We start from the raw sequence: 72,089 nt of genomic DNA, 5'->3' as shown, positions 1-72,089 counted from the left end.
TGGAGGCGGCATCAACTGACAATTGATTTTATTCTTGCCATGAATTACCAGAATTTCACTTGTCTATAAAGGTTCTCATCAACTAGTCGTCAACCCGTGGAAAATCCACGGATCGCCCGTCCTTTATATATCGCATTCCGTGTTCCCGAAACAGACAGACAGACAAACAGACGGCGGCTATTAGTATGGAGAAGAGGCTTGGTTACAAGAGGTTGATCCTTGTTCCATCTGTTTCTAATAATAGTATCCGTTAACGATACGTTTCCGTTTCCGTTATATGAAAAAAAAAATCATCACAGGGTTACGATCATATAACTTTGATGTTCTTTCAAAGTATTTTATTTTTACATTCTTTAGTTTGTTACGATGTGTTATAAGATGTGGGAAGTGTTAAGAAAATGTTGGAGATTACATGATATTGGATGGTCACAAATGTATTGAAAATTTTCTCAAATATAAACTTATTGATAAAGACCTAAGAACTTTTACTTATTGTTAAGGAACACTACAGTTCTCATTTTATATGGTTTTTGAGATGTTGCTGGTAACACTTTAAGTTACTAGAATGCCCAAGGTTCTTGAATTATTGTAGTCCCAAATAATGACCTATAAAAATGTTTTGGCCAGATATTATACTTATTAATTTATTTTTGGAGATTCTTTGGAGGGGGGGGGGGGGGGGGGTATTTGAGAGTGCGTTTACAACATTTAAGGACCAAATTTTTGCCAGGTGACTAATATTTTTTCCTAACCAAAAATTTTTGCTACGACTAAATATTTTTGACAATTTTTTTACCGATCAGCTTTTATGGATATTTTTTTGGCTTATTTTTTTTTGCATATTTTTCAATTAAACAATAAAAGTAATAAAGAAAACACGAAAAACATCCTTGTATTGTCTGTGTTCATCTTCTTCCTTAACAACGTTTCAAGTGAGCGTAAGAGGAAAAAGAGAGCCGAGGAGAAGAAAACAAAGTAGAAGTTGAGAAGAAAAGCAGAGAACGTGCTCAAATGGAAACAAATTAAGAATAACAATTGAGATGGACTGATTTATATAGCTTTCAATGTTCTCTTGAAAGTAAAAAGCTCGTAAATTCGAACTTTCGTGGTCAAATTCTGGAAATTAGTCGAAAAAGTGACTTAAGGGGCTATCCCCCTAAATGAAGAAAAATTTACAAAAACGTTTTTTTAAACTAAGTTTCATCATAAACAGAAAGTATATCAAAAAAACTTTCCAAAAAAATTAATAGGTGTTGCCATAGCAACTGGTAACTAAGCAAAAATGTGATTTATGTCCGTTCCCCTGGCCAAGATAAATCAGGACTCGTTCATCATAACCACTTCAAAATGCACACATAAGTAGTTCAAATATGATTCTATGCAATGAATGAACAATTTTTTTTTAAATAGCTGTATTTCAAAATGGCGGCTCTTCAAACTTTTGGCTTTAAAATACGCAAAAATTTGAACTATAAATGGACATAGAGAGTCATTAAATGTATTATTTCCAAAAGTGCTCATTCATTGCATGCCTTTTATAGTGAAGAACAATTGGTGAAAATTTCAAGCAAATCGGTTAAGCGGTTCAAGAAATATTTAGGCCGGCGAGAAAAAAAAAACGAAATGGAGAAAAACTGATTTAAAAGTTAACATCAGTAAAAAATGAAGCAAACATGTAAATTTTAGCTAATATAATTAATACATATATCTGTACATAAGGGAAAATTAAAAAAAGCAATAGATTTATAAGTATTTCGCTCAGATGTTTTATTTTTGTCAGATCTCTGCTTTGCTTTTCCTCTGCGTAATTGCCTGCGTTTTTTTTGTTGGTTCTGAAGAGTCGTACTTTGATACATTTATTCGCTTTATATTAAGTTTATGGCAACCGAGAACAGTGTATCTACCAGGAACTAATTGCATTTGTTCGTATACCATAACACTTGCTTTCCGACCAATATTAAAACCAATATTGCAACCGCATCAAATACACCAAGTTCTAACTGGGTTAGTCCAACGTACCGTGTTTTTGGCAAGCGTTCCCAAATCATAGCATTAAAACTCTCATTTTGGTTTTGTGTCAGACCATGTAAGCACTTTTCCAATAACTGATTGGAACTAAGTTCTTCAAAAATAGGTCTTATTTTCATTACAATATTCATTGGCAATCCAGGACCATGTTTGAAAAAATTTTCGTGCAACTAACAACCTTTACATGTACGGGTCATAACGTCAACATCAAGAATTTTTCCTGTGTTCATTGATATGACCGTCATTACTCCATTGAGGGACAAATGTCCACGCTTTTGCCATGTCCCATCGCCAGATACTGGGGTGTCAAGAATAACACCTTCAGGAGCATTCTCACCTCGTATTTCTTTACAAGCATCAGTGATAGTTTGCTCAGCTACAACTTTTGTTGCTACATTTAAACGTCTTATAATTTTATCATAATTATTGTTTGTAACTGGTTTGGGCAGATTCATCAACGTAGCAAACTTTTCTAAGCGGTTATATCACTGTCCACAAGCTCTCATACTGTATGCTGATCTAACATTTATGTCAAACAAGTAGCTGCTCTTTTTAGAAGTATAAAATCCATACTCAAAGTCACAACCTTCATCTTTACATGTAAGTAGGGAATAATAAACAATAACCATGGACAATAACATTGTATATATTATTTATGTTTCAGATCAACATTGCATAATTATGACGCAAATGGTTTGATTCCTATCTATGTTGATCTTAAACTCAGGGACTTAGAAATAGTGTGAGTTTTTTTATCTGTCGTTGGTTAGATACATGTGGGCGAAACGGCATTATCCAGAACCCATCTAAATTCAAATTTGCCCACGATACTGTTGAATTTGCTGGTTTTGAGATCACCCCGACCAATGTCCGTCCATCATCCACCACCCTACGCGCTATCACCGATTTTCCGGTTCCCAAGAACATAACAGATGTGCGATCTTGGTTTGGCTTAGTCAACCAGGTGTCATATACGTTCAGCATGGCCGACAACATGGCACCCTTCCGTGACCTACTAAAGCCACAATCCGAATTTTATTGGGACGATCGATTAGATGAACTCTTTGCTACGTCTAAGGCGAAAATCGTCGATGAAATAGAAGAGGGAGTAACAATTTTTGATGGATCCAGACGCACTTGTATTGCTACCGACTGGTCTAAAACCGGGGTGGGCTTTTGGCTGTACCAGAAACATTGTTCCTGCATGGCCGAAACCCTGTTTTGTTGTCATACGGGGTGGAAAGTTGTTCTCGTGGGTAGCCGATTTACCCACCCAGCTGAATCACGTTACTCGCCAATTGAAGGTGAAGCGTTAGCTGTAGCGTACGCCTTGGATAAATGTAGACATTTTGTTTTAGGATGCCAGGACCTGATCATCGCTGTCGACCACAAGCCCTTGCTTGGACTGTTCACCAACCGGTCTCTCGACAATATCCCTAACAATCGATTGCGGAATTTGAAGGAACGTACACTACGTTATCGATTCTCCATGCGACACATCTCAGGATTGAAAAATCGAGTTCCAGACGCACTGTCACGCCACCCGGCAGGTGATCCGACTCCTGAAAAGTTAGTACTGCCTGATGATATCTCCTGTATTGCTGCATCCACTGCATTGTCTTCATTGAAATCTACAACTTGGGAGGACGTCCGTTCAGCAACAACCGCGGACGAGGAGATGAGGATACTGGTAGATCTAATTGAATCTGGCATTACCGGAAATCGGGAAGACTTACCACCTCATCTTCAGATTTACCACCAGTATCGTGACCATCTCTCAACAGTTGACGGTGTCGCTCTCTACAAGGACAGGGTTATTGTTCCGAAATGCCTACGCTCCAATATTTTATCAAGCCTGCATGCTGCACATCACGGAGTCACATCCATGACCTTGAGAGCAGAATCTTCCGTCTTCTGGCCTGGCCTTACTTCTGACATCATCAAACTACGACAAGGGTGTAAAAGCTGCGACCACATCGCACCATCACAACAATCAGCTCCACCGACCCCTCTCAATTATCCTGATTATCCATTTCAACAACTATGTGGTGACTTCTTCCACTATGCCGGTCACAATTATCTTGTTTGTGTTGATAGGTATTCGAATTGGCCTATCGTGGAAGAAGCCAGGAATGGGGCCAGTGGCCTGATTGATTGTCTACGCCGCACCTTTGTCACGTATGGCATACCCGACGAATTCGCATCGGATGGGGGGCCAGAGTTATGTGCATCATCTACATCAACCTTCCTTCGAAACTGGGGTGTCCACCATCGTGTTTCATCGGTCGCGTACCCACATAGCAACTGCAGAGCTGAAGTTGGTGTTAAGACTGTTAAACGGATGCTAATGGATAATGTCGGCCCCAGTGGCAACCTCGATACAGACTCATTCCAACGTGCCATGCTGCAATATCGCAACACACTCAACCAAACCACAAAACTGTCACCTGCCATTTGTTTATTCGGACGCCCCATCAAGGACTTTATCCCGATTCTTCCTGGTAAATACCTTCCCCATCCGACATGGGTGAGCATGCTTGAGGATCGTGAGAAGGCCCTTAGACGCCGGCACATGGCCATCGCTGAGAGGTTATCTCGATACTCAAAGCGATTGACACCCCTCTGCGTTGGAGACAATGTTCGAGTTCAAAACCAAACTGGCCCATACCCGCGTAGGTGGGATAGAACCGGATCGGTGATTGAAGTTCGTCAACACGATCAGTACGTTGTACGCATTGATGGATCTCGGAGAGTGACATTACGCAATCGTCAGTTTCTTCGGAAGTTTACACCCATCCAGCCTAACATACCATTTGAGCGGCTTGCAGATGTTAGGCGCACCATATCACCGACTACCTCGCCAATGATACCAGCCAAACCGTCGGATCGCGATATAGATGACAGCAGCCACTCTGCAGACCAGCCTCGATTGTCAAAATCTCCGCCTCCACCAGCTGAACATGTTGCAACCCGGAAACCCGTATTTGAGGAGGGCACTTCTACCGCACTCCAGTCCGATAAAAGTCCTCGCATTGATTCACCTTTGCCAACGTCACCACTACCTTCGATTCGTCGCTCTACGAGAGAGCACCGTCAACCAGCATATCTTCAGGACTTTATCATGAATTAGTTGTCGTAAATCACATCTCTATCGTCATTTGATCCCCAATGACTGGGGGGAGATAGGGAATAATAGACAATAACCATGGACAATAACATTGTATATATTATTTATGTTTCAGATCAACATTGCATAATTATGACGCAAATGGTTTGATTCCTATCTAGTAAGTGTTAGGAAAGAAGAGAAACCTTTCTTCTTACGTACATCCTCAAATAGGTGAAGTGCCCCAACACCAGAACAACTTGGACAAGTGAGAACTTTGAACAAAGATAACATTATCTCAATGTCCACAAATCTGTAACCAGTAATCATATCTTTCTTCGTAGTATTAGCATCCAAATCAACAACCTTTTTCTGGGAGACAGTCGTATTCAAAGTGTCGTTATTTACGTTTTGTTCACTATTCACAACATCCACATTTACATCCATATTTACATTATTATTATCTGTATTTACAATATTTACACTGGCTGGTTGTTCTCTAACAGTTCTTCCATGAAATCCTTTTCTTTTCTTGAAGGTTTTAGTTCTAAATTTCTTTCTACAAGTTTTTCCCATGGCTGCATAAACTGTAGAAAAGGAAAACTGATAGCCTCGTGTTTGTTGGCTCGTTTAATGATGATTTTAGCCTCTACTATCCAGTTTTTTACGGACATTTAGATCCCTGGGCAACCTCGTACCCAAATCTAACGTTTTTTGCCAAAAAACCCAGAGGGATAGGGAAAATATTGGGAGACTTATAGGCAAAAGTCTGTTGCTAAGGCGTTGCTAAGGGGACAAGTTATCACAAGGGTTGTACAAAATCTTAATTTTTAGGTCTTTTACTAATTTTTATGTCTTTCTAAGAGCAGAAAACGATTGAGGAGGGATTAAAGGTACCTTAAAATGTTTTTTCAAATTTTTGTAAATTTTTGTAAATTTGGGGGGATAGCCCCTTAATTGAGCCAATGTGACAAGATTTTTTACCGACTTTTATTTTTCAGCGAATTTTTTTGTTACCAATAAGGTAAACTCCCTTATTGACTTTTAATTTTAGGAGCAAACTTTCATCGAGTATTTAGGAAAAGTTAGTAAAGCAAAAGGACAGTTGTGAAGCACTTAATAAAAAACGTTCGTTTTAGTGCTGCGAATACAACTTTCCGACAAGCTAAGGAATTCCACTGGGCATACAGCCTGTATTTTTTTAGATTAATCAATTTCACTGCACATTGTTGTGTATATAGTCTTGATCTTTTATGTTCGGTAAAATACAATTACGTTTGTATATATATTAGGCCTTGATTTGAGATGGTTGAAAATACATGCTTAAAAACAAACGACATAACATTGGCGACGAGGAGAAATTTTTGTATTATTATTTGTGGAGTGTTAATTACTTAGTGATGGCAAAACTAATTCAGACCATACCTTCGTTGGAACCATTTACTATTGAGAAATCCACTTTAACAAATTTAGATATACAATGGATACGTTATTCAGAAGAGTTTGAACTTTTTATCATGCCTTCTGGTGTTAATGACGATAAACAAATACTCGCCCTGTTATTACATTGTGGCGGAAGATATCTTTAAAAGAAGAAACAGATAAGTACGAAACAATAAAAACAAAATTAACGTCCCGATTATAAATAAATGACTTCGCAGGAGGGCTTGTGACGTCAAATCCTCGATGATAATCTCGTTGACTCTGCCGTGGCCCAGGTTTTTATATATCCAAATCGTTTTTTTATACATACCAGACGGTTGTTGTTTTGTTTTTTAACATTTAGTAACGGGTACTGAAGATGAGTTTGTAACAGGTATATACTGAAGATAAGTAAGCACTTGTTTTTTACTTCCCGTTTTAAAACCGAGTTCCCGTGAAAAAGTTGTGGGCTTTCTTAGTTTTGAAGTTTCGGCCAGTAAAAAGTCTACAAAACCTGGCAGTGAATAAGACTCTAGCCGGGAAAAAGCTGTTATGAGGATGAGAATGGAAGCGGAAGCAATTAATGAACCGTGGCCTTTTTCGCTATTCCGATGCCCTGAGAACGAGATTATTTTACTCTTTCGCTATCTTACTCCCCCCCCCCCTCCCCCGATATATATTCGTAGGTTCTGGGACAAAGTGTTAACCCCCCAAAGAAAATCGTTGGTATCGATAAAGTTTCACCCCCAGCATACTCCTTCGACCCTCTCCCCCAGATGTTCATGTCCGTGAACGAGTGTAACCTCAAAAGGTGAAATCTTTAATATTGCCTGAGGAGATAGAGGGGGAGATAGATAGAGCAGTGCAGCTAGGCTGGACGCCCAAAACTTATCCAGGCTAAAGTCCAAATCCTCGTTTTGACAGATTTTTTTCTGGGAACGAGGCTAAAATTAGTTTTAAGCCATTAAGAATCCTAACAGTGCAACAAATTGTTTGATTATCCAATGAACAATACTTTATTTCAAAGTTTATATGCTATCAAAAGTTAAAGCTCGTGCAGTGTAGCATAATGAAGATGTCTTATAGCAAGCACGTAGATTAAAGCTATATCCAGCAGAACTAATTAATTATTCATAAATTTTAATTTAAAGAGAGGCTGAATATTTTTGGTGAAAGATAATGTATTCTACTAGTCCAAGAGCTCGTGACGAAATCGTTCAACCCATATGGTACAGAAGGTTTGACCTGATATATTAAGAGTAAATAACTGGAAATGCAAAAAAATGTTTGTAAGCTGCATTGTGTTTGGGGCGTTTGTCTTCTCAGGCCTCTTGAATTATCCCAAATTGAGCATGTTTTCACCCCATCGGGTACAGGCATCAATTCTCGCTAAAAATATTCTTATGAGCTAAGTATTCGAAATTTAGAATTTCAACCTAGGATTAATTATACAATCACAAATTTCTCTATAACTAGCAGAGGATCTAAATTGTGGAATACATTTCTTGATAACGACATGAAAACTATTACATCACTTAACGAATTCAAACATAAACTAAAACATAAACTATTGACTACTGACAATCTCTATTTATTTTAGAACACACGACAGTTACAACGTACGACACATATAACACAACTCCTCATCATCTTCAATGCTAACCTTTTATATAGGTTGGGGGCTTGGTGATAAGGCTATTATAGCATTCTTCTCGCTCCTGCCATTTTTTTACCTCTCTAGCTAATATTCTCAGCATATGCAATCCTATCTTTAGATTATACGATATAATAGCTTAAGATTGGTATTTTATTTTTACGGAAAACTGTAAATTCTTCAACGGCAAAAAAAAATAAAAAAAAATAAGGGGCAAAGTGTAGGTCAGACTCCCTCAAAGATGCCTAAAAAGGCCCACAAAGTACCCCATAAAGTACATGGTCCAAATTTAAAGCCTGTGCAATGATGCTATGGAGAAGTCTAAAAATATAAGAACTTACCAAAATTTCCGGTCTTAAAGCATGGTCAGACCCCCCACTAAGTTCTTGACTCTAAATCCCATAGAAACTGTGTAAATGTTACCTAACCAGGTACGAGGCACAAAAGCTACCCAAGATAAATTATCAATCTCCAGTTTTCAAATACAAAAAAACTTACTAAAATACTTAGCAATAGCGAGAAGCACGCAATGTGATATACAAAGGATGGGCGAACCCGTGGATTTTCCACGGGCTAACGACTAGTAATGATAAAATACATATGATGGATTTGGCCACGCCAGCACTTCAAAGAAATTTTAAATTCCTAATATCAAATATTTCAGAGGACAGGGTAAAATTTAAAAAAGGTGATGCAATAGGTGAAATACAAGGTGTAAAATTGGCGAACACAGAATTAAAGTTCGATATCAGCAAATTACAGTTAACCGGTCTTACCGACACTGAGAAGGAAAAATTGTTGATAGTTTTGACAAAATACATCAAATTCAGATATCACCACTTCATCGATCGCGAATTCCATACGAACACTCCATTGATCTAAAAAACGATGGGCCTGTAGTGAGTAAGCCCGGGATAGTAACTTATGCCTATTGTGAAGGTGTTTATAAACAAATCGATCAGATGTAAGAAGACGTAGTAAGAGAGATATGTGATAGCCCTTATGCAAGTCCTGTTGTACCTGTTTGTGAAAAAATGGTCCACCAGGTTATATTGTGATTTCCTAAAGCTTAATGAACAGACTATTCGAAAAACCTTCCCGAGACCGAAGTTGAAAATTAGCTTGATTTAAAAGATGCAGAAGTTTTCACAGTACTCGACCTAAAGCGCTATCCCCATAAAGAAAAAACAAAACCGCCTTTGTCGTCCGTAGTGCCAAATACGAATAGAATGATATGCCATTTAGGCATGCTAATGCTGCGTTTCGTTTAGATTACGTTATGAATGATGTTTCACGTGAATTTGATTACACAAAGACTTTCTATATTGACTGTATTATGGCGGGAAAACGTAAAAATTATATCGATCAAGTCGCCAAAGTTTTACCGAAATTTGCAAACTTACATCATTTTACTAAAATTTCAATTTATGCAAGGAAAAGTAAAATTCATTGGACATAACGCCAGCAAGAACGGATTGTATCCCGAACATAACAAAACGCAAGATGTGATTAGTTTTCCTCGCACATCCATACGAAAGAATTAAAATCATTCTTAGGAGTCGCGTCATAGTTTAAGAAATTTATAAAAGACTTCCCCAATAGGTTAGCTTGTTTATATCGTTTGTTGAAAAAAACATTCTGTTTATATGGTCAGAAAAGTGTGAAGAAAATTGGCTGGTGTATTCCACAGGTCACACATGTCAAAAAAATTATGACATGATGACATTTTTTAGCCATTTCCAGTTTCTTGGTACAGCGCCTTAAAAAATACGCAATGCAGAGAGTTTATAACATTTTTTCCCATATATATTTTGATCAGAATGTATGAATATAAGCTGCATGTAAACCACGCTGCTTAACCTCCCTAACAACACAGTCTCTTAACAAACTTAGTCCTTGGGTTCTTTAGAGAACTAACGCCTTCAGAGTCCTTTTCGTTGTTAATGATGTTAGAACCGCTGATTTTATTTTTTGATAGCGACATCGGAAGAACGCTGGGGGCTCGGGTCTTAATAATTACACTAAAGATGAGCACACTCCTCTTGACTTTTTTAAAAGACCTGTGGCCACATTAAACGATCTATTGAAAAAATTGATAAATTACGATCAAAATATCGTTTTCAAAATTTAGAATTAAAATCATTCTCTGAGAATTATGATAAAACCTTTGGAAAAAAATGAAATGCATTTGCTAAATATCAAACGATTCAAGCAAATAGCAAACTTATTAAAATCTAATTTGCGACTTACAGAAACAAATAACAAGTTCCCTATTTCTAAATTTAACGAACGAAAGTTTTATTCATGTTAACGGATGTTAATAGGATGATTAATGACATATCCCAACAAATTGATGTTGATTAATGTAGCATAACAGACTCGGAGTTGCTTCAGAGAAAGGATGAACTCCAATTCGCAAGAGAATGGATAAAATCACAAGCCAGTCTCAAGAATTATTAACTCAGGATGTAGACTTTGAGAAATTAAAAAGCACAGAATTCCACATTCTGTGGATTTAAGCAAAAACTGTTTAATATAAGTCAACTTAACAGTACGTTACCTAAGTTCGGAGATTATAATTCTGCGACGGATATCTAAACTTTTAAAAAGAAATAGGAAACTGTATTTATTCGTCAAACACTTCTTACCTGATTTTCCTAGAATAATCATCTGGTTGAACCAGCCCTTTCGCTAGTTATAGAATGTATCGATCGAATATGGCAAAGTATTAAAGTTACATAAGGAAACGTAAGATCATTATTGGATCGTAAGATTGATGAGGTTACAAATCTTCATGCCCTTGGCAAAGCAAAGGTCCAGAAAAGTTGATTAAAGGTTGTAAGCTAGTGTCTTTAACGAAAGATTCAATCGTTTTAACTAAAACTGATCACATCGAAAACAAATTATATCATGGAAATGGTATTGAGGTGTACAAACTTCTGGGTAACGAAAGAATGACCCGGTGGCTTTCTAAAACATTTGTGAATACGATCTGGACGGAGAAGATTGCCAGAAGCAATTGATTACATTTTTGGAAAAAGACATCAAAGTCCAGCAACAAGAGACTGGTGATACAAAAAACCTGGGATAAGAAAGAAACAAAAGCTGGCATACAAAGCAATAAAGACGCTGAAAGATACAACAAACGTGGAACTCACTACGGTGAGAGAGTCGATCAAAGCATATGTTTTATCTGTGGTGAGACTCACCATATATCAACCAAGAGATCAAACGGTGTGAGATTAATACAGTATTTTTCTTGCAACAAATTCACTGAAATGACCCCATACGAGCGTTTTTCAGAATTTGGGAGAAAGGCATTTTGTACACAGTGATTATTTCCTGTGGCATCTCAGTCAGAAGGTAAACATAAAAATAGTGCCTGTCAAATTGACTTTACATGCAAACATATTAACCACCAGAAATACCCTACAAAAAAACACGTTTTAGTATGTCATGAACATAGGGAAAGTAATGAAAATGAATATTTACTAATCGAGTATCAAAACAAATGTATTCTTCCTCAGCCTGTTGACCTCCCTATATATTTGGAAAAAATTAAAAAAAACATTTCATGCATCTTATAAATTAAATCAATTTCATAAGGTAGATCAAGTTCCAAATGATGTAATTACTAATTCAGCAGTTTACATGCTTCAAACTATCAAAGTTAATGGTGAACGATTTAACCTGTTTTGTGATATCGAATGTGGAGATCTAGTTTCAAGATATGAGGCGATTCGAAGGATTGGGAATCGAGCTTTTTAAGAATTCGCTGGTCCCATACAATTAGGAGGTGTTGGAGACGTGAAAACACAATCGAATTAGGGTATATATAGTGTGAAAATACTGCGACAAAATGGTACTAAACTATCAATGTCTGGAGTATATCTGCCAGAAACAACAACAACTTTTCCCAGGTATTCCCTTTAAGGCAAAGTGGAAGATCATTTATGTGCCTGTTATGTGGAAAGTGGTGGTGACGTAAGAAAGGTGACAAAACTTCCCAAGTTTGTTGGTGGAAACACAGATTTCATGATAGGAGCCAAATACGGTACCGGTACCGTAATTACCTACAGGTGCATACAGAGTCAAAACTGCGAAAAAACTGCAAAATCCACGACGATATTGCACCAATGACCATAAAAGAGAACATTAAAAACCTAACAATAGGAAACCTACACCCAGGTCTTACATTGGCATATTAATTATGTGTGCCATCCTACAGTCGCATGTTTAAAATTTTCGCTGACGTTAGCATTAATTATCTGACGAAACATGAAATGTCTACTTGGGTCACACACCCTACATTATAATTTTGAATCGTAAAAATCACTTTAAATTGGTTTTACTCCAAATTATTTACTAATCATTATACAAACCATCTACGGGCGCAACTGTACACGAGTACTTTAAACGATATGCTGGCTGTTATCTTGTCCGTTGCCACATAGCGTTTCTTAAGCTGGATCAAGATAAATAAAACTTGCAAAACACCTTTACTGCAGAATTAATCTCCAGGATATTTTTTTGATTTTACAACCATGTTCACAAGACTTGATTTTTAGCAGTCTAAAGTCCAATATCCACACACAGAAAACGTTCCGCGGGCCGGACCGGATTAAACCACAACAAAGTCTTGCACATGCTTATTGTTAGCTCATTACGCAATCGAAATGGAAAATTGTCCGGTCTGAGAAGCCAGAAGAAAGTTGAAATGTTTTCAACTTTCTTCCTGGTCCGCGGAGCGACTAGCATATTTGACCAATATCAAGCTTCAAAAATAATCAAGTGACATCAACAAACCACCGGCAGTAGTTAGCACATGGTTTTCATCCATTATATTCTGTTATTATTGTCATAGCAACATAGAAATTCATTTTCTTTTTTCAACGTACTGGAACAGAACGTAATGGGATGGAACAGTTTTTTATCGTTATCCGGTCCGCTCCGCGGATGTTTTCCGTGTGTGAATATTGGCCTTAAAACCCATCTACACAAGGTAGCGCCTCGTACAAAACATTTGCGCTCTTGGTATTATTAAAATGTCGAGATCCGCACCTGGCTGTAATCTACTGAGGGAGATTTGTATACAACTTAGAAAATGCGGGTAAGTTTGCTAATGCGTTCGCACTGCGCTCTCATTCTAATCAAGAAGATTGTTTTGCTGAATGAAAAGTAAATTTTCCATAATTTGTAACGTGATGTCAATATATTCTAAAAGTGTAATTACCAAAACAAATGGTGCGTTGTAAACAAATAAAAAAGTTACATCTATTTTTCAAATAAATGCAAAAAGAATCGTGCTCGTAAGAATTTTACAGGATTTGAAATTTGAATACAAATACTTATAGTAACATCATATTCGAAACACTAACATAATAATTTTGACACTAATATTCGCCAATTTATTTATTTAATTAACATTTACAAAATGAAAATAATTCAATGCGGTAATCAATTGTAATTAAGCTCAACTGCCGCTCAATCAAGAGGCAGGGCTCAAGTAATATTATACTTTTATAAACAGGAGAAAAAAATTACTACATACAAAATTAATACAAAACTAATAAAAATATTTAACAAATTAAAACATATAATTCGAATGTTTCAAGTTTCCAATTAACATTATTTACGCAATGATGGCGGGAATGTATAACATTAGGAACCAACGGTCATCTAAATAAAAATTGGAATCGGTAGAGGGAAATATTAAAGTGTATATGAATATGGCAAATAGGAAAATTAACATGCTACCTCCCCACTTTCGATTAACGCATCAACTTCCGGACAAGAAACATCGTAAAATGACACGTCATCAATTGCTCGATCAGCAACATAATCAACTCTCCTTCCATAAAAACGAATCTAATTAAAAAAATAATTTTTTTGAATGTCTGGACATAATAATAAAGACAGTGGTCGCTATTGAGACAAAAATAAGATAGCCGAACCTCGTAATCCATCGAAGTGGCAGTGATATTTACATCTTGTTGATACCAGATATTATCCGGAAGAAACTCTGTTCTTTTCAGAAGATCCCATTCTGTTCCATTTGAACTGACTTGAATTACGCGAAACTCACCTGGATTAATAGGGAATAGAGTACTATTTCCATACATGTGAAGCCAAAATCGCATGCATCTGAAACCACTGAATGCTGGAAATTTACCAATGGAAGCAAAGTCATCATTGGCAGGGTATCTTACTTCAGTAACAGGATGAAAACCCGAAGCTTCAAAGTACAGATAATATCCCGAAGAATTTCCTGTAATATATAATGCTTGATGCGTGAGCAGGCACTGGCATGTTATAAAAATTCCAGCAAAAACATACCGTATGTGTGGTCATTGTATGGACCAGTGTCGCGAGTGTTAGTTCTACCAGTATGTAATGACCATCTGTTTATTGGACCATCAATTGTGAAATTGCACATTGTCTTCATATTCGGGGAAGATTCAAACGAACAATCATATGGATCTATAACATGTTAGTAAACCATGAGGTTTTTTGTTTTTTGGAAATGTTTTTAAATACCCAAAAGAGAAAAAGCTTTTTATCCTAATTAAATTAAAAAAAAGGTTGAGAGCACAACAAGTGTGAGGCTAACCGGGACAGCGCGCTTCGAAACAATCCATTGTCTCTATCTCTTCTAATCCATTCGTACCATCTGTTAAATTGCATAGCAGACCACCATACATGGGGTCAGGATTATTACACGTACGATTTCTAGACTTAGTACCATTTCCGCATGTCAAACTGCACGCCGTATAACCAGACCAAGTACTCCAGTTTCCATGAACTAAGAAAACATTAAAAAAGACTCGAATGTAAACAGCACTTTGTAAATACGTTCTCGCTTATCCGTAACCTTACACATCGAACATTTTTTTGCTTAAAGTAAGATGCTCCTATGCAGCATGATAAATAAGTTTTTAATTATCAACTGAAACAAAGTGAAGAAAAAAAATTCGGAACTTAGAAACACAAAAACATTGGAGTATATCTGATAGGTTCCAAGTTAATTCTTTTTATAAGGCCTCACTTCACCAAATAGAATTTACGCCAGCTACAGGCTAATTAAAGCTCTTATATTTGCGATTCAGTTTAAAGGGCATCCCACAATAGTATTTATCCATATTAAAGCATAATCAACTTTTTCAAATTACATTATTAGGAAACCAATAAAGTAAAATTATTATTAACCTGGACATGAGTGGTTGTTGCATGAATTCACAATCATTTCAATCCCAGTTTGCTCAACACCATAGGAGTTCGTGCAATTATTACCGCCGTAATTAGGTGGTGGATTCTTACATTCTCGAAATGCCGTTATATAGCCACCACCGCAAGTTGCATTACATGTTGAGTTATACCAATCGGTCCATGCGCCATGAACTAAAAGGAGTACGAAAGTATGACAATATGGGACAAAAATTTCAGCAAATATGAAAAAAACGGACTGGATTTGTTGCTTATGATTTATTAGGGTTATTCTAGCAACTCTAAAAAGAATAACAAACAGAAGAGAAAAAAAGTGAAAGTTCAGACTAAAACTGTTTAATTATGGTTTTTAAAACAAGTCTTATTTTTCCCCCGCGTGTTCAACCTGAAACAATTTTTATATTTCCAGCACGTTATGTAGTCAAACATTTACTTAAGGTTCGTTGTTCAGATAAAACTGTTCTTGCGAAAAGAAAAAAGTGTATGGTCAAAAAATGTTTCGTTTACTTGGGCACATAACAAGGTTGCATTGCGTTGAATTATATTCAACCAGACCACGTGTTGTATTCATCATCACGCACTCATCGCCACCAAATTGTGGAGGGGGGTCAGTGCAGGTTCGATTTCTTTCTTTGGTTCCAATACCACACGTAACTGAACAATCGCTATATGAGGACCACTCTGTCCAATTTCCATGAACTAAAAATGTTAACGATACAATGTCTGCATAATCCACATGACTCCGTATAATTTAACATCAATAAAAACTAAAAGAGCTTAAAAGAAAACAACTACATTTATGCTCTAAATTTTTTAAAAATTACTTACTTGGACAATTGTGTGTATTACAGTCCAGTGTTTCGGTATCATACGTTGTGTTGTCGCCACCCACACAATCTATGCCAGACCCGGCTTTAGGAGGGTTGTTACAAAACCGTTCCCTTGTATACGTACCATTACCACATGACTTTGAACACATTGTTGCACTAGACCACTCACTCCAACTTCCGTTTACTATAATTTATTTAAAAATTATTTATTTATTTATTGTTATGAATGTTTATTTTGTCTAAGCAGCAGATAAAACTACTTTATTTTACCTGGACATACTTCATCTTGACATGACATAAATTTCGTTTCAAACAGTCCCATACTACCATTTGTAAGCGTGCAGGGATATCCTCCATAAGCTGGAGCCGGATTGTCACACGATCTGTTTTTATTCTTTGTGCCATTACCGCACGTAACCGAACATGGCGAATATTCCCTCCAGTTTCCCCAAGTGCCATTCACTAGAACATAGAAAGTTGTCATTCGATTTTTAAGTTATTGGTACCGGCAGGAAACCAAAGCGTTTAGTCTTGATTAACTAGCTCTGATATTCCTTTCTTGACTAGCTCTGATATTCCTTTCTTGACTAGCTCTGATATTCCTTTCTTGACCACCTTACAAGTACGCACCATGACAATTAAAAATACACGTTGCTTGCAATTTTCTTGTTTTTAGTAGAAAATAGACAGAAAACCTATTACAATATTTTGGTAAAATAATTTGCCTGTATCATACTTTTTGTCAAATTATTTTGCTTTTATTTAAATTTTCAATAATGAAGGTAATTCTGTTAGGATAACATAGAAATCGATTATTTAATAAAATCAAATATAAAAACATGGAACATGTACCTGGACAAGGATTTGTGTTACATGCCAGTGTTTTATTCTGAAACAGAGCGGGTCCTTCTGGACCTTCACATGCAATTCCACCACCTCTCGGGGTCGGGCTGTTACAATATCGCTCTTGCGTTACAGTACCATTGCCACAAGATTTTGAACATTCTGTCACATTTACGTAATCACTCCAATCACCAGGTACTAAAAAATGAAAGTTACAAAAATATCTCATGCAGCATGAACAGTAGGCAGAGCATGCATGGAATAATGTAAATATTACTTACCTATACATTCAACAATTTGACATACTTCTGTAACATTCTCCATTAACAACATTGTCGTGTTGGTACTGTCTAAACATTTCAAACCATTAAAGGCTGGAGCTGGATTATTGCAAGTTCGATTACGGGAGTATGTGCCTTTGTCGCATGTTGCAGAACAAACTCTATAACTGCTCCATTCACTCCATCCGCCATGTACTAGAAACAGAAACAAATATGTTACATTATTGAAATTATTCCTTGGTTGCGTACGTGACTTGAGGATTTTATTAAATACTGACTCATTATTTCTTTGCATTAAATTTAGTCAAGGTAAGACTTTTACACTCTCTAGAGTCAAACTGGTAAATGCTTACGTCAACATCCAATACGAAAGACTGAGCTAGGTCTTTACGTCCTGCGTTTTAAAAGGTAGCCCATGTTAAACTTTTTGTTTCTTTGTTGTTTGCTTAAAGGAAGAACCATAGTCATAAGAATAAGAATAGTCTGGTAAGAAACAATGATCTATTGTTCTCGTGTCTTTATGGGCGAGATATACTGGCGCTCAAACCTATTCTTGCTTGGTATTTCGGTTATTTGTTGCAATTATCACTATGCCTGGCGAAAATTGTGCTATATTTGGATGCCATACATCACGGAGAAACAAAGACCTCAGTATTTTTAAAGTTCCACAACCAAATAGTGATGTAAACAAGAAATGGGGGAAGGAACTTATTAGCATTATTACGAAAGATAGGGTCATTGATGATCAGCTGAAAAAACGCATCGAAACATTTAAATTATATATATGTGAACGTCATTTTTCTCCAGAATAAATCTGGGTTTATTCAACTCGCAAAAGCTCGAAAGAAGGAGAGCTACCTCATCTCAATCTTCCACAAAAAAGTATTGGTCAAACCACTTCAAAAGCTCCTCGATCCAGCACTTCAACTTAAAAACGGGAAGATTTTAATATTATTCAAGATCTTTCACCGCCTCCCTCTCCAACCACTATATATAGAAACTTCTTTGACTTCAGTCCACGAATTTCAAAACTGTTATTGAGCAGCTGTTGGCATATTGACATTCAAGACACACTAGTTATTGTTACTTGTACTTCATCTGGTAATATCAACCCAAAGTATGAAATATTCATTGATCAATCTCTCTCATTTTCATTGAGATTGATAGAAGTTGATAAATGATTATGTCCAACTGACACCTTTCTCTTTAATGAAAGTTAGTCGTGCCGCTAAAGTCCTTAGTGAAACTGTTGGTAGTGTTTTGAATCAATTCACCTGAAGCAGCTGGTACAGCACAATTTTGTCTCATGATGGATTAATTTTTTGATTGTTTGAACGTAAAGAACACTGTTAAACATGAGTTGAAAAGAAAGCCATTTTGAAAGCCTTATGAGTCTGTTGATGATGTATGTTTTGCATGGTTGGATGATTTCCTTTCCTATTTTACATCATGGAAAGAATCTATTGAAGAACGTGACGGAAACTTTACAAAAAATGCAAAATCAAATATGTTTATTTCTTGGCAGACACACGAAGGACTAAAAATTACAGTCAATTCAATCAAAGTTGTTAAATTCCTTTTAGACCATGGTGTACCATATATTCTTTCAGAAAGATTTTGCCAGGATGACTTAGAAAACTATTTTGGTAGACAACGTGCAATTGGATCTCGTCGCGACAATCCTTCTGTAAGAGATGTTGGGTATAATGATAATATCATCAAAGCTCAATTTTCCATAAGACCTATTGCTGGAAATGTTCAGGGGACAAGCAGTAAATTTAACATCATTGATGACACTCCATTACCGAAAAGAAGGAAGACTCAGTAAACCCAAAAGTTCCGGACATGAACTTAAACTACCACAACGGCTATTTTTATAGCCAAAAATTTTAAAAAACATTTTTTGGTTTCTCTTATTTCATTTTTATTATGGAATTAGGCAGATTAAACCATAATACTACTCAAGGGTAAGTTTGTTTGTTCTTACAATTTTTTTTTTCTACAAAGTTTAGTGTTGGTAGAATTTCATAATATTTACTATTTGAAGCTGCAAAAAATTACTATATAGCAGCAGCTTTTTTTTACTTGGTAAGCTAAGCCGAATAATGATTTTTATTAAGTGTGTGGCTATAAAAATAGCCGTTATGGCAGCTTTTAAAGTTCATGCCTGGAACTAAGTCAATCAGTGTCCCATGTCTGTGCTGCTGCTTAATTTCTTTATTTCAGTTCTTTTGGATCCACAGTATAACAAACACTATTAAAGTTTGACAAAATAGAACAGTTTTTCAAGATTTTAAAAATGTGATATTTTGGAAAATTAGAAAGTCTGATGGGTTTTAAGTTAATTCTTTGTATAAGGTCTCACGTCATCAAATAAAAATTACGCTAGCAAAAGGCTAATTAAAGCTCTTATATTCGCGGGTCTGATTATGGGACAATAGTATTTATCTATATTAAAGCATAATTAATCCCTTTCTAATTACAAAATTAAGAAACCAATAAAGTAAAATTATTATCAACCTGGACATGAATGGGTGTTACATGGACCCACAATAGTTTCAGTACGAGCTTCAACACCATTGGAATTCGTACAATTATTACCGCCGTATTGAGGTAGTGGGTTTTTACATTCTCGAGAGGCCGTTATATAGCCGCCATCACAAGTTGCATTACATGTTGAGTTATCCCAAGTAGTCCATGCGCCATGAACTAAAAAGAGTACGAAGGTATGAAAATATGAGACAAAATTTTTAACAAATATGAAGGAAACGGACTGGATTTTGCTAAGACTTATCAGAGTTATTCTCACAACTCTGAAAAAAATAAGAAAATAATTTAACATCAATAAAAACTAAAACAGTTTATAAGAAAGCCACTACATTTATTCTCTAAATTTTTTAAAAATTACTTACTTGGACAGTTGTGTGTATTACAGTCCAGTGTTTCGGTATCATAAGTTGCGTTGTCGCCACCCACACAATCAGAGCCAGACCCGGCTTTAGGAGGGTTGTTACAAAACCGTTCCCTTGTATACGTACCATTATCACATGATTTTGAACACATTGTTGCATTAGACCACTCACTCCAACTTCCGTTTACTATAATTTATTTAAAAATTATTTATTTATTTATTGTTATGAATGTTTATTTTGTCTAAGCAGCAGATAGAACTACTTTATTTTACCTTGACATTCTTTATCTTGACATGACATAAATTTCGTTTCAAACAGTCCTATACTACCATTTGTAAGCGTGCAGGGATATCCTCCATGAGCTGGAGCCGGATTGTCACACGATCTGTTTTTATTCTTTGTGCCATTACCGCACGTAACCGAACATGGCGAATATTCCGTCCAGTTTCCCCAAGTGCCATTCACTAGAACAAAGAAAGTTGTCATTCGATTTTTAAGTTATTGATACCGCCATGAAACTATAGCGTTTAGTCTTGATTAACTAGCTCTGATATTCCTTTCTTGACTAGCTCTGATATTCCTTTCTTGACCACCTTACAAGTACGCACCATGACAATTAAAAATAAACGTTGCTTGCAATTTTCTTGTTTTTAGTAGAAAATAGACAGAAAACCTATTACAATATTTTGGTAAAATAATTTGCCTGTATCATACTTTTTGTCAAATTATTTTGCTTTTATTTAAATTTTCAATAATGAATGTAATTCTGTTAGGATAACATAGAAATCGATTATTTAATAAAATCAAATATAAAAACATGGAACATGTACCTGGACAAGGATTTGTGTTACATGCCAGTGTTTTATTCTGAAAAAGAGCGGGTCCTTCTAGACCTTCACATGCGATGCCACCACCTCTTGGGGGCGGGTTGTTACAATAGCGCTCTTGCGTTACTGTACCAGCGCCACAAGATTTTGAACATTCTGTCACATTTACGTAATCACTCCAATCACCAGGTACTAAAAAATGAAAGTTACAAAAATATCTCATGCAGCATGAACAGTAAGCAGAGCATGCATGGAATAATGCAAATATTACTTACCTATACATTCAACAATTTGACATACTTCTGTAACATTCTCCATTAACAACATTGTCGTGTTGGTACTGTCTAAACATTTCGAACCATTAAAGGCTGGAGCTGGATTATTGCAAGTTCGATTACGGGAGTATGTGCCTTTGTCGCATGTTGCAGAACAAACTCTATAACTGCTCCATTCACTCCATCCGCCATGTACTAGAAACAGAAACAAATATGTTACATTATTGAAATTATTCCTTGGGTGCGTACGTGACTTGAGGATTTTATTAAATACTGACTCATTATTTCTTTGCATTAAATTTAGTCAAGGTAAGACTTTTACACTCTCTAGAGTCAAACTGGTAAATGCTTACGTCAACATCCAATACGAAAGACTGAGCTAGGTCTTTACGTCCTGCGTTTTAAAAGGTAGCCCATGTTAAACTTATTGTTTCTTTGTTGTTTGCTTAAAGGAAGAACCATAGTCATAAGAATAAGAATAGTCTGGTAAGAAACAATGATCTATTGTTCTCGTGTCTTTATGGGCGAGATATACTGGCGCTCAAACCTATTCTTGCTTGGTATTTCGGTTATTTGTTGCAATTATCACTATGCCTGGCGAAAATTGTGCTATATTTGGATGCCATACATCACGGAGAAACAAAGACCTCAGTATTTTTAAAGTTCCACAACCAAATAGTGATGTAAACAAGAAATGGGGGAAGGAACTTATTAGCATTATTACGAAAGATAGGGTCATTGATGATCAGCTGAAAAAACGCATTGAAACATTTAAATTATATATATGTGAACGTTATTTTTCTCCAGAATAAATCTGGGTTTATTCAACTCGCAAAAGCTCGAAAGAAGGAGAGCTACCTCATCTCAATCTTCCACAAAAAAGTATTGGTCAAACCACTTCAAAAGCTCCTCGATCCAGCACTTCAACTTAAAAACGGGAAGATTTTAATATTATTCAAGATCTTTCACCGCCTCCCTCTCCAACCACTATATATAGAAACTTCTTTGACTTCAGTCCACGAATTTCAAAACTGTTATTGAGCAGCTGTTGGCATATTGACATTCAAGACACACTAGTTATTGTTACTTGTACTTCATCTGGCCATATCATCCCAAAGTATGAAATATTCATTGATCAATCTCTCTCGTTTTCATTGAGAATATTTGGATGAATGTTACCTAGCGATCATGAATTGTACACCTCCTATAAAAAGTCTTTTTATAACATCATCCTTTCAAATTTTATAGCAGAACTTAATGGTTATAAATTATGTGTTGGTATTGCTGTACCAGATTGTGCTAATAGCAGGGAATTATCCTTTCAAAAGCATGTTATTCCCAAAAAGTTTGATTATTTGACATTTCAACAAAAATCATTCAAGTCAAATCTTCACCAAGATCAATATTATCGCTCAAATGTTTGCAGTATTTTAACTTTGCCTGTGAAACCTAATTCTTGTGCTAATTGTACAGCACATAATGTTAAATTTAAATCATCTACAGCCCAGAAAGAAACCAAAATGCTTGAACCAGCAAAATTAAAAGCACCTATCAAATTCACCTCTCCTGAACGCATAAAATTAACCATTCAAAGTCATCGGTTAGAGTGCAAACAACTAACAGCTCAATTAGTGGAAATAAAAACTGCGATTCAAGTTAATGGTGGCAATGTAAGTCGGGAGATAAGTTCTGATTTAGTTACCTTGTTCAGTGGTTGCGACAAAAAAGATGTACCACCGTTTATGAAATTATTTTGGGAAGAACAACAAAGGTATATTCAATCTTCTTCACCAACTAGTGTCAGGTACCATCCAATGATTATTAAATTTTGTCTAAACCTGGCTGCAAAATCTTCTTCTGCTTATTCGGATTTGAGATATGATCCTAAGACTGGTAGTGGTATGCTGGTTCTTCCAAGCCTGCGAACACTTCGTGATTACAGAAATTACATACGACCAACCAGGGGATTTAAAGCTGAAGTTATAAATGATATTGCCAAAAAAACTGCCACATTTTCAGATATTGAAAGATACACACTAATATTGTTTGATGAGATGAAAATTAAGGAAGATTTAGTATGGGACAAACATTCTGGCGAACTTATCGGTTTTGTTGATTTAGGTGACATTTATACAAACTTTGCCACTTTAAAAACCGTTAAAGAACTTGCCACACATGTACTTGTGTTTCTTGCTAAAAGTGTTGTCAATCCCTTTCGTCAGTATCGCAACATTTGCTACAACTGGGATTAGATCATATCAAATTATGCCTATATTCTGGAAAGCTGATCTTTATCTAGAGAGAATAAATTTGAAAGTTATAGGGGCTACAGCTGAAGGTGCCTCACCAAACAGACGCTTTTTTAGAATGCATAGATTTTTAGATGGTGACTCTGGCAAGGATATAGTTTATCGTGCTAAAAATATCCATACAAATGACAACTGTTACATCTTTTTTTTTTGCAGATGCTCCGCATCTTATAAAAACATCACGAAATTGTCTCTCAAATTCTGGTTCTGGTCGAGCTACACGTTATATGTGGAATAGTGGTTTGTATATTCTTTGGAGTCATGTTACACAACTCTATCATGAAGACCTAAAAAGTGGCTTAAAGTTAGTTCACAAGTTGACAAATGATCATGTCCAACTGACACCTTTCTCTGTAATGAAAGTTCGTCCTGCCGCTCAAGTCCTTAGTGAAACAATATTGTCTCATGATGGATAAATTTTTTGATTGTTTAAACGTAAAGAACACTGTTGAACATGAGTTGAAAAGAAAGCCATTTTTAAAGCCTTATGAGTCTGTTGATGATGTATGTTTTGCATGGTTGGATGATTTCCTTTCCTATTTTACAGCATGGAAAGAATCTATTGAAGAACGTGACGGAAACTTTACAAAAAATGCAAAATCAAATATGTTTATTTCTTGGCAGACACACGAAGGACTAAAAATTACAGTCAATTCAATCAAAGTTGTTAAATTCCTTTTAGAACATGGTGTACCATATATTCTTTCAGAAAGATTTTGCCAGGATGACTTAGAAAACTATTTTGGTAGACAACGTGCAATTGGATCTCGTCGCGACAATCCTTCTGTAAGAGATGTTGGGTATAATGATAATATCATCAAAGCTCAATTTTCCATAAGACCTATTGCTGGAAATGTTCAGGGGACAAGCAGTAAATTTAACATCATTGATGACACTCCATTACCGAAAAGAAAGAAGACCCAGTAAACCCAAAAGTTCCGGACATGAACTTAAACTATCACAATGGCTATTTTTATAGCCACAAATTTAAAAAAACATTATTTTTTGGTTTCTCTTATTCTGAAAGAGTAGAGATTGGCAGATTAAACCATAATACTACTCAAGGGTAAGTTTGTTTGTTTTTACAATTTTTTTTTCTACAAAGTTTAGTGTTGGTAGAATTTAATAATATTTACTATTTGAAGCTGCAAAAAATTACTATATAGCAGCAGCTTTTTTTTACTTGGTAAGCTAAGCCGAATAATGATTTTTATTATGTGTGTTGCTATAAAAATAGCCGTTATGGCAGTTTTTAAAGTTCATGCCTGGAACTAAGTCAATCAGTGTCCCATGTCGGTGCTGCAGCTTGATTTCTTTATTTCAGTTTTTAGTGATCTCTTTTTTGCAGCCTTCTTAGCAGCTTCACGTATATCTCTTGCATATGAAAAACTTCGAACTCTTGTAAACAACGTGAGCATATGTTCCAGAAGGTTTATACTGACTTCTTTGCTGACTTTTAGATCCACTGTATAACAAACACTATTAAAGTTTGACAAAATAGAACAGTTTTTCAACATATCTTCAACAAGATCATGACATTTTAAAGTTGTGCTGTGAAGTTTTCGATCGAAATATTTTTTCACATTCTCGAAAAACATCTTGAATTTGTTTATTCACTCTCCACAATCCACCTCTGTCCCGTATATTGATCAATGTCTGCGAATTGTCACAGTCAACTTTGCACGCCTGTAAAATTAAAATAGCTTGCTTGTTGTAATCAGTACACTTCTTTGAGAAACGGAATTTTGTGTGAAGCTTATGTACAATAAATCCAGCTATATATTGCAAACTTTTCAGCTCATTTTCAGTAATCGCCAAAACAGTATCAGGAAGAAACGCCATAACTTTATCGGTTCCTGAGAGATGAATTAAAATGTGATCAGCAACTTCAGTTAATAAAATGTTGCTTAAAGTCACATCTTCAAACTTTAAGGGTAGAAGATTATCCCCTAGTAAGCCATAAAAATGAGAATAAAAATCCTCAGCATCACCATGAAAACTGTCAATCAGGGGCTTTATTTTGTTCCAAAGTTCAACAGCTTCATCAGTTGATAATTTAAATTTACCCTCTTTAACATACATCTTGCTGATTCAGGTAAACATCTTTCACCAAAACATATCTCAGCATTTTTTCTCATCATTAATTTTAATGTTAATGGATGTAGCTTCTTCAGAATTTTTTCTTCTTTTGACAATTTTGGCACGGACTAACTTCCGTGCAGTATCGGAGGGTCGTCTGACACAACTTAAGGATAGGTCGCGCAAACAATGTCGGTGGTCGTTGCCTCTAGACTATCTTTTTTTCTTATGACTATGGAAAAACTAACGATTGATAACAAGTTGTGCTTAAAATGTTCATTTTAGTGTGAATATAAACTGTGTAAATTTTTTTATATTTTTGAGCTTGGTTTCTCGAGATATTCAAGTTCAAAGTAGTACTCCGGTTACCGCAATAACAGTGTCAATGAGCCCTTTCTGTTCGGTAAACTACTAGCTTGTGTGATGTAAACAACCGTAATCTTGATGAACAAAACGTGGGAATGCTAAACGGGAAAACTGTGTTTCCTGTTATTGTCTGAAAGTGATTTTATTCATCATTTTTAAAATAAATATCTTTCGAAGTTATCAATTGAAAAATATAAGTGTGTATATTCGAATTTACAAGTGCTTAAATTTGCTAGTTTCGAAAACAAAAGCTCAAATGATTATGCGCAATGAAGTATAGTGATTTTGTGAAAGCAAAACAAAACAAAAACAGTCTCAAAGTTTTTAGTTTTTTTACCTGTTTGCGCATGTCAAATTCTTGGAATTTTTTTTTCTAAGAGGATGTTTTACCTATTAAAATTTAGCATATCTTCTGCTACATCATCCACATCACTTAGTCAACCTAAAATAATTCCATGTTTATCATCAAACAACTTAATCCAGCCTAAAAATATAACCAATCAACTTACTTTCAAAGCAAAGCAAGATAATCTAGTAAAAAAGATAATGAAATCTTATATGTCTGCTCCTATAATACCAAAAGTAGGCAAGCCTAAACCAAATGGTAATAAAGAAAATAATTTAAAGCAAAGATGTCTTCAATTAAATATTGAATATGAAGAACCTAAAGTCAATGAAACAAGTATCGAAACAAACAAAAGACACCGTCGAGTAAATTATAGATGCCAAAAAGCTAAAACAGCCGTGCATAAGAAGACAAACTCCACTGTACAAAAAAAAACACCCATTGCACTGCATATTACTACACAGAATCAGGTACAGATTTTATCAACAAATGTACCAACCACACATTCATCATTAATAGGTAAAACATCCTCTTTGAAAAAAAAAATTCCAAGAATTTGACATGCGCAAACAGGTAAAAAACTAAAAACTTTGAGACTGTTTTTGTTTTGTTTTGCTTTCACAAAATCACTACACTTCATTGCACATAATCATTTGTATAGACCCTATATGTTAACTCACAAAATTTGACTGCACACCGACATGCAGATCCTACGTTATGTGGTCGGAAAAAATTAGCAAAAAATTAAGAGGCCTGAGACGAGAATACAAATGTCATTCTGGAAAAAAATCATGTTAATCAATTCACCTTTATAATATCTATGCATTGATAAAGTTTGAATGCACATTCCTTAAAGGTCTAAAATTACTCACGACAGAAGATGTCAAAAAATTTTTATTACTTAAATATGACATCATAATTTATGCAGCATAATTAAATTTGAAATTCTTTAAATGCGAATATCTTAAAAACGAAAAGAGCTTTTTAAAAAATTAAAAAAGAATTGTTAACCAACTTTTTAAGCTCTATTATATAAGCTTGACATCAATTTATACATCAGGTTCCCTTTAAGGTGATTGCAACCCTTTTTTAGCTTTTCAAATAAATGCATTATTTCCAGCGTGTTCTTTATTCGAATTTTCTTTAATATTTATTAAAAATATGGACCTTAAAACGTGCGAAAATAATCTAGATAGCAAAATCTTCCAGTTAAAAATTTATAAAAATAAAAATAAATGGCTTTCACGGGCTCCAACATTTTACAACCTCGTGATTTTTCATTTTGGTTGTAAAATTTTAATTGGGTTGAAAGGGATGCAAATATTTGTTTATTCATATTTTCCAAACAATATGCCTTTGTATATCATAAAAGATTCCAATGTAACATCGTCTCCTTCATAAAACGCAGTTGAAAAAAAATCTTATCATAACTGCATGTTTTACCCAACATGTCTAAAAAGGTTAAACAAAAAAGAAAATGCTATTCGAAGCTAAAAGTCGCGCAGCGCAGTACTATAAATAACGACGTAAAATTCTATGCCATGTCCTGTGTTTCTTGCTGTTAACGTTTCTCTCTAATAATTATTTCTCTTTATAATGTTACAAGATCGTAGCACTGGATTAGTTTTTCACTTAAAAGAAAAATTGTTGAGGCTGGATATTCTTGGTGAAAGGTAATAGTATTATAGCTATAAAACCATAACAGCATTGTTATTACAGAAACAAATATGGATACATGGTCTTAAAATAACTCTAACTAATTATGTGAAGTTTTTTCCCGATTTCAGAAGGGTTCTGCCACCTTAAGAATGGTAAAAAGGTAATCACAACCCTCTCTACTTTCCAAACTTACCTGGACATTCGACTATAAGGCATGGTACAATGCCTGTTTCATTTAGGGCAGTCATGTTATTTAGATTTACACACCAACTGTTTTCTCCAATAGGTGTAGGGTTGTCACACGTTCTGTTTCTTTGATATATTCCGTTACCACACGTTTGAGAGCAGCCGGTACTGTTAAACCAATCGCTCCAACCACCTTGACCTAAATAATTTTTTTTATTATGTATCAAATTTTAATACAACTATTTTTGTTTCATTAAATTATTTGATTCAGCTGTGGCAACTTACGAAAACATGGATCAGTGTTGCAGCGCTCTGTACTTGCTTCCTCTAATGCCATTGTTCCATCTAGACGCGTACACTTGTCACCACCAAATGATGGAGCTGGATTGACACATTCACGAAGTCGAATTCTTGTCCCATTATCGCACGATTTGGAACAAGCAGTCCAATTGGTCCACATAGTCCAGCTTCCATTAACTAAAAATTCAAATTGCATCAAATTAAAAGTGCTAGCTTACAAAGACTTCACCAAGGAAGAAAAAACATACTCAATCTTGCATACTTTTGATCAACTTAATCTTTTGTAAGTTTATAAAAGAAATTCAAATGATTGTTTACGTGAATAGGTTCGGATTTTTATGTTTATGGCTTGGTATATGGAAATCTGTACGATTTTATGGTCCACTTAATTCTAATAAGCCATTTCATCAGATAGAAATAAATGACGTCATCTCCTGTGTAAGTAACTAGGCAAAATGTGCGACCAGCATGGGATGAATTTTTGAAAGCTACGTCAATCAATTCATTTCGGAAGCAACATATTAATAACGTCGAAAGAATTTTAATATCTCCTAACGATGAATCAATAAAACACGTTCATTATTTTGGATCAACGTTTTCAGCTTCACATTTTAAGAAAAAATACAAATTTGTGTAAAAAATATGCTCGATTTTCAGGTTAAACTTATGCCCAAACTTTACAAAAGGTGTCATGCGGTTCTCAGGATAATCAATGGAATTTAGAATATTCCCTTAATATAGGGATCAAAGGCAATTGGGAGTAGTTTCGCGTAATGGCCAATATCTAAGGCTCTGAGAGGTATGGGATCAAAAAACTTGGAATCTACGCGATAAATATGAAAATTCAGTCTCATAACCATGCTGCTGAACAAAACAAAAATTATTAGAAAGGGAGTTAAAGTAACAAACAACAAGAAAACATGCATCTTTAACATCTTAGCTAAGGGAGAAATCAAATGGTCATAAATACAGAAATTCGCTGCGTCGAGAGCGTGCGGCATGTGATATAAAATTCATTATGTAATGCATACAAAGCATTCATGATACATAAAGACCCTTTTGCATTTAGGGTGCACATTTATTTATGAACATACGTAGCATAAAATGGATCGAATCACTCTTCTTGGCTTAGGTAAGAGTAATTTTTGAGAATGACGGCTGAATAAGATAAAGAAACGCGGCCATACTCGTCCCCCCGGCCTTGTTAGGTTTTTTCATTGTGACAGAACCTGACTCGCCATCAGAAGAAGTTCTAGAAACGAGGTTGGAAATGCGGTCAGAAGTATTATTTTCATCACCATGAGAAAAAACGACATTCAAATATCACAACACAATCTAGCCTACTCATAGACTGTGAGATTTGCCTTAGTCGTTCAACATTGATGAAAAGAGGGGACTCGGAACTATAACATCGTTAGCATCTTTTGGGCGGCAAGTCGTAAATGGGCATGCGCACTATTTTCAGAAAATCGAAAACACCATTGTAGGAAAATCGATCAAAGAAGCGAAGCACGTTGGATCTACAGGTAGGCTAAAAACAAATACACTATTCCATCGTCCGCCCGCTCCCCTATCTGTATGAAACCCAGAAAGGCACCGCGAACGGTGTTACAATAGCGGCTTGCAAAAACTTTTAAAAAAGGTTTTACGGCTTAATTATTTTTGGCTCAAAAGGGATGTCGCGCTATTGGAGAAATCAACAGACACCAAGACAAGTCACAAGACTCTGTACAACTCACTTCACTTATTCTAACAAAGAAAACTAACAAAATATAGAAGGAGCTTCATAAGAAATCAACATGTCGTGCAAGTCGGAAGTTCAAAGTAGTACTACAGTCGCTGCCATGAGTGTCGATGAAGCCTTTGAGTTTGGTAGATTACTAACTTGTGTGACATTATTTCGCGTGGAAGCAAACAACCGTGATTGTATTGTAATATATTCTTATATATTTTAGATGATACATTTTATGACAAATAGTTAAATGATATAAAACGCATATTTGCTCGAACCGTAATCTAAATGAACGAAAGGAGGGAATACTAGACGGGAAAAACTGTGTTTCCTGTGATTGTCTGAAACTGATTTTATTCATCATTTTTTGAAATAAATGTCTTTCCTATCTCTATAATAATATGCTAACTTTGTGTGTGTGTCTGTAACAGGCAAAGTGGATGTGTTCATTTTCCTTTGATGTTGCCGAAAAATGCATGTCCACTATGTTAAATTTTCTGACGTTACGGCGCGACAAAAATAACACAACTTTACCGTCAATATCCTATAATAAATTATTGAAGCCATCACAGACTTAGCCAAATAACTTGGAAACAAGATGGTGACGTCAACGTTTTTTCACTGCGTAGCTAACTAGGGACAACCTGGGGCCAAATTGAGCAAGTTTCCCAAGCCTGGGTCCCAGAATCCGTTTCGGAATGGACGGGTTGATGACGTCATCCAAAAAGCTTTAAAGCCCAATATTTCCATAACTGTTTGTCAAAAGTACACGATCCTATACATTTTATTGATTAGCGTTTCAAGATCTATACAATGAATACAACAGGTATACGTATTTCTAAAATATTTTTTTGGGGGGGGGGGGGTTTGACGGGCCATTGCTGATGTCAGCAAAATTTTTAAACCCTTATATCTCTTTAAACACTTATCAAAAGCACATGATCATATGCATTTTCTTAATCAGCAGTTAAAGACCTACACAATAGAGGAAACGTGGAAACAAGGTTATATTTTTTTTACTTTTGTGGATGGGTTCCTGACGTCATCAAAATCCAAATAACGCTTCTTTTTCACTTTTTATCCTGCCTCATTAAATTTGAAAGGTAATAGTATTATGGCTATAAAACGGTAACAGCATTGTTATTACAGAAACAAATATGGATACATAGCCTGAAAATAACTCTAACTAATTATGTGAAGTTTTTTCCCGATTTCAGAAGGGTTCTGCCACCTTAAGAATGGTAAAAAGGTAATCACAACCCTCTCTACTTTCCAAACTTACCTGGACATTCGACTATAAGGCATGGTACAATGCCTGTTTCATTTAGGGCAGTCATGTTATTTAGATTTACACACCAACTGTTTTCTCCAATAGGTGTAGGGTTGTCACACGTTCTGTTTCTTTGATATATTCCGTTACCACACGTTTGAGAGCAGCCGGTACTGTTAAACCAATTACTCCAACCACCTTGACCTAAATAATTTTTTTTATTATGTATCAAATTTTAATACAACTATTTTTGTTTCATTAAATTATTTGATTCAGCTGTGGCAACTTACGAAAACATGGATCAGTGTTGCAGCGCTCTGTACTTGCTTCCTCTAATGCCATTGTTCCATCTAGACGCGTACACTTGTCACCACCAAATGATGGAGCTGGATTGACACATTCACGAAGTCGAATTCTTGTCCCATTATCGCACGATTTGGAACAAGCAGTCCAATTGGTCCACATAGTCCAGTTTCCATTAACTAAAAATTCAAATTGCATCAAATTAAAAGTGCTAGCTTACAAAGACTTCACCAAGGAAGAAAAAACATACTCAATCTTGCATACTTTTGATCAACTTAATCTTTTGTAAGTTTATAAAAGAAATTCAAATAATTGTTTACGTGAATAGGTTCGGATTTTTATGTTTATGGCTTGGTATATGGAAAGCTGTACGATTTTATGGTCCACTTAATTCTAATAAGCCATTTCATCAGATAGAAATAAATGACGTCATCTCCTGTGTAAGTAACTAGGCAAAATGTGCGACCAGCATAGGATGAATTTTTGAAAGAAATGTCAATCCATTCATTTTGGAAGCAACATGTTGATAACGTCGGAAAATATAAATTTGTGTAAAAAATATGCTCGATTCTCAGGTTAAACTTATGTCCAAACTTTACAGAAGGTATGACCAAGGTCTCAGGATAATCAACGGAATTTAATATAATTCCCTAATATAGTGATCACAGGCAATTGGGAGTAGTTTCGCGTAATGCCCAATACCTAAGGCTCGGAGAGGTATGGGATCAAAACATTCGGTATCCAGGCGTCCTATAGATGAAAATCCAGTCTCATAACCATGCTGCAGAACAAAACAAAAATTATTAGGGAGTTGACGTAACAAACAAGAAGAAGACATGCGTCTTTAACATCTACGCTGCAAGAGAAATCAAATTCTTTTAAATACTGCAATTCGCTGCATCAAGAGCGTGAGGCGCGTGTTATAAAAGATTTATTATCTTACCTGGACAAGGTTTGTCATTGCATGAAATATTGGTTGTAGACACTCCTGGACATGCTGATCCACCATGAGCAGGTGCAGGATTTGTGCAATTACGTGTTCTTGGTCGAGTGCCATTTCCACATGTCTGTGAGCAAGATCCATTCACCCAAGCACCCCAAGAACCATGAACTATGAAGAAAGGCTTAATTTAGAAATGATTTTTGCATACTTTTGTTTTGTTCAAAATCGTATTTTGACCGTTTCCTGTGTCAGAGAATATGATAATTTATTTCTTATTTGTCAAAATTTCGAATATTTCAGCAAGTTTTTTTATCAAACTTGTCATGTAAAAAATCACAATAAAACGACTTATTCATACAAAATTCTTAATGGTTTACAGCTTTTTAAAAAACTGAATATCCTACTTGGACAAGGCCTGTCATTGCATGAAATACTGGATGTAGACACTCCAGGACATGCTGATCCACCATGAGCAGGTGCAGGATTTGTGCAATTACGTGTCCTTAGTCGAGTGCCATATCCACATGTCTGCGAGCAAGATCCATTCACCCAAGCACCCCAAGCACCATGAACTAGGAATAACCGCTTAAGTTAGTAATGTTTTTTGCATGCTTTAGTTTTGTTCAAAATTGTAGTTTTACCGTTTCTTATGTATGGGGAAAAAGGAATTTAGTTCTTATTTGTTGCAATTTTGATTGTATTAGCAACATTTTCGCACAATTTGTTCACGTAGCAAACTGCAGAAAGAAAAAGCTTTTTCGTATAAAATTCTTGAAGTTACACAAATTTAGAGAAAATAAATATCTTACTTGGACAAGGCCTGTCATTGCATAAAATATTGGTTGTAGACACTCCAGGACATGCTGATCCACCATGAGCAGGTGCAGGATTTGTGCAATTACGTGTTCTTGGTCGAGTGCCATTTCCACATGTCTGTGAGCAAGATCCATTCACCCAAGCACCCCAAGAACCATGAACTATGAAGAAAGGCTTAATTTAGAAATGATTTTTGCATACTTTTGTTTTGTTCAAAATCGTATTTTGACCGTTTCCTGTGTCAGGGAATATGATAATTTATTTCTTATTTGTCAAAATTTCGAATATTTCAGCAAGTTTTTTTATCAAACTTGTCATGTAAAAAATCACAAGAAAACGACTTATTCATACAAAATTCTTAATGGTTTACAGCTTTTTAAAAAACTGAATATCCTACTTGGACAAGGCCTGTCATTGCATGAAATACTGGATGTAGACACTCCAGGACATGCTGATCCACCATGAGCAGGTGCAGGATTTGCGCAATTACGTGTCCTTAGTCGAGTGCCATATCCACATGTCTGCGAGCAAGATCCATTCACCCAAGCACCCCAAGAACCATGAACTAGGAATAACGGCTTAAGTTAGTAATGTTTTTTGCATGCTTTAGTTTTGTTCAAAATTGTAGTTTTACCGTTTCTTATGTATGGGAAAAAAGGAATTTAGTTCTTATTTGTTGCAATTTTGATTGTATTAGCAACATTTTGGCACAATTTGTTCACGTAGCAAACTGCAGAAAGAAAATGCTTCTTCGTATAAAATTCTTGAAGTTACACAACTTTAGAGAAAATTAAATATCTTACTTGGACAAGGCCTGTCATTGCATAAAATATTGGTTGTAGACACTCCAGGACATGCTGATCCACCATGAGCAGGTGCAGGATTTGTGCAATTACGTGTTCTTGGTCGAGTGCCATTTCCACATGTCTGTGAGCAAGATCCATTCACCCAAGCACCCCAAGAACCATGAACTATGAAGAAAGGCTTAATTTAGAAATGATTTTTGCATACTTTTGTTTTGTTCAAAATCGTATTTTGACCGTTTCCTGTGTCAGGGAATATGATAATTTATTTCTTATTTGTCAAAATTTCGAATATTTCAGCAAGTTTTTTTATCAAACTTGTCATGTAAAAAATCACAATAAAACGACTTAATCATACAAAATTCTTAATGGTTTACAGCTTTTTAAAAAACTGAATATCTTACTTGGACAAGGCCTGTCATTGCATAAAATATTGGTTGTAGACACTCCAGGACATGCTGATCCACCATGAGCAGGTGCAGGATTTGTGCAATTACGTGTTCTTGGTCGAGTTCCATTTCCACATGTCTGTGAGCAAGATCCATTCACCCAAGCACCCCAAGAACCATGAACTATGAAGAAAGGCTTAATTTAGAAATGATTTTTGCATACTTTTGTTTTGTTCAAAATCGTATTTTGACCGTTTCCTGTGTCAGGGAATATTAATTTATTTCTTATTTGTCAAAATTTCGAATATTTCAGCAAGTTTTTTTATCAAACTTATCATGTAAAAAATCACAATAAAACGACTTATTCATACAAAATTCTTAATGGTTTACAGCTTTTTAAAAAACTGAATATCCTACTTGGACAAGGTCTGTCATTGCATGAAATACTGGATGTAGACACTCCAGGACATGCTGATCCACCATGAGCAGGTGCAGGATTTGTGCAATTACGTGTTCTTGGTCGAGTGCCATTTCCGCATGTCTGTGAGCAAGATCCATTCACCCAAGCACCCCAAGAACCATGAACTATGAAGAAAGGCTTAATTTAGAAATGATTTTTGCATACTTTTGTTTTGTTCAAAATCGTATTTTGACCGTTTCCTGTGTCAGGGAATATGATAATTTATTTCTTATTTGTCAAAATTTCGAATATTTCAGCAAGTTTTTTTATCAAACTTATCATGTAAAAAATCACAATAAAACGACTTATTCATACAAAATTCTTAATGGTTTACAGCTTTTTAAAAAACTGAATATCCTACTTGGACAAGGTCTGTCATTGCATGAAATACTGGATGTAGACACTCCAGGACATGCTGATCCACCATGAGCAGGTGCAGGATTTGTGCAATTACGTGTTCTTGGTCGAGTGCCATTTCCGCATGTCTGTGAGCAAGATCCATTCACCCAAGCACCCCAAGAACCATGAACTATGAAGAAAGGCTTAATTTAGAAATGATTTTTGCATACTTTTGTTTTGTTCAAAATCGTATTTTGACCGTTTCCTGTGTCAGGGAATATGATAATTTATTTCTTATTTGTCAAAATTTCGAATATTTCAGCAAGTTTTTTTATCAAACTTGTCATGTAAAAAATCACAATAAAACGACTTAATCATACAAAATTCTTAATGGTTTACAGCTTTTTAAAAAACTGAATATCTTACTTGGACAAGGCCTGTCATTGCATAAAATATTGGTTGTAGACACTCCAGGACATGCTGATCCACCATGAGCAGGTGCAGGATTTGTGCAATTACGTGTCCTTAGTCGAGTGCCATATCCACATGTCTGCGAGCAAGATCCATTCACCCAAGCACCCCAAGAACCATGAACTAGGAATAACGGCTTAAGTTAGTAATGTTTTTTGCATGCTTTAGTTTTGTTTAAAATTTTGGTTTTACCGTTTCTTATGTACAGGAAAACGAGAATTTGTTTCTTATTTGTTGCAATTTTGATTATATTAGCAATATTTTGGGACAATTTGTGTACGTAGCAAAGCACAGAAAGAAAATGTTTCTTCGTATAAAATTCTTGAAGCTACACAACTTAGTAGAAAATTAAATATCTTACTTGGACAAAGCCTGTCATTGCATGAAATATTGGTTGTAGACACTCCAGGACATGCTGATCCACCATGAGCAGGTGCAGGATTTGTGCAATTACGTGTTCTTAGTCGAGTGCCATATCCACATGTCTGTGAGCAAGATCCATTCACCCAAGCACTCCATGCGCCATGAACTATGAGTAACAGGAATTACCTTCTTCTATATTGCAAACATAATTGCGTATGCTTTTATTTGTTTCTTTTATTATAAGTAACAGATGTTCCTTTCTCGTGTTGATGTAGGCTTAATTGTGAACTTTTTAAAATTTAATGCAAGTGTTTAGTCTGGCGATTCAGTTTTGCACATAATTGTTTTTTTATGAATCGAATTGCAGGATCGTACACAGCTACGTGTTATAAGCCAAGTACTTAAATATAGCTAACAAGGTTTTTAGGGCTTTCTATCCTAGTTGATTAGACATGTGAATAGAATACACGACATATTTAACCTACTATGGATCTAGAGAAAGAAAAAACAAGAATATTAAACAAATCGACATTTCCACAAACACTATAACAACTCCACATTTGTTGTTTGCTCATTGATTTATCAAAGTAAACAAGAAGACGTCTTAAAGACGTCTCTTCCTGTTTCTAACATTTTCGAACGTGCTTCCATCAAAAAAAAACATCTTTATCAAAGAAAGATTTAATCTACATCTTTATGCGTACTATTCTTCCAAATCCTCAGCCACCGTAAGTAGAAATGCCAATCTCTACGTTAAATATTACAGAAACTGCTTTAGTGGTCGTATTAGTTTGCACTTGTCGAGTACAGGGTACTCGGCTACATGAAAGGGTACAGACTGGTAAAGGAGTCACATTGTTGTATTACTATCACAAGGATATTCACTATAAATATCAACTCTAACACCAGAAATACCACAGCATTTTATTTCATTTGGTTGCTATGAAACATTAATTCCAACGTCAGTATTACTAGACTTCATCAGGACATCTAATTTCAACAGAACCATGAATTTCGGCACCAGAATCAAAACATTTCATTTTACCAGACCACTCACCAAAAAGTGCGTTCACCAAAAGGAGCCGATTTTATTACAAAACACGTCAGCTTCATTATTACAAAATGAGCCGATAATTTATTACAAAACGGGTCGGCTTTTTTATCACAAAATAAGCCACTTTCATTACAAAACCTGGCAGATATTACACAATGAGCCATTTGTTACAAAACGTGGCACAACATCGGCCAGTTTAGAGTTCTGAAATAACCGAGATAACATTTTAAAGAAACATCCCCCTGGTTATCAGTTATTGAAGTTATATTTCATAAGAATAATTTTATAAGAATGCAACTGACAAATGCTCACTTTCTTATTTTCTTCCAAAATAACCCAAAAAATACCTTCATAGTCAAAATTTTTCATAGAATTATTTCTTGTAGTTTTGCTACATTTGCATGTGCCTATACTGTAGATTAAAAAAACTTGTTTATTGTATATTACTTCAAAATGAATTAAAAAATGTGCAAACCTTAAGACAGGGTAAGAATAGTTTTAGACTGAAGAAGTCAAAAATAAGAAGATCTAACACAGGCGCCAAATTTCTGGTCGCATGCTATTGTTATGAATTAAACAAGATTTAGTACGCAAATAAATATCAAAGATTTTTTGATATTTTAAAAGTTTTTAGCAATCGAATAAATACAAGTGGCCATTTGAATTAAATTTTCAATGAACAGCGTTCGTAACACTCTATAACATAAATTGGCAAAACATGTTAATGCATTTGTCGTTGAACAGGAAAGAATGCACGAAAATAAGTGATAAAAAAATTGTGTGTTTATTTGTTAACATCCTAGACGTTGCGACACGACGTCAATGCATATACACTGACATCAACTCAATAAATAACATTAGTGAATCCATTGCATTGCACTTCAAAGTTTGAAGCCAAATAACTTTAAAACGGATGCAAATAAGCGACTTCAACTCCTACTTAGGTAACTAAAGACCACCTGGAATCAAAATAGGGCCAAATTCCTAAAGCTAGGTCAACCCCTATGTTTTGGAACAGATAGGTTGATAATGTCATCAAGAGAACTTTAAACCCCAAAATCTCTTCAACCGCTCGTTAAAAAGTACACGATCCTGTACATTTTTTCTTGATCAGCGTTTTATGCTCAACGCAATAGAGGCAACAGGTAAACAAATTTCAAGAAATAAATTAACCCTCTTAACTGTTGGTCAAGAGCACGTGAACCTAGAAGCTATTTTAATCAGTGTTTCTAGCTCTATACAGTAGAATCAATGAGTAAACAGCTACGTAAAATAAGTTTGTGTATTGATGGCTTCTTTCTGACTTCATCAAAATTCAGGTGATGATTCTTTTTCATTGTTTTTCCGCCTAAGGTGATTTTTCCAAGGGCTGATAGACTGGTGAATAATAGATACATAAATAACAAAAAATGCCTAATCGATAGGGGTATATGATTATCTGTCTGATTGGATACTTGTTCAAGAAGAGCGTTAATTCAAATCATGACAATTAATTTTAACAGTTTTTCTTTACATTTATGACAAAAATTGTTCTGTAAATTTTTTTCATCAAAAAGAAGGCTAAGAGCTACATATTCAATGTAGACATAAGCAGGTTGAATGCTAGAATTTTTTTTTTTTTTTTTTTTTAATTTTGGGTTTATGCTTGGTCACAGCACCACTGACGCAATCTTTATAATTTGACAAGTGCGGAATAAATATCAATGGAAATGAAAGAAAATGTATGTAAGTAAGGTGCTATGGTAGGGTCTAAGAAAGCTTGGACTACATAAGTGAGTAATCTGTCAATGTAAAGTAATGGTGACCGGGTGAACGAAACATTTAGAGAACTTTTGAAAGTTACAGCTGTTGTACATCAGGAATCTATATAGAGTCCCCTTCTATTCATTATTTACGTGACTAGGGATTGAAGCATCAGTTGTTCAAACTCTATATGCAGACGATCTTGCTATCCTAAGAGATATTTTTGAAGATCTTAATAGACTTCATCCTACGTCACTAGAATCCCCTGGCCTATGTGCGATTTTTGAAAAAAGGTAAGCCGAATTACCTCTGTGGCTTATGTACCTTTGGTGTTGGTGCTAATTCCATTCTTCGCACTATATGTCTGCTATATTACATCTATAGAAGAAGTAAATATTGTTAATGGAAGTTTTCAAACCCACCTTTAAATACCTAATTTGTTCAATTTGGTGGCAGCTCTGACGCTATATTAACTGGAATTGAAGGATTTTTAAAGAAGATTGTTACCTATCCTCACTAATCGCACAATACAGCAAAAAATCTCAGGAAATACCTTCATAATGAACAACGTTCTGTTACATGGCCGCTTGCGAGTGAAAATCTCCATTGCTTAGTAACTGCAGACAGTATGTTTTGATAGATATGTTGTCTGTCCTTAAAAGATTAAATTCCAGCTGCAGGTCTTTAACTTCGTTTTGGTATAGACTCAATTAAAGATGTAATGCGATGATAAATGACCTAAGAAAATGATCTTACTTCATGTTGATGGCAAACAACCAGAAAAGCAGTGAGACCCAAAAGGACTATACAACATGTAGGCGTTCTTCCCGCCCGTGTGCGTCCTGGGCGTCAAACGACTGGCAAGTAGGCAGGGAGTAAAGGGGGGCAGGTATTTATTCAGAGTAACCCAAAAAAATTTTTTTCGATATTTCATCAAACAAAAGTCAAAAACTGTGATTCTTAATTTCGTTTTATTAACAAAAAAAATTAAAAAATTAAGTTTTCGCTTTAAAAATTTCGATCATGACTCCTCTACAAGTAAAAAAAGGCGCTTTTTTGACGTTTATGTGTTTAGAAAGGTGTTCCCGTGAAGAGAAGATTGTAAAGTTCAGTCTGAATAAACATAAATTTAAGATTTTTCCCCTAATCTATTTTCAATTTTTGTTCTGAGTCTTTTTCTCTCAACTTGTCTGGCCTTTTATTAAGTAAAAAGTGTGTTGCATAAAATGAGTCATTTCTTTCTGTATGCATAGACTTTTTTTTTGCTCCCTGCAATGCTGTCTTTTTTATTGACACTTTTAATACGACACAATCATCTTCCCTTCTTTTGTTTTCCCATGTAACCAAAATATTATATAACAGCCCATGATCAAATATTTCTTTGTTCATACGCCAGGTGTGTATTCTTAACTTAAACTCGATAGCGCATTTAAACAAAATACACAAATAGGTTTTTGTCTTGTTGTGCTAATAACACGAGCTGGCTTTGAAAAGATTTAAAAAGCATATACAGTAGTCAACTAAGTTAGAGAAAAAGAAAAGCATATCTATTTGTATGCATACAAGAAAATACATTTTTGAGAAGATATTATGTTTTGGTTAATTGACTTGGCTAATCTTCTTTGATTTGCTCGAGTGTCATTCAGTTTTGTTGAATGGCTTTATAACATAAACTTATGCCGTTGTTGCTTTCGTACGCAAAATACATATATATCCCAGGTATTAGTTATATCAATTATAACTGGGCATACAGCTCCTAAAAAACAGGGTCAAACAGCAGCTAGTTTACAATGAAAGCACAACAATCAGGATTTAAGTTATACTTTTTTCTGATGTTATTGAGTAGCTGGATTAACTGTCAAAAATTAATTTTTGACTTAGTTTCCCCTTTAATCTTTCCTATAAAACAGTTAATCATTTCATGATAAGGATGCTTCTTTAAAAAAAGTAAAAAAAACAAAAACATACTAAATTATCAATTCATTACTTTACTTAAGTTAATTTTTAGTAATGCATTTAAAGATAAATATGAATACATATACAATCCGTCTAAATAGTGTGAGCTCATTACAATTTTAATGTGTTTGCAGCACGTTTACCTGGAAATGCCGTATTCGCATAATTAATCTTTCAGGTTCTTATGTTAGTTACCTTTTTATTTCCACCTAATTACAAATTCGAAATGGATGGTTATAATAGATAATTAAATTTTGTGTGCATTGTATCAAAAACCAATAATGTTTTGTTCTTCACTCCTTTGATTGCAGTACTTAGAGCTGGGCTATCTTTCTATCCAATAATCAACGTTTGTATTATTATTAGCATACTAGTCGATAAAGCCCGTGGAAAAATCCACTAAAGCAGGATAAAAATTTTGATGTTAATGAGATATAAGAATTTAAAGATTTTGCTGACGTCAGCAATGGCCCCGTCAAAACCGATAATTTTTTTTAGAAATTTGTATACCTGTTGCCTCTATCGTATAGATCTTGAAACGCTGATCAAGAAAATGTATAGGATTATGTACTTTTGACAAACGGTTGCAGAGATATTAGGGTTTAAAGGTTTTTTGATGACGTCATCAACCCACCCATTCCGAAACGGATTTGGGGACCCAGGTTTGGGAAACTTACCCAAATTGGTCCTAGGTGGTCCCTAGTTACCCACGCAGGAGATGACTTCAGTTATTTCCACCCGTTTCCAAGTTATTAAGCCTTAAATTTAAAAGTGCAATGCAATGGCTTCACTAATCTTAATATACTTTCCTTTGACGTCAATATTGCTTTAACGTCAAAGTTTGCTAATTTACAGAACAAATTTATAGGCGATATTTTATAGACTTTATCAAAGAAATTTTATCCACTTTGCAAAAGTCACAGACAGAAGCTCTGTATTATTATAAGAGATTTGAATACATAGATAGAACTATATTGCATTATGTATGAAACAAATATCATCATCATCATTCTCGGCTTAACGTCCGTTATCCATGCTAGCATGGGTTGGACGAGGTATATTAATGACCCTCTTCCAATCTTATCTAGACTGTGTTAGATCTAAACTCAACTTCCTCTGTATCAAGTCTGTCCTTACAACCTCCTGCCAAGTCTTTCTTGGTCTGCCTCTGGGCTTTGCCCCAGGAACTACCATGTCGGGATCTTATTCGTTGATCACGTGATCTGCTGTGTGACAATCAAGTCTCTACACTTTCTTACCCAATTATCCCCCTCCATTCTTTCCAAGTGCCCCAGCCAATTCAATCTTCTTATCTGGATAACATCTTTAATTCTACAGATACTTAGCCTGCTTCTTAGCTCATCTGAACTCTTTCTGTCTCTCAGACTGGTACAGACACATCGACCTAACCATTCTCATATCATTCCTTTCTAAATGGTCAAGATCTTTCTGCTTCACTGCCCATGTCTTACTACCGTACAACATAACACTTCTTACACAGGCCTCATACAACCTACCTTTTAACTCAATTGACAAGACTCTGCTAGTCAACAAAGGAAGTAACTCTCTGAACTTTTTCCAAGCAGAACCTATCCTGCAAGTAACACTTCTTCCAACACCTCCTTCACTGCCCAACATATCACTTAAGTAACAGAAGTTCTCAACTATTTCTAACGAGCCACTGAAGCTGGAAATACTTCCTTCTCTATAATCTCACCTTTGCAACGCTTACATACAAACTGAATGTTAGCTCTTCACCTTCTACCAATACTGCACTTCTTATGCACCCAATGCTTGCAAGTCTGACAAAAAATTGAGTTACTACCAACCCCTTTCCTGCAAACTCCACAAGGCCACTTTCCAACTACAAGGTCACACTTGGCTGCAATGCTACTAATCATGACTTTAGACTTTGCTGTGTTCACCCTTAGCCCTTTCTCTTTTAGTCCTTTCTTCCACTTCTCAAACTTTTCAACTAATTCTTCCATCGACTCTGCTATGAGAACCAAATCATCTGCATACAATAACTCGCATGAACAACCTGTTTTGAACTCCATCAACAGCGCTTCTAAGACTAGAACAAACAACAAAGGACTAAGTACAGAACCCTGATTCATCACTAAGTGAATTGTTAATCCTGACACCACTTCTAGCATTGCTGTACATAGACCGTACCATCGTAACTAGCCACTCATCCACACCTAATTTTCTCATAGCCTACCAAATAACTATATGTGGCACTCTATCAAAAGCTTTCTCTAAATCTACAAAGGCAAAATAGAGATTCTTTCTCTTTCCTAAATACTTTTCCTGAACCTGTCTGAGTAAAAGTATTGCATCTGTAGTGCCACTCCCTGGAACAAAACCAAATTGCATCTTATCTATATCAATTCTTTCTCTAAGTAACTTATCAATCACCCTTTCAATAACTTTCGTTACTTGATGAACCAACTTCAAACCTCTATAATTACCTTTTCCTAATGCATCACCCTTGCCCTTGAAACAATTCACTATTACACTCGACTGCCACTCATTCGGAATAGCAAAAATAAATGCTGATAAAAACATTAAAATATTCTGCAGTACCTTCACAAGCTGGGGGAGTACTTTGACAATTCGCAGTCTTTAATTCAGAAAAGGAAACTCCAGAACAAGTAGATCCACCTTCAAGGGGTGCTGGATCTGTACATGAGCGTGTTCTTTGAAGTAATTGTATGCCTCCAGGACCACAGGTAACAGAACACGAACTTCGCTTAGCATATGACCAGGAAGACCAACTGGAAATACCCCCGTCTATGGAAATACAATAATCTTTGATAATTGATATATTATATATTTCAACGCAGGAGTTGCATTAAAGTTACAGTGAAAATAACCACAGACGTTTTTAAGTCATTTTTGTCCACCACTGTCCAAATATTTTTATGTAAATATAGAAAACTAATTTCTAATACCTCTCCAGCAACCTTGATGAAAAGGAAAGTTCGGCTGGCAGGTTCTAGCAGTAACGTTATAAAATTGACTTGCACCACAAGTAGCTGTTATAGCCCCTGATCCAGTGCAGATGATGTAACCTCTGCAATACGAATCCAGTGGATCTTTTTGAAATGGTGGACCATCCAAAGTGACAGATTTACCAATACATACGGAATCTAAAAAAATAAGAAAAATAACATTTGGCAAAATAAATATAGAGACCAGACAAAACGTTATTGGCGAGTAATTGTTTTTGGGCAATCTGTACCAATACGTGTTATGGCAAGGCTGATCAAAATCCGGATTTAGGATATTTATTTTAATAAGAGGGTGCGTTTAAGTTCCTAATGACGCATTTAAGAATTAATTGTAGGATATCCAATTTCATAGAATTTTATTGGAAGACTAGGTCCTACCTAACAGAGGTTTCTCACTCCATGTACGGCGAAATTGAGCTTGTTATATGTAGATTTGGTTAAATTCAGGTAGTAGTAAGCACTAATTAAAATTAATTTATTATTTATTTATTTTTTTAGAGAGGGGGGGGGAGAGGTTAGTAATTTGCTTTTAAATGAGATATCCTATTAGGACTGACTAACTCCATTGGATTAGAGGAACGTCATTATCTAAATAAGTCTATCCCAACTTAATCCAGATTGGCACAAATTGGAGAAAGCAGTGGTCCATTTACGGTTTATGCTGTTATGTTTTGCTAACAATTAAATTAACGTGATTATAAAAGTGCATGATAGGAATTAACTAAAAAAACACTACCTTACCTGGATGCCCACAAAGCAGAGGAGCATCCCCCGAAATACATTGCCATGCATTATTCTGCAATCCAAAGTAGGCTCCTGTAACTGATATCTGGCATGACCGGGTTGTTCGATATGAACTGGAATTACAATGGTAATAACTTGCACTACATTGATTTCCTGGAGTTAATGGATAATCCCCTACTCTATTTTGTCTTCCGCCTGGTAAACAGTCAGGATCTAGAAATACCGGATAATAAGAAGTTTAATCATACAATCAGAATAAAAAATTTTTTTTAACTTTTATATCGATAACAGAAGAAGCCGCACATAGTTAATATTATATTTAACCTTGTGCAGATATAGAATAATTATTAAAGCTGTCTATTATCAGATACCACCCAGGGCCGTAGATTTTTTTGTTATTAACGGTTTATTCGTAAACGAGTTTACATTGCCGTGCATATATTTACAATTTGAGATGGGTCTATTTTGTAAGTTGTTCCCATATCTCTTTGTTTTTTTGCAATTTCCAGTGCTTCTACGATGTCAATGTTCAGCGTGTCATTCAGTTGCTGATCCATCATTTTTAACCAAGTTGTTTTCGGTCTTTCTTTTGGTTTGTCGTAAGGTTGAATCACGTATGTTATGGCTTGTTGTAGTGGTGTATTTTTTCGCATTCTAGACACTTTTTCGAAGCACTTTAATCTTCTCGTGGCTGTTATTAGACCTTTTTGTAATGTGTGTTTTAGCATATAGATCTTCATTGCTTATGGTATTTGGCCATTTTATGTTTAGAACAAATTTTCAATTAAATAATTAATTTTCTGTGAAATATGTATAATCTTCATTGATTGTTGATGTTATTGTCCATATTTCTGAGGTGTAAAGATAGGTTCAACATATGATTGTAAGGCAGATATTTTGTCATGATGGTAATTTTTTTACTATTAAAGATGTGTTTTAATTTTTTGGCGGATGTTATGGCAAGCTGTTTTCTCCTATTGATGTCGTTTTTCGTATCCAATAGTGACCCTAGTAATTTGCATTTTTTCTACTTGTCGTCACAGTTTTTGTTACTGATTTTATATTCCTCTGTTTTGTCTTCATTTATCTGTAACCCTCTTAATCTTAATAATTCTGGTAGTTCACTTTTGCATTTTTGTTTATTGCTGTAGTTTGACGTTATTTTACTTATATCATCTGCATATAGCATCTTAATGTCTATGTGTTGTATTGATGTGATTTGTGAGTAGTTGTGTTCTGTTTGGTGATCGGCGATTGTATTTGTAGTCTGACTATTTTCATATATATTTGTCTTGCATTGGTGGTGCATAATTATTGTTGTCTGATTCTAGCAATTTTACTAGATAAAAGGTAAATTCATTTGCACTAGCACAATCACCTTGTGGTGCGCCCCGTATCAGTTGAAAAATATTCTCCTATGAATTGACCACATTTTGCTGCTAATTTCACATTTAAGAGAATCTGAACTAGATGTAATTCGTCTTTATTGATAATGGTGTTAAGGTTGTTTATTAACATTTAACGGTTTATGCTATCAAATGCCTTACTCATATCTAGAAGAATAAGATATACAGTTTCGTGTTTTGATGTTATTGTTCGTTAGCTGTTAGACCGTCGGTATTTTTTAAGAGTAGACGTTGCTTTGGTGTCATTTTGTTTAGATGTTTGACAACTTCATACATTTTTGTTGTTGTCATGATTTGCGTTTAGGTCTTTTAATATATCCTTGATGTTGTGTTTTCTTTGTTTGATAAAAATGTATGAATTTCAGTTAGGATTCGATTTCGTTTTATTTTCATTTCTTTTCGTTTTACTGGATCTTTTGTGGCGTTTATGTTGATATTTATTTAGTTTTGTTGAATTAATAGTATCTGTATTTCTTCATCTTTGTGTTTTAATTGATGCTTTTTATATCCTATGATATTTTCTGCTGCTGATTTGAGTCTTTTGGTAATACTGTCCCATATTTCTTGGTTTGATTGTTCAGGTTGAGGTGGATAGTCTGTTAGAAGTGTTTCTACTTCGGAGCTGTAGTTTCTGGCAGTTTGTTCATTTTTCAGTTTTTCGATGTTAAAAAAGTTTAGTTGATGTAATATTCTGGAATTTATTCCATTTAATTTTAACAGTTGCGATGACTGGTTTAGGATCTGATTTCGTTATAAAGGTGTTGTATGATCTTGAGTCGAAGTATGTAATCGATTTGATTTCTGTATGGACTTTTGCAATTGTTTTGAGAGTTTACAGGTGATTCCCATGTGGTGCAATGACTTGGTTTGTGTTTGAAAAAAGTGTTGGTGATTTTCAGGTTATTTAGTTTACAGAATTCAAGTAGTATTTCTCCATTCTTGTTTATCGGGCTTTTAGCATATTTTCCAATGATGTTTTTGTTGTTGTTGTTTACTTGTGTTTTTGTTTTTGCATTAAAGTCGCCTCCGATAACTAATGCTTGTCGTTTAGATGTATGTTTAATGACTGATGATAATTGATCGTAAAATTTAGTTGTTTCATCAGGGTTTTTTATTGTTGTTTCTAGCGTTGGAGCATAAGAGCTAATATAGTTACATGTAACGCTGTTAGCATTTTTCATTGTTAACATGCAAATTCTATCTGAGATTGGTTTAAAGACGACGTTAATGTTTGGTTTAACAATGATTCCAGTCCCATTTCGTGATTTTTACTCGTTTCCAGAGTTATATAAGTGAAGCGTTTTGTTGTCTGATGATATCAAATTGATGATCTGGTTACCTTAATATGGGTTTCTTGTACCATCATAATTGATAGATCATGTTTCGTCTGCGATCTGCATTTGTTTTATTTTGCTATTTAGACCTTGACAGTTAAATGATCCTATTTGTTTAGTTTTCATTTTTGATAATTTGAAATATGTGTATTTAGCGATATTAGCAAGAGATTCCAGTTGTTGAATCCAAGAGTTGCTACCTCTTGTTGTTCGCTTTTTACAGTTGCAATAAAAATTCTGTTACGGAAAAGCATCCGTCATCTTGCATTGCTATTAGAATTAATTATTGCTATTATTGTTAATTAATCATTGCTATTAGACTGTGTCTGTGACAGGCAAAGTGGATGTGTTCAATTTCCTTTGATATCGCCGAAAAATGCATGTCTTATTTGTTAAATTTTAATGACGTTACAGTGTGACGTCAATAACACTACTTTAACGTCAATATCTTATATTAAATTAACGAAGCCATTACAGTGCACTAAAAACTTTGAGGCCAAATAACTTGGCCTAGGTTGGTGACGTCAATGATTTCTTACCGTGTGGGACCACCTAGGAGCAATTTGGGTAATTTTCCCAAACCTGGACGGATTGATGACATCATCAAAAAACCTTCATAGCCTAATATCTCTGCAATTGTTTGTCAAAGGTACATGATCCTATACATTTTTTTGATCAGCGTTTCAAGATCTATACGATGAGGGCAACGGGTATACAATTTTGGTTTTGACGAGCTATTGCTGACATCAGCAAAACTTTTAAACCTTTATATCTCATTAACCATTCATCAAAAGCACATGATCACATACAATCTTTTGATCAGCAGTTTCAGCCCTGCCAATAGAGGCAATGTAAAACCAACTTTTTTTAACTTTTTTTTTTGGTGGATGGATTGCTTACGTCATCAAAATTAAAATGATGCTTCTTTTTTCAATTTTTCCGGCCTCAGTGGATTTCTCCATGGGCTGATAAAGCCGGACATCAGGTATTATTATAGAAGACTAGCTGGATGACCCATCGTAGAACATCAGATTGAACACTTTAGTGCAAACAAGCATTACTGCCAATCCACGTTGTACGCTTGGTTATCGGTCTACGCTGTAGAGCGGTTATGGCAATACTTCATTAGACTATCTAGTTTAAGCAGTCATCCAGAATTTTTATTTTAAAGAATAATATTGACTAGTATTGAGTATTACTCGAAACCAAATTTCGAGTTCCTGGAAGTCCTTATAACCGGTTGGATATAATGACTTCCGGGAATTCTTTTTCTTAAAGGTTGATCGATGTACTATTTCTACAAGTTGCTAATCTGATTCTCCTGACTTACAGATTTTACCGGAAAATCAAAAAAAATTGATTTTTCAGCCAGTTTTGGTATTTCATTTTATGAAACATGTAATACCAAGTAACCATAACACTGGAGAGTATGTTGTATTTTGTTTCAATTAGCACAAAGTGGTAAAATATTTAAGTAGACAAATCAAAGTTTTTGATAAAGGTTATTGCTGACATAGCACAATATTTTGCCACCATTTTTTCTTTTGTGACGTACTACAGTTGTACAAAGTTTCATACTATTTGTTAACACTATTTAGGGGAAAGGTGAGGTGAAATCAGTTGTTCCTCCAACGTTAACAGTATGTTAGAAAACGCTGCACCTGATATGATTAAGGTGTGTACATGAATGCAAGGTACACACATGCAGAGTTTACACATAAATTCTAAGGAAAGAGACACACTGTGAAGTTAGAAAACAGATATAATATCCTAAAATAATATATATGAGCAAACCTTAGTAAAACTTACGTTGACATGTAAGAGTGTCTAAATTCCCAACACATGCGGTACCATTGAAGTAAGTTTGCTGCGGACATTTCCGTAGCAATCCAACTTGTGTTTGACACTCATAATACCCTGTGCAATCATTATGACCCTCCAAACCTAATACATATCCATTAGATCGCCCATTGCAGCGACTGTCTAAAGCAATTGACATCATACTTCAGATCATTTACTGACTTATATAAAATCTTGCAGCGTATAAAATAAAAAAAGAACGAACTAGCTATTACTGGCAAATTGAGGTGATAAAACTACATTAGTATTGAGTATTTATTTTTATTCAAATCTATTCATTGATAATAAAAGTGAAGTGATGCAATAACAATGAAATGAATTAAAGTTATTTCCCCGAATGCAATAGGATGATTGATTATTCACCTGAGCTGCTACAATTCGGGAAAGCTTTTAAAATACACCTGTTACATTGCATATCGTACTTTTGACCAGAAGGACATGTTTGTAAGGGTTCAGCACTGCATTGACCACAACGGTAGTATGTACGGTTGGTAGATTCTAAAGGATTTAATACTACGTCACCATTATTCTGACCAGTGCAAATATCTAAAAATGTAAATTAATGGATGTTGTTATAAGCTTTTTCCTCTATAGTTAATGCATACTTACGATGTGCTATTGAATTTTGATATTGGTAATACACAACAGCAGCGTAACAAACTGGCAAGCTAAAGAAGAGCCGATAAGGCTTTCCTGAAAGCTTTGATCGCTCTGGTGATAATGTTTATAACTAGGTAATTAAAGAAAACACATTTATACGCAAAAATTAGCTTCCTTGTTGAATTGATAGCATTGCGCAAACTGTTAAATATTCCTTGATAATTAAGCTTACTTTCTCCTCCAAGTGAAACCACTTGATTTTCTTCTGCTATTGTATTTAAGCCACGAATATCACCACTCTAATATATATAGTGCAACATGAATTTCAATTCTTAGAGAACAGGGTACGCTAATGTTATTAAGCCTGTGGAACTAACCTTCAGGCAAATAAACAATGAAAAGGTTTTGGGAATTTTAATGACGTGAGCAGTGTCTCACAAAAAATTTCAACGCTGCTTCAATCTGCTAGATCCTAAGATTAAAGGACCTATATAAAAATTCAGGTTTTCAGTTTCTGTCCCTCTATGAAAAAACATTGATTTAGGAAGAACGTTGTGTGGTCATGCAAGCAAAAAGACTCACTAAATTTTAGTTCTTTTTTTTGTGAAGATATATAAAGAAATAATAATTCTAAAAAAAGAACAAGAGAAAATTTTTTTCGTATTTGTAAAGCGGAGTGCACCACTATTTCGTGTGGCAGACGGACATCAGGTATTATTATAGAAGACTAGCTGGATGACCCATCGTAGAACATCAGATTGAACACTTTAGTGCAAACAAGCATTACTGCCAATCCACGTTGTACGCTTGGTTATCGGTCTACGCTGTAGAGCGGTTATGGCAATACTTCATTAGACTATCTAGTTTAAGCAGTCATCCAGAATTTTTATTTTAAAGAATAATTTGTTGTGAAAGATTGGAAATAAAAACACAGCTTATAGCATTGCAAAATTATTTGATAAAAACATAAGCCTTTTGCCTAACTCTATATTTCAGTGGTAAAGATATATTTGTGTAACTATATTTAACATATGGAAGACCTCCGGTATTCAGCGATCACTTTTTCATTTATAATAAAAAATCGGATTAATAAAAATCAGATTAGTGAAAATAACTCATACAGAAACATGTAACTGCAGAGTTTTTCATAATGCCCTTTTCTTTACTATTATATAACTGCAACGAAAGGAAGAGCGGTTTAGGCATGTTGATTGATATCTCCGCAACCGTTTGTCAAAGATACATGATCTTATACATTATCTTGATGAGTGCTCCAAGAGGAATACAAATTTTTAAATCAAATTTTATTGTGTACTTTCACAGGTCTTTGCTGACGTCAGCAAAAGTTTTAAACCCTTATATCGCCTTAGGCGTTCATTAAAAACACACAATCCTATACATTATTTTAATTAGCTTTTAAACCCTTACACATTAAAGCCAATGAATAAACCAAATTTCGCCATTTTTTTTGTATCTCCACTGCTGACGTCAGCAAAAATCTAAAACAACGTATTTTTTATTGTCCTCCTGCTTAAGTGGATTTCTTCACAGGCTTTATCGACTAGTAAAATAATAATAGCAAATAATATTTCATTGACAAAACGATAAAAGATACTCACAATAGTGGTTTCTTCTATTCCCAGCCGTATGGGACTAGTACTAAATATGACGTAAGAGGCGCAGCCATCAGTGACTAATGCAGCTTGAAATTGAGTGCGCTAAACAGATGGAGATTTAAAATTTTTGATAGAAGCAATAAAAGAGTGGTTTATACCAAGAGTTAACAAGAAACATGTTGGTTTGAACACACAATTAAATCCTTATAAATCAATTAGAACATGGTTAAAATCTGCCTATGCAAGAAAGTGGGATGGCTTAAACACTCACAACTGCCAGAAGGCTATTCTGACCTTCTGTCAGTTGAAACAAGAAGGTTTTCAACTATCTATGCTTTTGTGGAAATGTTCTATTATAAGGGGTAGCAGCAGTACTTGCATACAAAGAGTGATGTTGATAAAAAAACACTCTATATAAAGAACTTTTACTATAAAATAATATTAAAGTAATATTTTTTATTTATTTTCTTTTTATAAATTGTTTTCAAAAACCATGAATAACAAAGGAATACACAATAACTATATATATATAAGTATTTATATAATAAAAACAAAGATACAACACTGGGTATGCGGAAAATTGATTCCTGTAAAATCCAATAGACAAGTCCTGTATGTACCACGAGCACATCATTTTACTACAATTTTAATTAACAAATTTGCAAACGAGAAAAAAATATCACTTATGAAAGACAAGGGGCTTTATAAAAAGTACCAGCCTGGATGTGTTTCTCAAAAATCTTCACAAACATATCGGAATAGAAGTTACATCAGGAAAAAAAGTACATGTACTTTGAACTTCGAACTTCAATCCTCAAAAATTGTGGTATTTATTATTACAACAATAAACAGTAAAACTGAGAAAATGGAGCTGACAGCTATTCTCATAAATCTCTATAACAATATTATGTAAATAGTTAATATATATACATAAAATATAATAGGCAACCACATTCTTTTTCTTTCTTATATTTATTGCATTTTTTACAAGTGAAAAAAATATCTGTCCTCTACCATCTCGACTCATCTGGCCACATAACTTCATGGTTTATAATGAGGGTGCCGATAAGCCGCAAACACCTGCATATATAAGGGCGAGCGCGGGCGACTTTTCTAATTAAATTGACGATTGTCCACCTAAATCACCCGCACTTTCCCCAACACGCCTAAACTCGCCCGGAGCATTCCTGAAATGTAACACCTTGTAACATAAACATGGCGGACGACAGACAAGCATGCACTTGAAGAGAAAGAAGTTAATAAAGTTTAATCAAGTAAATCTTATTAAAAACGATAAAACAGTTCTTTTAAGCACCACATAGTTCATTTAACTTTAATACTTTTTTAAATAATGTGTGGTGAATCTTTTTTTTTTTGTTCAGGCATTGTTCGGTTCTATGTGGGTTTTTTCAGGCGAATACCTAAATTTTTGCAAAACGCCGAACTTGCCAGAAAACGCCTGCACTTTTTACAGTGTGTGCGGCTTATTGGCACCCTCGTGGTTTTTATTCCATAAAATAACTTTGAAAAGAGGCAGTTAACAAAGTGGATATTTTTCCCGGTTAGCTAAAACGTCCTAATTTTGTGATTTACATCTTAACCCTATTATAACTGAGCTTTTTTAGCCCTTCTAACCCTGGGGGGGCACAAAGTGCCCGCGGGCCATAAATCCTGAACCACTTGTGCTTAAGTGATGAAACTTGGCTCAATTGGAGAATGTCTTAGTACAAACTCAATCCATGTAAAAAAAGTAATTTGAAGACGTCATAGAGAAATAACGTCACACATGTGAAAATTGGTCATTTCCCCAATTTTTCAGTACGTTTTAATTTCTCGCGTGTTACTAATGATATGGCCTTGATTCTTGGTAGATTTGTGGAATGAATGCCCAAATATGCGTTTCACATGAAAAAAGTAATTTTAATGACGTCAATGAGATAAAAAATGCGTCATTTCGGCAAAAATAATTCTTATTTTAACGATAAAGATAAAAAGACCCGTTCTACCAGAAATATTGATTCTCATGTCATTAAACTTGGCATATGTAGAACAGGACATTTAAAGATAATCGAGGTAAGGAAAATAATATAATGACGTCATTGGGATCCGAAATGACATCAATTTGCTGGATCGATATTTCCTTTAAATCTGGTCTGTTTTTTGTCCATAGTAACCATATATCACCTTAGCAACACCTTGGTTACCACTTAGTAACCAACATACATGTAATAAATAATTATATACCCAATACAACATCTTATAACATTCTTACATGAATGTCAACGGTTTTCAAATTTCAAAAAAATTTACCTCCGTCCAAAAAAAGCAATATACCCAGAAAAGTACAAAATTTTTCCAAAAATTTTTTTTTTCATCAGAAGCAATAATAAAAGTTAGGAATAGTCACAAAATTTTAGCAATTAATCACATGTTTATCTAAAGATATGCCTAGTCAAAAAGGCCGCGGGCACTTTGTGCCCCCCCAGGTATAATAGGGTTAATTCTGTGATGTGTTTTTTTTCAAATGTGAAATATAATTTAGGCTCTACATATACATAATAATATAAAAGCTCATACACAACTTATTTCTTTTCGATTTGAAAAATCTCAACAACATTAACAAATGCAAAATGCTGGACTTCATTGGAGATAAATTTGTGATGTAACCAATGATGTTGTTGTTTATAATAAAGTGAAATCTTGTGTTTACAATTATATTTCATTGATGTCAAGACTTTTGGGGTGAAGAATCATCTGAAATGACAAATTTTAAGATGATTGTATCATTATAATGGAGATACAAAATCATTAGCAACACTGGTAAAAACTTTAGAAATGGAATGATATGGAATAAAAAATGGAATCAAAGTTCGCAGAATGAATTTCCAAATGCACCTAATTTAGCTATAGCTAGCTAGCTATTCCACGATCCAGTTCAGCTTTGTTGCTGTAGTGATCATTCACATTTTGCTTAATTGACACATCACATTGACAAATCCGTTTTTTTAAATTATGCTGGGTAAAAACAAACCTAGTTCGTAGGGGAAAGATTGCTAAAAAATGTGAAAATCAGTAGGGCACTTTTCCCTGATCGGGGGTAATCACGCGAGTCGGCGGCGGACGCTATCTTTTTAATAACCGTGAGTGGCGCTTTGGAGCATGTAATCAGTCAATCAAGCAACTCTCCCCCAATCAATGTTACGGCATATTTCACAAAAGTTTTGGCCTATCTTTCTACATTACAAATGGGTTCGCCTGCTCAGAGTTTATTTATATATGTGAAGCCATTACACCAATAATATGTTTCTTATTTCTTTAGCTAGCTTGCGCTATAGGGTATCAATCATTATTTCTTTCACGAATATATATTTACATTAGTGTTTTTGCTTTGGCTAGCCTAATTTGTCACATAAGCTAGCTAAGAGTAGCTACATATTAATGTTGTCTAGATAGCTGTTTTGGTATATCCTGTAAGTATGCAGTAGCTCTGTCATCTGTACAAGTATATATATAATAAAAGACTCAATTATTCACAAGCTAGCTAACCCTTGCTTGCTTCAAGACATCAAAATAATAAAATCATTCCTACATGTTAGCAAGAAACAAATAGTATTAGACCATGTTGTTGATCCAACGTAAATAAAGATTATTAGCGCCAGAACGGCATGCTGAATTTTTTTTAATTGGTGAATCGCCACGAGATACGCACGTGAGTTCATTATCATTCATCATCATTCTCGGCTTAACGTCCGTTTTCCATGCTAGCATGGGTTGGACGGGGTATATTAATGACCCTCTTCCAATCTGATCTAGACTGTGTTAGAAATAAACTCAACTTCCTCTGTATCAAGGCTGTCCTTATAACCTCCTGCCAAGTCTGCCTCTGGGCTTTGCGCCATTCTTTCCAAGTGCCCCAGCCAATTCAATTTTCTTATCTGGATAGCATCTTTAATTCTACAGATACTTAGCCTGCTTCTTAGCTCATCTGAACTCTTTCTGTCTCTCAGACTGGCATTACACTTCAACCTAACCATTCTCATATGCCCTTTCTAAACGGTCAAGATCTTCCTGCTTCACTGCCCATGTCTCACTACTGTACAACATAAAAACTTCTTATACAGGCCTCATACAACTGACCTTTTAACTCAATTGACAAGACTCTGCTAGTCAACAAAGGAAGTAACTCTCTGAACTTTTTCCAAGCAGAACCTATCCTGCAAGTAACACTTCTTCCTACACCCCCTTCACTGCCCAACATATCACCTAAGTAACAGAAGTTCTCAACTACCTCTAAAGAGCCACTGTTGTACATCACTGAAGCTGGAAATACTTCATTCTCTATAATCTCACCTTTGCAACGCTTACATACAAACTGAATGTCAGCTCTTAATCTTCCACCAATACTACTGCACTTCTTATGTACCCAATGCTTGCAAGTCTGACAAAAAATTGAGTTACTACCAACCCCTTTCCTGCAAACTCCACAAGGCCACTTTCCAACTACAAGGTCACACTTGGCTGCAATGCTACTAATAATGAATTTAGACTTTGCTGTGTTCACCCTTAGCCCTTTCCCTTTTAGTCCTTTCTTCCACTCCTCAAACTTTTCAACTAATTCTTCCATCAACTCTGCTATGAGGAACAAATCATCTGCATACAATAACTTCCATGGACAACCTGCTCTGAACTCCATCAACAGCGCTTCTAAGACTAGAACAAACTGTTAATCCTGACACGACTTCTATCATTGCTGTACATAGACTGTACCATCATAACTAGCCACTCATCCACACCTAATTTTCTCATAGTCCACCAAATAACTTTACGTGGCACTCTATCAAAAGCTTTCCCTAAATCTACAAAGGCAAAATAGAGATTCTTTTTCTTTCCTAAATACTTTTCCTGAAGCTGTCTGAGTAAAAATATTACATCTGTAGTGCGACGCCTTGGAACAAAACCAAATTGCATCTTATCTATATCAATTCTTTCTCTAAGTAACTTATCAATCAATCTTTTAATAACTTTCATTACTTGATCAACCAACTTCAAACCTCTATAGTTACCTCTTTCTAATGCATCACCCTTGCCCTTGAAACAATTCACCATTAACTAATTTGTCTCGCTACAATCTCTTCCTTCAGCATCCAGACTTTACGACGAGGCCTGTACTTTCCCTTGGCTTCTTTAACACTCTTCAAGATAATATCACAAACCAGCAACCTATGCTGGGAAACACACTCTTCCCCCGATATAACTTTCACGTCCTTCACCACTTTCTTGTCTGACTTTCTAACCAGGAAGTAATCTATCTGTCACAGCCACCTAACTCATATGTTATCAGCTTACTCTGTCTCTTACTGAATGATGTGTTGCAAACCACCATGTCCGTTGCCATTCCAAACTCAAGCAAACTCTCCCCGTCCTTATTTCGGCTCCCAAATCCATAGCCTCCATGCACACCTCTATAACCTTCAGATGACATCCCAACATGACCATTAAAGTCACCGCCCACCATGACAAGTTCAGTGTCTCCAAACTTTGATGTGACTGCTATTAACTCATCATAAAACTTATCTTTATCTTCCTCACTGAGTCCACACTGTGGAGCATAAACTGACAGAAAAGTGACAATCCTATTACCTGTCAAAACTTTATCACTATAATACGACTATTAACACGCATAACATCTATTACTTTTTCTACCCACTTCTCTGCAACGAATATGCCAACTCCTCCATATCCATCACTATTACCAATCCAAAAAAGCTTATACCTTAATCTCCTACCTTCCACAAATCTCACTGAAGCTCCTCTCCACCTGACTTCCTGAACACAACACATATCAACAGATCTACGTTCTAACATTTCAACTACTTCGCCTGCTCTACCTCTCAGAGTACCAACATTTACACTAGCCATCCTCAACCTAGTGTTATCTACCTTGTTCATATAAACAAAATTGACCCGCACTTTTGTCCACTCCCCCGATTGGGTGATTACCTCCGATCGGGGGAGACTCACCCGATCAAGGAAAAGTGCTGTACTGAAAATGGAGCATTTTAGCTAATGAAAGTAACCAGAATAAAAATGTTTGGAAATGATGCTTTAGCTAGCTATCTAGATTTTGCTCCAAAAATTATCTTTACTCAAACTTCCTAACATTGTGTTTAAAACTCCAAAATGTGTCTAGCTCTGCACTCTCTTCACCTAAAATACGGAAACTTTTCACCTCCAAAAAATTGTTATGACGTCAAACCGAATCTTTAAATCTTTGAAATTGTTTTCTTCAAACCGAATCGCCGAATAAGTGGAAAGACTAAGATAAGGACTAAATACATACATTAAAATCCATGACAAGTAACCAGTCAGTAACCATCCAACATCCAACACATATGGCATAAGACTCATAATGGCAGAAAAAATCAGTCAAACTTTTGTACAGAAAGCGAAATATGTGCCTTTTGCACTAAAATGAATAAACGGCGCGTCATTAAACAACTTTTCTTTCCTGAAGTTTCGTTTCCAAACACTAGCCACGTATTTCGTATTCCTGTAACTTGTACAGGAATACGAAATACGTTTATCTTAAGCTAGACTTAACTACACTATAAAAAATACAACATTATGAGCACTAGATCTTAAGACATTCTTTTTAAAACCAATATCAACCCGCTTTATAAAAAAAATTTCACCGCCTCGGCTAGTTTCTCATGTAATCTCGCACATGAATTGGCTCCGCGTAAAATATTCACCAATGTGTTCATTTTTTATTCAGAGACCAAAGGGGGATTTTCACGAAGCGAATTGAAAGGTGAATTCGATGGCGAATTGTATCTGAGCATGCACAGTTTTGTTTGTTTTGATTTTGCATCGAAATATTCGATTCACTGAAAATAGGAAACAGTTTCTACTTTTTTCGCGGCTAAAGGTTTCGCTGCTAGTTTTTTACCGATCAGAGCGCGGTTAACTATAATGTAAACAATGAATTTGGCGCCTCATTTGTTTTGAAGTGAAAATTAAAAAGCGAATTCGCCATCGAATTCGCCGTTCAATTTGCTTCGTAAAAATCCCCCTTAAGAAAGGATAAACCAAACACACATGCCTGCGGATTGTGTGAACAATATGCAGAAACCTAATGATTTGTATTCGGAACGCACAGCGGGAACTAAGACAAGTGCGCCCTTATCCGTTTTCCCAGCAACAATATCAATTGAAAATCAAGCAAAATTATCCTTAAAAACTTCCTCTGCCTCCTTTAAGACACTTTCCTTGTTTAAGTATGTGTACCTAGTAACCATGTGGTTACTAGGTACGCATAGTACTTTTAGAAGGAGTATAATTTGCCAGAGAAAAAAAAAGAAATATAAAAAATCGGCTTGTGTTACAATTTCCTTTTACTTAAAATTTAAAATTTAAGATTTTTGGAAGGGCTAAAGACAGGTTAAAAACAGAGCTAAAATTGTGACACATCATGTAGATTATTACTTTATTACGTGACAAGAATAAAATTTTTTAAAAAACAAAAAATCCTTACCGGATAATAACAATGGCCAGGAAACATGTTTCTCCATTCCACTAACAGCATGTAGTTCGCATTAAATTTTGGGATTTCTCGCTGTCTAACTATAACATCTCTTGCAGTTTGAAATTCTTGTGACAGTAAAGATTCTCTTAGTTTTATATCGCCATTACAATGTTCATTAACATCAGCCCAAAATGGTGTAATATATGATAGATGAATTCCACTTGTATCTGCAGGTTGGCTTGCATTAGGGGCGTGGAAAGTAATGAAACCCGACGTTCTAAACTGAGAGATATGTCTGAAAACTTTCTGGGACAATGCATAACTAGCTCTAGGTTACCCTTTGGAGTTAATGTTTACAAAAGGTGAAATTAATACTATTTCGGAAATTTTTTTATCCCTTATAATTCATAGAATATTTATCTAAAATAAAAAATATAAATTTTTGACTGGAAAAAGTTGAGAAAAGAGAAAATATAAAACAACAAACTTTTTTTTTGTCATTTCTTTTCAACAAAATTTAACTTGGTAATTTAAAGTATAAATTAACAGCAACAATTAGTGTCAAGGGATCGAACTTAACCAAATTGGCCAATCCTCTGTCCACTAACATTGACAAGTGAATTTCGACAAATTCAAAATGTGTGAATCACGTAATTACTTGTGGTGGTGAACTTTGAAATTAGCTGTCTTGTCTTAACATTTGTATGTGGTTTGCTTTAAATGCTTGTACTCATAAGTCAGCTACTTAAAAAAAGGTGTTCGATAATTTCTACATCTACCAAGTTTACTATTCTGTGATAAAAATATCACTTTTTGATGCAAAATTTATCTGGCTTTCCTGAAGTATATACCTTTATACAATTTTATTCCACAGTTTAAAAAATATAGACAGTGTACTCAACATGAGTAATAGGTTTATCACATACTCTTAATGAATTCTGGTAGCTGATTTTTAATCACTCCGAGATTTAGTAAATCTTATTAATAGTATTATTAATACTACTAGTCAGTTTGCCCGTGGAAAAATCCACGGGTTCACCCGTTTTTTTCATACATTATGTGTCCCTCGCTACTTGCGGTACCGTTTTGCAGACGGAAAGACATATACGGGTACTATAATATAGAAGTTAGCCAGTGGAAAAATCCATGGGGTCGCCCATCCTTTAAATTAACCCGTTGCAGCAAAGTGGACAAAAATATATCGCATTTGGTATTGGTGCGCATTTTAAAAATTTCGTGTTTCCATTACTGGGCGTGGCTTTCGCGGAAACACAGACAAAATACGGCCATTATTAAAGAGACTAGCCGGGTTCAAAACAACGGGAGTAAGCCACAAGTCAAGGCGTGAGCCGGAAGTGAGCACTCACAGATGGAGGGCTTTAGTACAGATATGAAGTATGTTATAAATTATAGTGTTGCGACTAAAACGTATTTCTCAAAAAATAACTTTCCTGCAACTATAGCTAAATTAAAAACAAAGTCCACAAACCGTTGATACCCCACCATAGCAAAACAATCAGTCAATATTATTTTACCACTCGATAAAACCCGTGGAAAAATCCACTGAGGCAGGATAAAATTGAAAAATAAGCGTCATATAATTTTGATGACGTCAGCAACCCATGCATTCTGAAACGGATTCTAGGACATAGGTTTGGGAAAATCATCCAAATTGGTCCTAGGTGGTCTCTAGTTACCCACACGGTGAAAAATCATTGACGTCACCACCTCGTTTCCAAGTTATTTGCCCTCAAAGTTTTAGATGCACTGTAATGGCTTCATTAATTTAATATAGGATATTGAGTTTAAAGTAGTGTTATTGACGTCGCGCCGTAACGTCAGAAAATTTAGCATATTAGACATGCATTTTTCGGCAACATCAATGGAAAATGAACACATACACTTTGCCTGTCACAGACACACAGACAGACACACTTAGCGATTATATAGATTTTGTTGAATAAGTTTTTGTGAAAGTTAAAAAATGAATCATGACACCGAGCTGAGCGCTTAGTACAGTTAAACAGTGTTGCACAGGCGTATAGGGATAATACACTTTCAAAAAAAACTTTCTCGCAGACTCTTTTTAAATAAAAACACAAGAAAAAGTTCATTGCTAACACCGGGCTGACCGGTTAGTCCAAGTAAACAGTGTTGCACATTCGTACAGCCGTGATTCCCAAGAAAGTTTAAAAATTAACTGTCAGTGTGCTGATCCCTTAGTAAAGGTAAACAGCTTGGAGATGCGCATATGCATAACTACCTTTTTGCAAAAAAAACAGTCTGTTGTTAACACTGGACTAACCGCTTAGTACAGTTAAACAGAGTTGAACAGCTGTAATACCCTTTTACAAAAACGAAAAAATGAAAGCACAGGGAACAGCCTGTCTTTACCCCTCCCTCCAACTAAAACAATTGCTCATCCATTTTATGTGCAGAAAAAGTTTTCAGGAAAATAATAAGAGATGTAGCTATCTAGCTAGCTAGTTAAAAGCATTTAGCATAAGAATCATTGCTTAAGGATATTGTTGTAGCCAAACTGCATTTTTATACTCTCACTTTTTAGCCAAATAGCTAGGTAAATGGCTACATCCTGAACATAAAAATAAATTAGCTAGGATAACCTGCTCTTATAGCATACAGAACAGTAATATTCTGACCCAACTTAGAACACGGCCTGTCTTAAGACGGGACGGACCATCTTTGGACACGGTGGCCCATCTTTCGACTCGGATTGCGAAAACGGCCTGTTTTCAACCGGGACAGCCGGATTATGTACGCATGGTCCGATTATGTTTTTTTGCACTGGTTATGTCGTGGTGACCGGATTATGAACGCTGATATAATGGCTGGCCAGGCAGGCTATGATTGTCATTTTCTTCGAACTTTTGTGAATTAAACATTGTTTGGAAGATAGAACACTCCTAAAAACTAGACATGGCGAAAGAAAAAAGTATCGATGTAATTCTTAGTATAAACTACTCTTGTAGTAAATACATTTCAACATAATATACTTTGAAGTAACTAAATTTCACGGAACCTAAATTATTCTTTTTGCAGGAATTAAGTTTGGTGAAAAGTTATTAAACTTGCAAATCCCAAAATTTAGTATTTGCCACGAAATTTCGTTTCATTTGAGAACAACAACAGCTGCTACTAGGGCTATTTGCTTGTCGGAAGTGACGACAAATGATATAAAAGCGGTGGGCATTGATTATATTTGTTCTATAAGTCTCGAATAATATTTGACTGTCATACATAAGCCGGCCTTCCCCGATTATGTTCGTTCTATAATAAGTGAGAAATAATATTACACTGTCGTATATAAACTGGCCTGCCCTCATTATGTTCCTTTTATAAGTGCTAAATAATACTTTTTGAGTAATAAGCCGGCCTGTCCTGATTATGTTGCCCTGCTTATGTATTTTCTGCCCTGTTCTTAACTGGAGCAAGCTGCCGTACTTAATCAGGCCAATGTATGTTCTTTAACCGGGCAGAACAGGAGGACCAACTTGCAGCATGGCGTTAAAAGATGTTTGCATACTTCAAGACCTTTTATTTAACGTAAACTAACTCCAAAAAAATGAAATGCTGCAACTTTTGCCGAGGTATTGTTGTATATGGCTAGCTGAGATTAAATCGAGTTATGCATTTCAAGATTGTTGTGGGTAGCAAAAGCAACACTACTTGGCAACTCGTGCAAGACCATATCTGCGAATGCATTTTAAAAAGCAGTTAAAGACTTTCTTGTTGAATGATTGGAGATGTTTGTGTGCTCAATGACTAGTCAAATAATTATTACACAGATATCAAAATATAACATTTAGCTATCTCAGTGTAATTTTATATTATATATATTCGAAGGTATACAGCTATAGCTAAGCTGTTGTTTAAGCTATTTTGCTATGTTTAATTTTCAATATAATCTTTGATGGAATTATTGCAACTTGACCTATTATGTAACTTGAGAGTGGAAATCGTTTCGGCTGGGGCATCCATGATTGAAATATTTTGTTATAAATTCAAGAAACAGAAAGATTATGAAATTGATTTAAAGAAATATTATAAGTTAATTTATATTTTATGTGATCAGTATCACCATTTTTCTTAAGCAGTATCGGCAGAGTCCTAAGATCCCATTTGAGTACAGTTGAGTCTGTCCCATCTGATGATACGACTTTTAAAAGCAAGAGATTCCTTCGTCAATAGTTGGGCCTGTACCAACTTAAGACGTGTTTGCATACATTTGTCCAAAGTTGGGCCGGGCCCGTCAATAGATGGGCCATCCCGATTGTGAACGCACCGACCCGTCTTTTGACGGGCCAGTCCCGCGTCCAAAGTTGGGCCGGTGTCCGTAATTGGGTCAGAACAGTAATAAGTAAGGCTATAGATGGCTAGCTAGCCAGCAAATCTTTCGTTCCTAGCCAAAAATCCAAAACTCGTGCCTTTAAACCCGTGGAAAAATCCACGGGGTCGCCCGTCCTTTATATATCGCATTTCGTGTTTCTGTAACAGGACGCGGTTTTCGCGGACAGACAGACAAAATACGGCTATTATTGAAGAGGCTAGTCGTTAGTCCGTGGAAAAATCCACGAGGTCGCCCGTCGCGTTTGCCCGTCCTTTAAATTTACCCGACGCAACAAAGTGGACAAAAATATATCGCATTTGGTTTTTTTGTGCGCATTTTAAAAATTTCGTGTTTCCGTTACTGCACGCGGGTTTCGCTGACAGACAGACAAAATACGGCTATTATTAAAGAGATTATTTACCCAGCCTCTTCAGCTTCTATAGGTACAGTTATCAAAGAGAGTCTTTTGAAGGGGGTCCTACTGCATTTAAAGCTCCTATTTGAGATACGGAAGGCGTGCAAGCGCAACAACCGCTAAATTAGACAACCGCGTAAAATATCAATCCTATTCTCGTTCTGAACGTTGAGCAGAAAGAATCGATTCACACTTGTATAGTCTCTGGAAAGACTTGGTCGAGGCTTGAAACCAAGACATTTCTCATTGAAGGCGAACGCTCTACCACAGCCAGGAAGTTTTAATCTGATTTTTACAGTTTTAAAAGGACTTGTCATATTTTTATTTAATTGGCGCCTCAATAAGTTTATTTATATTGCAGTTAAATAGGTACAATGTCATTCAAAATGTGATAGTAATAACTAGTCGTTAGCCCGTGGAAAATCCACGGGTTCGCTCGCCCTTCAAATTAGCCTGTCACAACAAAATGGATAAAAATATATCGCATTTGATATTCCTGTTTCCGTAGTGAGATTTTCTGACTCAGCAGAGGGTCCGCGCAGAGACAGACAAAATACGGCTGTTATTAAAGAGATTGCTGAAAATATCCTTATGCTGATCTCCTGAAAAATATAAACGAAATAATAGAAATTATTGCTGATAATCATTATTCAAAGCATGAAATTTATTTGACCGTGACGGACATCGTTCATTTTAAATTTTATGAATTAGAAATTAACACTAGGAAGTCATTGTGTAGGGCAGTTTATTTCCTGCTCAAAACTCCAGCCGACTCTCTTATCCCTGTGTTAATAGCGTGAAATCAATGTTTGACTGAATGTTACAAAAACAAATAACGCAACACATAAAGACTTACGTAAAATCTGTTAACATTGTTCCCAAATACTGGAAATGGTAATTTCGGCACGACTGCAGCTAAGCTAGCATCTTCTGTACGTTTTAAGCTGCGTGTTTTTTCCTTGTTAATGTCAAATACTACTCTGCCTTCGCAAACATTGATGACTAAAGGAATTACTAGAAGATATGGAACACAACACAAAAGTCTCTCTCTTGTACACATATCTGGTCAGTTTCTTTGTTTTCAGATGAATTTTTCATGAGTAATAGTGCTAATATCAATTCAAATATTCTTGCAACGAAACTATCTGACATAAATAGTTACTGAATATAATGCCCATTCTGATTGCTGTTAGCGTCATGTCTGAAAGTGTTTTGTGTCAACCTTTTTTTAATTTCAATTGTATGGATTACATACACAATACCAATACCAGTTTCCGTGGAAACTGGTATTAGGATTGTTTTGTTCTTCAATTACGTGCTTGTACGTTAAAGTTTAACTCACTAAATCATTTCCAAATGCGTTTAATGTCTACGGTGGAGAAAGAGATGTTTATTGAAGCTGCATTTATTTTTTGTTATCATTAGCAACGTTTTAAAAGGCTTATTTCAAATTTCAAATAAAATAATGTTTTTAGCAAATAATCTTTATTCAAATTTGCAGAAGATCACCTTTTAAACTTCTTTAGTGGTATCAACTAACCATAGTTACCTGGAATGCGCCTGGAATGCTGTTTTGAGCATCGTAAAGATACTGCTTGGAAAGACATATACGGGTATTATAATATAGAAGTTAGCCAGTGGAAAAATCCATGGGGTCGCCCATCCTTTAAATTAACCCGTTGCAGCAAAGTGGACAAAAATATATCGCATTTGGTATTGGTGCGCATTTTAAAAATTTCGTGTTTCCATTACTGGGCGTGGCTTTTGCGGAAACACAGACAAAATACGGCCATTATTAAAGAGACTAGCCGGGTTCAAAACAACGGGAGTAAGCCACAAGTCAAGGCGTGAGCCGGAAGTGAGCACTCACAGATGGAGGGCTTTAGTACAGATATGAAGTATGTTATAAATTATAGTGTTGCGACTAAAACGTATTTCTCAAAAAATAACTTTCCTGCAACTATAGCTAAAATAAAAACAAAGTGCACAAACCGTTGATACCCCACCATAGCAAAACAATCAGTCAATATTATTTTACCACTCGATAAAACCCGTGGAAAAATCCACTGAGGCAGGATAAAATTGAAAAATAAGCGTCATATAATTTTGATGACGTCAGCAACCCATGCATTCTGAAACGGATTCTAGGACATAGGTTTGGGAAAATCATCCAAATTGGTCCTAGGTGGTCTCTAGTTACCCACACGGTGAAAAATCATTGACGTCACCACCTCGTTTCCAAGTTATTTGCCCTCAAAGTTTTAGATGCACTGTAATGGCTTCATTAATTTAATATAGGATATTGAGTTTAAAGTAGTGTTATTGACGTCGCGCCGTAACGTCAGAAAATTTAGCATATTAGACATGCATTTTTCGGCAACATCAATGGAAAATGAACACATACACTTTGCCTGTCACAGACACACAGACAGACACACTTAGCGATTATATAGATTTTGTTGAATAAGTTTTTGTGAAAGTTAAAAAATGAATCATGACACCGAGCTGAGCGCTTAGTACAGTTAAACAGTGTTGCACAGGCGTATAGGGATAATACACTTTCAAAAAAAACTTTCTCGCAGACTCTTTTTAAATAAAAACACAAGAAAAAGTTCATTGCTAACACCGGGCTGACCGGTTAGTCCAAGTAAACAGTGTTGCACATTCGTACAGCCGTGATTCCCGAGAAAGTTTAAAAATTAACTGTCAGTGTGCTGATCCCTTAGTAAACAGCTTGGAGATGCGCATATGCATAACTACCTTTTTGCAAAAAAAACAGTCTGTTGTTAACACTGGACTAACCGCTTAGTACAGTTAAACAGAGTTGAACAGCTGTAATACCCTTTTACAAAAACGAAAAAATGAAAGCACAGGGAACAGCCTGTCTTTACCCCTCCAACTAAAACAATTGCTCATCCATTTTATGTGCAGAAAAAGTTTTCAGGAAAATAATAAGAGATGTAGCTATCTAGCTAGCTAGCTAAAAGCATTTAGCATAAGAATCATTGCTTAAGGATATTGTTGTAGCCAAACTGCATTTTTATACTCTCACTTTTTAGCCAAATAGCTAGGTAAATGGCTACATCCTGAACATAAAAATAAATTAGCTAGGATAACCTGCTCTTATAGCATACAGAACAGTAATATTCTGACCCAACTTAGAACACGGCCTGTCTTAAGACGGGACGGACCATCTTTGGACACGGTGGCCCATCTTTCGACTCGGATTGCGAAAACGGCCTGTTTTCAACCGGGACAGCCGGATTATGTACGCATGGTCCGATTATGTTTTTTTGCACTGGTTATGTCGTGGTGACCGGATTATGAACGCTGATATAATGGCTGGCCAGGCAGGCTATGATTGTCATTTTCTTCGAACTTTTGTGAATTAAACATTGTTTGGAAGATAGAACACTCCTAAAAACTAGACATGGCGAAAGAAAAAAGTATCGATGTAATTCTTAGTATAAACTACTCTTGTAGTAAATACATTTCAACATAATATACTTTGAAGTAACTAAATTTCACGGAACCTAAATTATTCTTTTTGCAGGAATTAAGTTTGGTGAAAAGTTATTAAACTTGCAAATCCCAAAATTTAGTATTTGCCACGAAATTTCGTTTCATTTGAGAACAACAACAGCTGCTACTAGGGCTATTTGCTTGTCGGAAGTGACGACAAATGATATAAAAGCGGTGGGCATTGATTATATTTGTTCTATAAGTCTCGAATAATATTTGACTGTCATACATAAGCCGCCCTCCCCGATTATGTTCGTTCTATAATAAGTGAGAAATAATATTACACTGTCGTATATAAACTGGCCTGCCCTCATTATGTTCCTTTTATAAGTGCTAAATAATATTTTTTGAGTAATAAGCCGGCCTGTCCTGATTATGTTGCCCTGCTTATGTATTTTCTGCCCTGTTCTTAACTGGAGCAAGCTGCCGTACTTAATCAGGCCAATGTATGTTCTTTAACCGGGCAGAACAGGAAGACCAACTTGCAGCATGGCGTTAAAAGATGTTTGCATACTTCAAGACCTTTTATTTAACGTAAACTAACTCCAAAAAAATGAAATGCTGCAACTTTTTCCGAGGTATTGTTGTATATGGCTAGCTGAGATTAAATCGAGTTATGCATTTCAAGATTGTTGTGGGTAGCAAAAGCAACACTACTTGGCAACTCGTGCAAGACCATATCTGCGAATGCATTTTAAAAAGCAGTTAAAGACTTTCTTGTTGAATAATTGGAGATGTTTGTGTGCTTAATGACTAGTCAAATAATTATTACACAGATATCAAAATATAACATTTAGCTATCTCAGTGTAATTTTATATTATATATATTCGAAGGTATACAGCTATAGCTAAGCTGTTGTTTAAGCTATTTTGCTATGTTTAATTTTCAATATAATCTTTGATGGAATTATTGCAACTTGACCTATTATGTAACTTGAGAGCGGAAATCGTTTCGGCTGGGGCATCCATGATTGAAATATTTTGTTATAAATTCAAGAAACAGAAAGATTATGAAATTGATTTAAAGAAATATTATAAGTTAATTTATATTTTATGTGATCAGTATCACCAATTTTCTTAAGCAGTATCGGCAGAGTCCTAAGATCCCATTTGAGTACAGTTGAGTCTGTCCCATCTGATGATACGACTTTTAAAAGCAAGAGATTCCTTCGTCAATAGTTGGGCCTGTACCAACTTAAGACGTGTTTGCATACATTTGTCCAAAGTTGGGCCGGGCCCGTCAATAGATGGGCCATCCCGATTGTGAACGCACCGACCCGTCTTTTGACGGGCCAGTCCCGCGTCCAAAGTTGGGCCGGTGTCCGTAATTGGGTCAGAACAGTAATAAGTAAGGCTATAGATGGCTAGCTAGCCAGCAAATCTTTCGTTCCTAGCCAAAAATCCAAAACTCGTGCCTTTAAACCCGTGGAAAAATCCACGGGGTCGCCCGTCCTTTATATATCGCATTTCGTGTTTCTGTAACAGGACGCGGTTTTCGCGGACAGACAGACAAAATACGGCTATTATTGAAGAGGCTAGTCGTTAGTCCGTGGAAAAATCCACGAGGTCACCTGTCGCGTTTGCTCGTCCTTTAAATTTACCCGTCGCAACAAAGTGGATAAAAATATATCGCATTTGATATTCGTGCGCATTTTAAAAATTTCATGTTTCCGTTGTTACGGGACGCCGCTTTCGCGGACACACAGACAGACGACGGCTACTATTAAAGAGACTAGTCGTTAGCCTGGGAAAAAATCCACGGGGTCGCCCGTCCTTTAAATTTACCCGACGGAACAAAGTGGACAAAAATATATCGCATTTGGTTTTTTGTGCGCATTTTAAAAATTTCGTGTTTCCGTTACTGCACGCGGGTTTCGCGGACAGACAGACAAAATACGGCTATTATTAAAGAGATTATTTACCCAGCCTCTTCAGCTTCTATAGGAACAGTTATCAAAGAGAGTCTTTTGAAGGGGGTCCTACTGCATTTAAAGCTCCTATTTGAGATACGGAAGGCGTGCGAGCGCAACAACCGCTAAATTAGACAACCGCGTAAAATATCAATCCTATTCTCGTTCTGAACGTTGAGCAGAAAGAATCGATTCACACTTGTATAGTCTCTGGAAAGACTTGGTCGAGGCTTGAAACCAAGACCTTTCTCATTGAAGGCGAACGCTCTACCACAGCCAGGAAGTTTTAATCTGATTTTTACAGTTTTAAAAGGACTTGTCATATTTTTATTTAATTGGCGCCTCAATAAGTTTATTTATATTGCAGTTAAATAGGTACAATGTCATTCAAAATGTGATAGTAATAACTAGTCGTTAGCCCGTGGAAAATCCACGGGTTCGCTCGCCCTTCAAATTAGCCTGTCACAACAAAATGGATAAAAATATATCGCATTTGATATTCCTGTTTCCGTAGTGAGATTTTCTGACTAAGCAGAGGGTCCGCGCAGAGACAGACAAAATACGGCTGTTATTAAAGAGATTGCTGAAAATATCCTTATGCTGATCTCCTGAAAAATATAAACGAAATAATAGAAATTATTGCTGATAATCATTATTCAAAGCATGAAATTTATTTGACCGTGACGGACATCGTTCATTCTAAATTTTATGAATTAGAAATTAACACTAGGAAGTCATTGTGTAGGGCAGTTTATTTCCTGCTCAAAACTCCAGCCGACTCTCTAATCCCTGTGTTAATAGCGTGAATTCAATGTTTGACTGAATGTTACAAAAACAAATAACGCAACACATAAAGACTTACGTAAAATCTGTTAACATTGTTCCCAAATACTGGAAATGGTAATTTCGGCACGACTGCAGCTAAGCTAGCATCTTCTGTACGTTTTAAGCTGCGTGTTTTTTCCTTGTTAATGTCAAATACTACTCTGCCTTCGCAAACATTGATGACTAAAGGAATTACTAGAAGATATGGAACACAACACAAAAGTCTCTCTCTTGTACACATATCTGGTCAGTTTCTTTGTTTTCAGATGAATTTTTCATGAGTAATAGTGCTAATATCAATTCAAATATTCTTGCAACGAAACTATCTGACATAAATAGTTACTGAATATAATGCCCATTCTGATTGCTGTTAGCGTCATGTCTGAAAGTGTTTTGTGTCAACCTTTTTTTAATTTCAATTGTATGGATTACATACACAATACCAATACCAGTTTCCGTGGAAACTGGTATTAGGATTGTTTTGTTCTTCAATTACGTGCTTGTACGTTAAAGTTTAACTCACTAAATCATTTCCAAATGCGTTTAATGTCTACGGTGGAGAAAGAGATGTTTATTGCAGCTGCATTTATTTTTTGTTATCATTAGCAACGTTTTAAAAGGCTTATTTCAAATTTCAAATAAAATAATGTTTTTAGCAAATAATCTTTATTCAAATTTGCAGAAGATCACCTTTTAAACTTCTTTAGTGGTATCAACTAACCATAGTTACCTGGAATGCGCCTGGAATGCTGTTTTGAGCATCGTAAAGATACTGCTTGGAAAGACATATACGGGTATTATAATATAGAAGTTAGCCAGTGGAAAAATCCATGGGGTCGCCCATCCTTTAAATTAACCCGTTGCAGCAAAGTGGACAAAAATATATCGCATTTGGTATTGGTGCGCATTTTAAAAATTTCGTGTTTCCATTACTGGGCGTGGCTTTCGCGGAAACACAGACAAAATACGGCCATTATTAAAGAGACTAGCCGGGTTCAAAACAACGGGAGTAAGCCACAAGTCAAGGAAGTGAGCACTCACAGATGGAGGGCTTTAGTACAGATATGAAGTATGTTATAAATTATAGTGTTGCGACTAAAACGTATTTCTCAAAAAATAACTTTCCTGCAACTATAGCTAAAATAAAAACAAAGTCCACAAACCGTTGATACCCCACCATAGCAAAACAATCAGTCAATATTATTTTACCACTCGATAAAACCCGTGGAAAAATCCACTGAGGCAGGATAAAATTGAAAAATAAGCGTCATATAATTTTGATGACGTCAGCAACCCATGCATTCTGAAACGGATTCTAGGACATAGGTTTGGGAAAATCATCCAAATTGGTCCTAGGTGGTCTCTAGTTACCCACACGGTGAAAAATCATTGACGTCACCACCTCGTTTCCAAGTTATTTGCCCTCAAAGTTTTAGATGCACTGTAATGGCTTCATTAATTTAATATAGGATATTGAGTTTAAAGTAGTGTTATTGACGTCGCGCCGTAACGTCAGAAAATTTAGCATATTAGACATGCATTTTTCGGCAACATCAATGGAAAATGAACACATACACTTTGCCTGTCACAGACACACAGACAGACACACTTAGCGATTATATAGATTTTGTTGAATAAGTTTTTGTGAAAGTTAAAAAATGAATCATGACACCGAGCTGAG

At 35.6% G+C, this 72,089-nt stretch overlaps 2 protein-coding genes across 5 annotated transcripts; one reads left to right on the top strand and one right to left on the bottom strand.

Annotated features, from left to right (window-relative positions):
- Positions 1-2,655: 2,655 nt before the first annotated feature.
- On the top strand, positions 2,656-5,158 carry LOC130653829 (uncharacterized protein K02A2.6-like). The gene is made up of 2 exons (XM_057456333.1): positions 2,656-2,670; positions 2,756-5,158. The coding sequence occupies exons 1-2, from the start codon at positions 2,656-2,658 to the stop codon at positions 5,156-5,158; spliced, it is 2,418 nt and encodes an 805-aa protein (XP_057312316.1).
- Positions 5,159-13,765: 8,607 nt separating this feature from the next.
- Positions 13,766-65,280, bottom strand: LOC130654504 (SCO-spondin-like). Of its 4 annotated transcripts, none has more exons than XM_057457098.1 (39): positions 65,008-65,279; positions 59,398-59,670; positions 51,867-51,965; positions 50,480-50,546; positions 50,011-50,193; positions 49,597-49,770; positions 45,045-45,260; positions 44,244-44,441; positions 43,876-44,082; positions 36,535-36,702; positions 36,129-36,296; positions 35,725-35,892; positions 35,321-35,488; positions 34,919-35,086; positions 34,515-34,682; positions 34,109-34,276; positions 33,705-33,872; positions 33,300-33,467; positions 32,896-33,063; positions 31,940-32,131; positions 31,662-31,853; positions 28,633-28,824; positions 28,355-28,546; positions 21,403-21,597; positions 21,131-21,319; positions 20,573-20,764; positions 20,301-20,486; positions 19,909-20,097; positions 17,389-17,583; positions 17,117-17,305; positions 16,535-16,726; positions 16,263-16,448; positions 15,942-16,133; positions 15,417-15,608; positions 14,821-15,012; positions 14,547-14,690; positions 14,165-14,478; positions 13,968-14,078; positions 13,766-13,889 (listed from the first exon to the last, which is right to left on the bottom strand). In XM_057457098.1, the coding sequence occupies exons 1-39, from the start codon at positions 65,209-65,211 to the stop codon at positions 13,872-13,874; spliced, it is 6,945 nt and encodes a 2,314-aa protein (XP_057313081.1). In that variant the 5' UTR covers positions 65,212-65,279; the 3' UTR covers positions 13,766-13,871. The 4 variants fall into 4 exon arrangements, with proteins under 4 accessions (XP_057313081.1, XP_057313083.1, XP_057313082.1 ...); XM_057457100.1 differs by lacking the exon at positions 65,008-65,279 and adding an exon at positions 62,013-62,054; XM_057457099.1 differs by lacking the exon at positions 33,300-33,467 and having other exon boundaries at positions 65,008-65,280.
- Positions 65,281-72,089: the final 6,809 nt, after the last annotated feature.

The sequence above is a fragment of the Hydractinia symbiolongicarpus genome, chromosome 8 (assembly GCF_029227915.1).
Source record: "Hydractinia symbiolongicarpus strain clone_291-10 chromosome 8, HSymV2.1, whole genome shotgun sequence".
NCBI lineage: Eukaryota > Metazoa > Cnidaria > Hydrozoa > Anthoathecata > Hydractiniidae > Hydractinia > Hydractinia symbiolongicarpus.
This window is presented reverse-complemented; position numbering and strand designations above follow the sequence as displayed.

Coding starts and splice junctions, on each gene's coding strand:
- LOC130654504 (XM_057457098.1), bottom strand. CDS start 65,211: ATGTGTACAAGAGAGAGACTTTTGTGTTGTGTTCCATATCTTCTAGTA. Junction 51,966..59,397: donor CTGGCCATTGTTATTATCCG/GTAAGGATTTTT, acceptor CCATCTGTTTAG/CGCACTCAATTTCAAGCTGC. Junction 17,306..17,388: donor TCAAATTGTTGAATGTATAG/GTAAGTAATATT, acceptor TTCATTTTTTAG/TACCTGGTGATTGGAGTGAT.